Here is a 71,837-nt window from a genome sequence, read left to right on the forward strand (position 1 = left end):
TGCATTTTTTAAGAAAAACATTTTTTGCTAAAATGTCGTAAGGGGGGACCCTGTCGTAAAAATGCCAAAAAACCGACTTGCTTCAGCAGTACAATTCTGGTGCTGTAGTTGTAGGAGATGTCTCAAAACGTCATCAGGAGTCCCTACAAAACCTAAAAATGGCAGAAAATGCTTTTTTTGGGAAAACTTTTTTTTTACAAAAAATTTTTCAAAAAACAGACTTGCTTCAGCAGCACAATTCTGGTGCTGTAGTTGTAGGAGATGTCTCAAAACGTCATCAGGAGTCCCGACTAAACCCGTAAATGTAAGAAAATGTAAGAGAATGCATTTTTTACGAAAAACATTTTTTGCTAAAATGTCGTAAGGGGGGACCCTGTCGTAAAAATTCCAAAAAACTGACTTGCTTCAGCAGCACAATTCTGGTGCTGTAGTTGTAGGAGATGTCTCAAAACGTCATCAGGAGTCCCTACAAAACCTAAAAATGGCAGAAAATGCTTTTTTTGGGAAAACTTTTTTTTTACAAAAAAAATTTCAAAAAACAGACTTGCTTCAGCAGCACAATTCTGGTGCTGTAGTCGTAGGAGATGTCTCAAAACGTCATCAGGAGTCCCGACTAAACCCGTAAATGTAAGAAAATGTAAGAAAATGCATTTTTTAAGAAAAACATTTTTTGCTAAAATGTCGTAAGGGGGGACCCTGTCGTAAAAATTCCAAAAAACTGACTTGCTTCAGCAGCACAATTCTGGTGCTGTAGTTGTAGGAGATGTCTCAAAACGTCATCAGGAGTCCCTACAAAACCTAAAAATGGCATAAAATGCTTTTTTTGGGAAAACTTTTTTTTTACAAAAAAAAATTCAAAAAACGGACTTGCTTCAGCAGCACAATTCTGGTGCTGTAGTTGTAGGAGATGTCTCAAAACGTCATCAGGAGTCCCGACTAAACCCGTAAATGTAAGAAAATGTAAGAAAATGCATTTTTTACGAAAAACATTTTTTGCTAAAATGTCGTAAGGGACCCTGTCGTAAAAATTCCAAAAAACGGACTTGCTTCAGCAGCACAATTCTGGTGCTGTAGTTGTAGGAGATGTCTCAAAACGTCATCAGGAGTCCCTACAAAACCTAAAAATGGCAGAAAATGCTTTTTTTGGGAAAACTTTTTTTTTACAAAAAAAAATTCAAAAAACAGACTTGCTTTAGCAGCACAATTCTGGTGCTGTAGTCGTAGGAGATGTCTCAAAACGTCATCAGGAGTCCCGACTAAACCCGTAAATGTAAGAAAATGTAAGAAAATGCATTTTTTAAGAAAAACATTTTTTGCTAAAATGTCGTAAGGGGGGACCCTGTCGTAAAAATGCCAAAAAACCGACTTGCTTCAGCAGTACAATTCTGGTGCTGTAGTTGTAGGAGATGTCTCAAAACGTCATCAGGAGTCCCTACAAAACCTAAAAATGGCATAAAATGCTTTTTTTGGGAAAACATTTTTTTTACAAAAAAAAATTCAAAAAACAGACTTGCTTCAGCAGCACAATTCTGGTGCTGTAGTTGTAGGAGATGTCTCAAAACGTCATCAGGAGTCCCGACTAAACCCGTAAATGTAAGAAAATGTAAGAAAATGCATTTTTTACGAAAAACATTTTTTGCTAAAATGTCGTAAGGGGGGGGACCCTGTCGTAAAAATTCCAAAAAACTGACTTGCTTCAGCAGCACAATTCTGGTGCTGTAGTTGTAGGAGATTTCTCAAAACGTCATCAGGAGTCCCTACAAAACGTAAAAATGGCATAAAATGCTTTTTTTGGGAAAACTTTTTTTTTACAAAAAAAAATTCCAAAAAACGGACTTGCTTCAGCAGCACAATTCTGGTGCTGTAGTTGTAGGAGATGTCTCAAAACGTCATCAGGAGTCCCGACTAAACCCGTAAATGTAAGAAAATGTAAGAAAATGCATTTTTTACGAAAAACATTTTTTGCTAAAATGTCGTAAGGGGGGACCCTGTCGTAAAAATGCAAAAAACGGACTTGCTTCAGCAGTACAATTCTGGTGCTGTAGTTGTAGGAGATTTCTCAAAACGTCATCAGGAGTCCCTACAAAACCTAAAAATGGCATTAAAATGCTTTTTTTGGGAAAACTTTTTTTTTACAAAAAAAAATTCCAAAAAACGGACTTGCTTCAGCAGCACAATTCTGGTGCTGTAGTTGTAGGAGATGTCTCAAAACGTCATCAGGAGTCCCGACTAAACCCGTAAATGTAAGAAAATGTAAGAAAATGCATTTTTTAAGAAAAACATTTTTTGCTAAAATGTCGTAAGGGGGGACCCTGTCGTAAAAATGCCAAAAAACGGACTTGCTTCAGCAGTACAATTCTGGTGCTGTAGTTGTAGGAGATGTCTCAAAACGTCATCAGGAGTCCCTACAAAACCTAAAAATGGCATAAAATGCTTTTTTTGGAAACTTTTTTTTTACAAAAAAAAATTAAAAAAACAGACTTGCTTCAGCAGCACAATTCTGGTGCTGTAGTTGTAGGAGATGTCTCAAAACGTCATCAGGAGTCCCGACTAAACCCGTAAATGTAAGAAAATGTAAGAAAATGCATTTTTTACGAAAAACATTTTTTGCTAAAATGTCGTAAGGGGGGACCCTGTCGTAAAAATGCCAAAAAACGGACTTGCTTCAGCAGTACAATTCTGGTGCTGTAGTTGTAGGAGATGTCTCAAAACGTCATCAGGAGTCCCTACAAAACCTAAAAATGGCATAAAATGCTTTTTTTGGGAAAACTTTTTTTTTACAAAAAAAATTTCCAAAAAACGGACTTGCTTCAGCAGCACAATTCTGGTGCTGTAGTTGTAGGAGATGTCTCAAAACGTCATCAGGAGTCCCGACTAAACCCGTAAATGTAAGAAAATGTAAGAAAATGCATTTTTTACGAAAAACATTTTTTGCTAAAATGTCGTAAGGGGGGACCCTGTCGTAAAAATGCCAAAAAACGGACTTGCTTCAGCAGTACAATTCTGGTGCTGTAGTTGTAGGAGATGTCTCAAAACGTCATCAGGAGTCCCTACAAAACCTAAAAATGGCATAAAATGCTTTTTTTGGGAAAACTTTTTTTTTACAAAAAAAAATTCCAAAAAACGGACTTGCTTCAGCAGCACAATTCTGGTGCTGTAGTTGTAGGAGATGTCTCAAAACGTCATCAGGAGTCCCGACTAAACCCGTAAATGTAAGAAAATGTAAGAAAATGCATTTTTTAAGAAAAACATTTTTTGCTAAAATGTCGTAAGGGGGGACCCTGTCGTAAAAATGCCAAAAAACGGACTTGCTTCAGCAGTACAATTCTGGTGCTGTAGTTGTAGGAGATGTCTCAAAACGTCATCAGGAGTCCCTACAAAACCTAAAAACGGCAGAAAATGCTTTTTTTGGGAAAACTTTTTTTTTACAAAAATTTTTTCAAAAAACAGACTTGCTTCAGCAGCACAATTCTGGTGCTGTAGTTGTAGGAGATGTCTCAAAACGTCATCAGGAGTCCCGACTAAACCCGTAAATGTAAGAAAATGCATTTTTTACTAAAAACATTTTTTGCTAAAATGTCGTAAGGGGGGACCCTGTCGTAAAAATTCCAAAAAACTGACTTGCTTCAGCAGCACAATTCTGGTGGTGCTGTAGTTGTAGGAGATGTCTCAAAACGTCATCAGGAGTCCCTACAAAACCTAAAAATGGCATAAAATGCTTTTTTTGGGAAAACTTTTTTTTTACAAAAAAAAATTCAAAAAACAGACTTGCTTCAGCAGCACAATTCTGGTGCTGTAGTTGTAGGAGATGTCTCAAAACGTCATCAGGAGTCCCGACTAAACCCGTAAATGTAAGAAAATGTAAGAAAATGCATTTTTTACGAAAAACATTTTTTGCTAAAATGTCGTAAGGGGGGACCCTGTCGTAAAAATGCCAAAAAACGGACTTGCTTCAGCAGTACAATTCTGGTGCTGTAGTTGTAGGAGATGTCTCAAAACGTCATCAGGAGTCCCTACAAAACCTAAAAATGGCATAAAAAGCTTTTTTTGGGGAAACTTTTTTTTTACAAAAAAAAATTCCAAAAAACGGACTTGCTTCAGCAGCACAATTCTGGTGCTGTAGTTGTAGGAGATGTCTCAAAACGTCATCAGGAGTCCCGACTAAACCCGTAAATGTAAGAAAATGTAAGAAAATGCATTTTTTACGAAAAACATTTTTTGCTAAAATGTCGTAAGGGGGGACCCTGTCGTAAAAATGCCAAAAAACGGACTTGCTTCAGCAGTACAATTCTGGTGCTGTAGTTGTAGGAGATGTCTCAAAACGTCATCAGGAGTCCCTACAAAACCTAAAAATGGCATAAAATGCTTTTTTTGGGAAAACTTTTTTTTTACAAAAAAAAATTCAAAAAACAGACTTGCTTCAGCAGCACAATTCTGGTGGTGTAGTTGTAGGAGATGTCTCAAAACGTCATCAGGAGTCCCGACTAAACCCGTAAATGTAAGAAAATGTAAGAAAATGCATTTTTTAAGAAAAACATTTTTTGCTAAAATGTCGTAAGGGGGGACCCTGTCGTAAAAATGCCAAAAAACGGACTTGCTTCAGCAGTACAATTCTGGTGCTGTAGTTGTAGGAGATGTCTCAAAACGTCATCAGGAGTCCCTACAAAACCTAAAAATGGCATAAAATGCTTTTTTTGGGAAAACTTTTTTTTTACAAAAAAAAATTCAAAAAACAGACTTGCTTCAGCAGCACAATTCTGGTGCTGTAGTTGTAGGAGATGTCTCAAAACGTCATCAGGAGTCCCGACTAAACCCGTAAATGTAAGAAAATGTAAGAAAATGCATTTTTTACGAAAAACATTTTTTGCTAAAATGTCGTAAGGGGGGACCCTGTCGTAAAAATTCCAAAAAACTGACTTGCTTCAGCAGCACAATTCTGGTGCTGTAGTTGTAGGAGATGTCTCAAAACGTCATCAGGAGTCCCTACAAAACCTAAAAATGGCAGAAAATCCTTTTTTTGGGAAAACTTTTTTTTTACAAAAAAAATTTCAAAAAACAGACTTGCTTCAGCAGCACAATTCTGGTGCTGTAGTCGTAGGAGATGTCTCAAAACGTCATCAGGAGTCCCTACAAAACCTAAAAATGGCAGAAAATCCTTTTTTGGGAAAACTTTTTTTTTACAAAAAAAATTTCAAAAAACAGACTTGCTTCAGCAGTACAATTCTGGTGCTGTAGTTGTAGGAGATGTCTCAAAACGTCATCAGGAGTCCCTACAAAACCTAAAAATGGCATAAAATGCTTTTTTTGGGAAAACTTTTTTTTTTGCAAAAAAAAATTCAAAAAAACAGACTTGCTTCAGCAGCACAATTCTGGTGCTGTAGTTGTAGGAGATGTGTCAAAACGTCATCAGGAGTCCCGACTAAACCCATAAATGTAAGAAAATGTAAGAAAATGCATTTTTTACGAAAAACATTTTTTGCTAAAATGTCGTAAGGGGGGACCCTGTCGTAAAAATTCCAAAAAACTGACTTGCTTCAGCAGCACAATTCTGGTGCTGTAGTTGTAGGAGATGTCTCAAAACGTCATCAGGAGTCCCTACAAAACCTAAAAATGGCAGAAAATGCTTTTTTTGGGAAAACTTTTTTTTTACAAAAAATTTTTCAAAAAACAGACTTGCTTCAGCAGCACAATTCTGGTGCTGTAGTTGTAGGAGATGTCTCAAAACGTCATCAGGAGTCCCGACTAAACCCGTAAATGTAAGAAAATGCATTTTTTACGAAAAACATTTTTTGCTAAAATGTCGTAAGGGGGGACCCTGTCGTAAAAATGCCAAAAAACGGACTTGCTTCAGCAGTACAATTCTGGTGCTGTAGTTGTAGGAGATGTCTCAAAACGTCATCAGGAGTCCCTACAAAACCTAAAAATGGCATAAAATGCTTTTTTGGGGAAAACTTTTTTTTTACAAAAAAAAATTCAAAAAACAGACTTGCTTCAGCAGCACAATTCTGGTGCTGTAGTTGTAGGAGATGTCTCAAAACGTCATCAGGAGTCCCGACTAAACCCGTAAATGTAAGAAAATGTAAGAAAATGCATTTTTTACGAAAAACATTTTTTGCTAAAATGTCGTAAGGGGGGACCCTGTCGTAAAAATTCCAAAAAACTGACTTGCTTCAGCAGCACAATTCTGGTGCTGTAGTTGTAGGAGATGTCTCAAAACGTCATCAGGAGTCCCTACAAAACCTAAAAATGGCAGAAAATGCTTTTTTTGGGAAAACTTTTTTTTTACAAAAAATTTTTCAAAAAACAGACTTGCTTCAGCAGCACAATTCTGGTGCTGTAGTTGTAGGAGATGTCTCAAAACGTCATCAGGAGTCCCTACAAAACCTAAAAATGGCAGAAAATGCTTTTTTTGGGAAAACTTTTTTTTTACAAAAAAAATTTCAAAAAACAGACTTGCTTCAGCAGCACAATTCTGGTGCTGTAGTTGTAGGAGATGTCTCAAAACGTCATCAGGAGTCCCGACTAAACCCGTAAATGTAAGAAAATGTAAGAAAATGCATTTTTTAAGAAAAACATTTTTTGCTAAAATGTCGTAAGGGGGGACCCTGTCGTAAAAATGCCAAAAAACCGACTTGCTTCAGCAGTACAATTCTGGTGCTGTAGTTGTAGGAGATGTCTCAAAACGTCATCAGGAGTCCCTACAAAACCTAAAAATGGCAGAAAATGCTTTTTTTGGGAAAACTTTTTTTTTACAAAAAAAATTTCAAAAAACAGACTTGCTTCAGCAGCACAATTCTGGTGCTGTAGTCGTAGGAGATGTCTCAAAACGTCATCAGGAGTCCCGACTAAACCCGTAAATGTAAGAAAATGCATTTTTTAAGAAAAACATTTTTTGCTAAAATGTCGTAAGGGGGGACCCTGTCGTAAAAATGCCAAAAAACCGACTTGCTTCAGCAGTACAATTCTGGTGCTGTAGTTGTAGGAGATGTCTCAAAACGTCATCAGGAGTCCCTACAAAACCTAAAAATGGCAGAAAATGCTTTTTTTGGGAAAACTTTTTTTTTACAAAAAAATTTTCAAAAAACAGACTTGCTTCAGCAGCACAATTCTGGTGCTGTAGTCGTAGGAGATGTCTCAAAACGTCATCAGGAGTCCCGACTAAACCCGTAAATGTAAGAAAATGCATTTTTTAAGAAAAACATTTTTTGCTAAAATGTCGTAAGGGGGGACCCTGTCGTAAAAATGCCAAAAAACCGACTTGCTTCAGCAGTACAATTCTGGTGCTGTAGTTGTAGGAGATGTCTCAAAACGTCATCAGGAGTCCCTACAAAACCTAAAAATGGCATAAAATGCTTTTTTTGGGAAAACTTTTTTTTTACAAAAAAAAATTCAAAAAACAGACTTGCTTCAGCAGCACAATTCTGGTGCTGTAGTTGTAGGAGATGTCTCAAAACGTCATCAGGAGTCCCGACTAAACCCGTAAATGTAAGAAAATGTAAGAAAATATATTTTTTACGAAAAACATTTTTTGCTAAAATGTCGTAAGGGGGGACCCTGTCGTAAAAATTCCAAAAAACTGACTTGCTTCAGCAGCACAATTCTGGTGCTGTAGTCGTAGGAGATGTCTCAAAACGTCATCAGGAGTCCCTACAAAACCTAAAAATGGCAGAAAATCCTTTTTTGGGAAAACTTTTTTTTTACAAAAAAAAATTCAAAAAACAGACTTGCTTCAGCAGTACAATTCTGGTGCTGTAGTTGTAGGAGATGTCTCAAAACGTCATCAGGAGTCCCTACAAAACCTAAAAATGGCATAAAATGCTTTTTTTGGGAAAACTTTTTTTTTTGCAAAAAAAAATTCAAAAAACAGACTTGCTTCAGCAGCACAATTCTGGTGCTGTAGTTGTAGGAGATGTGTCAAAACGTCATCAGGAGTCCCGACTAAACCCGTAAATGTAAGAAAATGTAAGAAAATGCATTTTTTACGAAAAACATTTTTTGCTAAAATGTCGTAAGGGGGGACCCTGTCGTAAAAATTCCAAAAAACTGACTTGCTTCAGCAGCACAATTCTGGTGCTGTAGTTGTAGGAGATGTCTCAAAACGTCATCAGGAGTCCCTACAAAACCTAAAAATGGCAGAAAATGCTTTTTTTGGGAAAACTTTTTTTTTACAAAAATTTTTTCAAAAAACAGACTTGCTTCAGCAGCACAATTCTGGTGCTGTAGTTGTAGGAGATGTCTCAAAACGTCATCAGGAGTCCCGACTAAACCCGTAAATGTAAGAAAATGCATTTTTTACGAAAAACATTTTTTGCTAAAATGTCGTAAGGGGGGACCCTGTCGTAAAAATGCCAAAAAACGGACTTGCTTCAGCAGTACAATTCTGGTGCTGTAGTTGTAGGAGATGTCTCAAAACGTCATCAGGAGTCCCTACAAAACCTAAAAATGGCATAAAATGCTTTTTTTGGGAAAACTTTTTTTTTACAAAAAAAAATTCAAAAAACAGACTTGCTTCAGCAGCACAATTCTGGTGCTGTAGTTGTAGGAGATGTCTCAAAACGTCATCAGGAGTCCCGACTAAACCCGTAAATGTAAGAAAATGTAAGAAAATGCATTTTTTACGAAAAACATTTTTTGCTAAAATGTCGTAAGGGGGGACCCTGTCGTAAAAATTCCAAAAAACTGACTTGCTTCAGCAGCACAATTCTGGTGCTGTAGTTGTAGGAGATGTCTCAAAACGTCATCAGGAGTCCCTACAAAACCTAAAAATGGCAGAAAATGCTTTTTTTGGGAAAACTTTTTTTTTACAAAAAAAAATTCCAAAAAACGGACTTGCTTCAGCAGCACAATTCTGGTGCTGTAGTTGTAGGAGATGTCTCAAAACGTCATCAGGAGTCCCGACTAAACCCGTAAATGTAAGAAAATGTAAGAAAATGCATTTTTTAAGAAAAACATTTTTTGCTAAAATGTCGTAAGGGGGGACCCTGTCGTAAAAATGCCAAAAAACGGACTTGCTTCAGCAGTACAATTCTGGTGCTGTAGTTGTAGGAGATGTCTCAAAACGTCATCAGGAGTCCCTACAAAACCTAAAAACGGCAGAAAATGCTTTTTTTGGGAAAACTTTTTTTTTACAAAAATTTTTTCAAAAAACAGACTTGCTTCAGCAGCACAATTCTGGTGCTGTAGTTGTAGGAGATGTCTCAAAACGTCATCAGGAGTCCCGACTAAACCCGTAAATGTAAGAAAATGCATTTTTTACTAAAAACATTTTTTGCTAAAATGTCGTAAGGGGGGACCCTGTCGTAAAAATTCCAAAAAACTGACTTGCTTCAGCAGCACAATTCTGGTGCTGTAGTTGTAGGAGATGTCTCAAAACGTCATCAGGAGTCCCTACAAAACCTAAAAATGGCATAAAATGCTTTTTTTGGGAAAACTTTTTTTTTACAAAAAAAAATTCAAAAAACAGACTTGCTTCAGCAGCACAATTCTGGTGCTGTAGTTGTAGGAGATGTCTCAAAACGTCATCAGGAGTCCCGACTAAACCCGTAAATGTAAGAAAATGTAAGAAAATGCATTTTTTACGAAAAACATTTTTTGCTAAAATGTCGTAAGGGGGGACCCTGTCGTAAAAATGCCAAAAAACGGACTTGCTTCAGCAGTACAATTCTGGTGCTGTAGTTGTAGGAGATGTCTCAAAACGTCATCAGGAGTCCCTACAAAACCTAAAAATGGCATAAAAAGCTTTTTTTGGGGAAACTTTTTTTTTACAAAAAAAAATTCCAAAAAACGGACTTGCTTCAGCAGCACAATTCTGGTGCTGTAGTTGTAGGAGATGTCTCAAAACGTCATCAGGAGTCCCGACTAAACCCGTAAATGTAAGAAAATGTAAGAAAATGCATTTTTTACGAAAAACATTTTTTGCTAAAATGTCGTAAGGGGGGACCCTGTCGTAAAAATGCCAAAAAACGGACTTGCTTCAGCAGTACAATTCTGGTGCTGTAGTTGTAGGAGATGTCTCAAAACGTCATCAGGAGTCCCTACAAAACCTAAAAATGGCATAAAATGCTTTTTTTGGGAAAACTTTTTTTTTACAAAAAAAAATTCAAAAAACAGACTTGCTTCAGCAGCACAATTCTGGTGGTGTAGTTGTAGGAGATGTCTCAAAACGTCATCAGGAGTCCCGACTAAACCCGTAAATGTAAGAAAATGTAAGAAAATGCATTTTTTAAGAAAAACATTTTTTGCTAAAATGTCGTAAGGGGGGACCCTGTCGTAAAAATGCCAAAAAACGGACTTGCTTCAGCAGTACAATTCTGGTGCTGTAGTTGTAGGAGATGTCTCAAAACGTCATCAGGAGTCCCTACAAAACCTAAAAATGGCATAAAATGCTTTTTTTGGGAAAACTTTTTTTTTACAAAAAAAAATTCAAAAAACAGACTTGCTTCAGCAGCACAATTCTGGTGCTGTAGTTGTAGGAGATGTCTCAAAACGTCATCAGGAGTCCCGACTAAACCCGTAAATGTAAGAAAATGTAAGAAAATGCATTTTTTACGAAAAACATTTTTTGCTAAAATGTCGTAAGGGGGGACCCTGTCGTAAAAATTCCAAAAAACTGACTTGCTTCAGCAGCACAATTCTGGTGCTGTAGTTGTAGGAGATGTCTCAAAACGTCATCAGGAGTCCCTACAAAACCTAAAAATGGCAGAAAATCCTTTTTTTGGGAAAACTTTTTTTTTACAAAAAAAATTTCAAAAAACAGACTTGCTTCAGCAGCACAATTCTGGTGCTGTAGTCGTAGGAGATGTCTCAAAACGTCATCAGGAGTCCCTACAAAACCTAAAAATGGCAGAAAATCCTTTTTTGGGAAAACTTTTTTTTTACAAAAAAAATTTCAAAAAACAGACTTGCTTCAGCAGTACAATTCTGGTGCTGTAGTTGTAGGAGATGTCTCAAAACGTCATCAGGAGTCCCTACAAAACCTAAAAATGGCATAAAATGCTTTTTTTGGGAAAACTTTTTTTTTTGCAAAAAAAAATTCAAAAAAACAGACTTGCTTCAGCAGCACAATTCTGGTGCTGTAGTTGTAGGAGATGTGTCAAAACGTCATCAGGAGTCCCGACTAAACCCATAAATGTAAGAAAATGTAAGAAAATGCATTTTTTACGAAAAACATTTTTTGCTAAAATGTCGTAAGGGGGGACCCTGTCGTAAAAATTCCAAAAAACTGACTTGCTTCAGCAGCACAATTCTGGTGCTGTAGTTGTAGGAGATGTCTCAAAACGTCATCAGGAGTCCCTACAAAACCTAAAAATGGCAGAAAATGCTTTTTTTGGGAAAACTTTTTTTTTACAAAAAATTTTTCAAAAAACAGACTTGCTTCAGCAGCACAATTCTGGTGCTGTAGTTGTAGGAGATGTCTCAAAACGTCATCAGGAGTCCCGACTAAACCCGTAAATGTAAGAAAATGCATTTTTTACGAAAAACATTTTTTGCTAAAATGTCGTAAGGGGGGACCCTGTCGTAAAAATGCCAAAAAACGGACTTGCTTCAGCAGTACAATTCTGGTGCTGTAGTTGTAGGAGATGTCTCAAAACGTCATCAGGAGTCCCTACAAAACCTAAAAATGGCATAAAATGCTTTTTTGGGGAAAACTTTTTTTTTACAAAAAAAAATTCAAAAAACAGACTTGCTTCAGCAGCACAATTCTGGTGCTGTAGTTGTAGGAGATGTCTCAAAACGTCATCAGGAGTCCCGACTAAACCCGTAAATGTAAGAAAATGTAAGAAAATGCATTTTTTACGAAAAACATTTTTTGCTAAAATGTCGTAAGGGGGGACCCTGTCGTAAAAATTCCAAAAAACTGACTTGCTTCAGCAGCACAATTCTGGTGCTGTAGTTGTAGGAGATGTCTCAAAACGTCATCAGGAGTCCCTACAAAACCTAAAAATGGCAGAAAATGCTTTTTTTGGGAAAACTTTTTTTTTACAAAAAATTTTTCAAAAAACAGACTTGCTTCAGCAGCACAATTCTGGTGCTGTAGTTGTAGGAGATGTCTCAAAACGTCATCAGGAGTCCCTACAAAACCTAAAAATGGCAGAAAATGCTTTTTTTGGGAAAACTTTTTTTTTACAAAAAAAATTTCAAAAAACAGACTTGCTTCAGCAGCACAATTCTGGTGCTGTAGTTGTAGGAGATGTCTCAAAACGTCATCAGGAGTCCCGACTAAACCCGTAAATGTAAGAAAATGTAAGAAAATGCATTTTTTAAGAAAAACATTTTTTGCTAAAATGTCGTAAGGGGGGACCCTGTCGTAAAAATGCCAAAAAACCGACTTGCTTCAGCAGTACAATTCTGGTGCTGTAGTTGTAGGAGATGTCTCAAAACGTCATCAGGAGTCCCTACAAAACCTAAAAATGGCAGAAAATGCTTTTTTTGGGAAAACTTTTTTTTTACAAAAAAAATTTCAAAAAACAGACTTGCTTCAGCAGCACAATTCTGGTGCTGTAGTCGTAGGAGATGTCTCAAAACGTCATCAGGAGTCCCGACTAAACCCGTAAATGTAAGAAAATGCATTTTTTAAGAAAAACATTTTTTGCTAAAATGTCGTAAGGGGGGACCCTGTCGTAAAAATGCCAAAAAACCGACTTGCTTCAGCAGTACAATTCTGGTGCTGTAGTTGTAGGAGATGTCTCAAAACGTCATCAGGAGTCCCTACAAAACCTAAAAATGGCAGAAAATGCTTTTTTTGGGAAAACTTTTTTTTTACAAAAAAATTTTCAAAAAACAGACTTGCTTCAGCAGCACAATTCTGGTGCTGTAGTCGTAGGAGATGTCTCAAAACGTCATCAGGAGTCCCGACTAAACCCGTAAATGTAAGAAAATGCATTTTTTAAGAAAAACATTTTTTGCTAAAATGTCGTAAGGGGGGACCCTGTCGTAAAAATGCCAAAAAACCGACTTGCTTCAGCAGTACAATTCTGGTGCTGTAGTTGTAGGAGATGTCTCAAAACGTCATCAGGAGTCCCTACAAAACCTAAAAATGGCATAAAATGCTTTTTTTGGGAAAACTTTTTTTTTACAAAAAAAAATTCAAAAAACAGACTTGCTTCAGCAGCACAATTCTGGTGCTGTAGTTGTAGGAGATGTCTCAAAACGTCATCAGGAGTCCCGACTAAACCCGTAAATGTAAGAAAATGTAAGAAAATATATTTTTTACGAAAAACATTTTTTGCTAAAATGTCGTAAGGGGGGACCCTGTCGTAAAAATTCCAAAAAACTGACTTGCTTCAGCAGCACAATTCTGGTGCTGTAGTCGTAGGAGATGTCTCAAAACGTCATCAGGAGTCCCTACAAAACCTAAAAATGGCAGAAAATCCTTTTTTGGGAAAACTTTTTTTTTACAAAAAAAAATTCAAAAAACAGACTTGCTTCAGCAGTACAATTCTGGTGCTGTAGTTGTAGGAGATGTCTCAAAACGTCATCAGGAGTCCCTACAAAACCTAAAAATGGCATAAAATGCTTTTTTTGGGAAAACTTTTTTTTTTGCAAAAAAAAATTCAAAAAACAGACTTGCTTCAGCAGCACAATTCTGGTGCTGTAGTTGTAGGAGATGTGTCAAAACGTCATCAGGAGTCCCGACTAAACCCGTAAATGTAAGAAAATGTAAGAAAATGCATTTTTTACGAAAAACATTTTTTGCTAAAATGTCGTAAGGGGGGACCCTGTCGTAAAAATTCCAAAAAACTGACTTGCTTCAGCAGCACAATTCTGGTGCTGTAGTTGTAGGAGATGTCTCAAAACGTCATCAGGAGTCCCTACAAAACCTAAAAATGGCAGAAAATGCTTTTTTTGGGAAAACTTTTTTTTTACAAAAATTTTTTCAAAAAACAGACTTGCTTCAGCAGCACAATTCTGGTGCTGTAGTTGTAGGAGATGTCTCAAAACGTCATCAGGAGTCCCGACTAAACCCGTAAATGTAAGAAAATGCATTTTTTACGAAAAACATTTTTTGCTAAAATGTCGTAAGGGGGGACCCTGTCGTAAAAATGCCAAAAAACGGACTTGCTTCAGCAGTACAATTCTGGTGCTGTAGTTGTAGGAGATGTCTCAAAACGTCATCAGGAGTCCCTACAAAACCTAAAAATGGCATAAAATGCTTTTTTTGGGAAAACTTTTTTTTTACAAAAAAAAATTCAAAAAACAGACTTGCTTCAGCAGCACAATTCTGGTGCTGTAGTTGTAGGAGATGTCTCAAAACGTCATCAGGAGTCCCGACTAAACCCGTAAATGTAAGAAAATGTAAGAAAATGCATTTTTTACGAAAAACATTTTTTGCTAAAATGTCGTAAGGGGGGACCCTGTCGTAAAAATTCCAAAAAACTGACTTGCTTCAGCAGCACAATTCTGGTGCTGTAGTTGTAGGAGATGTCTCAAAACGTCATCAGGAGTCCCTACAAAACCTAAAAATGGCAGAAAATGCTTTTTTTGGGAAAACTTTTTTTTTACAAAAAAAATGTCAAAAAACAGACTTGCTTCAGCAGCACAATTCTGGTGCTATAGTCGTAGGAGATGTCTCAAAACGTCATCAGGAGTCCCGACTAAACCCGTAAATGTAAGAAAATGTAAGAAAATGCATTTTTTAAGAAAAACATTTTTTGCTAAAATGTCGTAAGGGGGGACCCTGTCGTAAAAATGCCAAAAAACCGACTTGCTTCAGCAGTACAATTCTGGTGCTGTAGTTGTAGGAGATGTCTCAAAACGTCATCAGGAGTCCCTACAAAACCTAAAAATGGCAGAAAATGCTTTTTTTGGGAAAACTTTTTTTTTACAAAAAAAATTTCAAAAAACAGACTTGCTTCAGCAGCACAATTCTGGTGCTGTAGTCGTAGGAGATGTCTCAAAACGTCATCAGGAGTCCCGACTAAACCCGTAAATGTAAGAAAATGTAAGAAAATGCATTTTTTAAGAAAAACATTTTTTGCTAAAATGTCGTAAGGGGGGACCCTGTCGTAAAAATGCCAAAAAACCGACTTGCTTCAGCAGTACAATTCTGGTGCTGTAGTTGTAGGAGATGTCTCAAAACGTCATCAGGAGTCCCTACAAAACCTAAAAATGGCAGAAAATGCTTTTTTTGGGAAAACTTTTTTTTTACAAAAAAAATTTCAAAAAACAGACTTGCTTCAGCAGCACAATTCTGGTGCTGTAGTCGTAGGAGATGTCTCAAAACGTCATCAGGAGTCCCGACTAAACCCGTAAATGTAAGAAAATGTAAGAAAATGCATTTTTTAAGAAAAACATTTTTTGCTAAAATGTCGTAAGGGGGGACCCTGTCGTAAAAATGCCAAAAAACCGACTTGCTTCAGCAGTACAATTCTGGTGCTGTAGTTGTAGGAGATGTCTCAAAACGTCATCAGGAGTCCCTACAAAACCTAAAAATGGCAGAAAATGCTTTTTTTGGGAAAACTTTTTTTTTACAAAAAAAATTTCAAAAAACAGACTTGCTTCAGCAGCACAATTCTGGTGCTGTAGTCGTAGGAGATGTCTCAAAACGTCATCAGGAGTCCCGACTAAACCCGTAAATGTAAGAAAATGTAAGAAAATGCATTTTTTAAGAAAAACATTTTTTGCTAAAATGTCGTAAGGGGGGACCCTGTCGTAAAAATGCCAAAAAACCGACTTGCTTCAGCAGTACAATTCTGGTGCTGTAGTTGTAGGAGATGTCTCAAAACGTCATCAGGAGTCCCTACAAAACCTAAAAATGGCAGAAAATGCTTTTTTTGGGAAAACTTTTTTTTTACAAAAAAAAATTCAAAAAACAGACTTGCTTCAGCAGCACAATTCTGGTGCTGTAGTCGTAGGAGATGTCTCAAAACGTCATCAGGAGTCCCGACTAAACCCGTAAATGTAAGAAAATGTAAGAAAATGCATTTTTTAAGAAAAACATTTTTTGCTAAAATGTCGTAAGGGGGGACCCTGTCGTAAAAATGCCAAAAAACCGACTTGCTTCAGCAGCACAATTCTGGTGCTGTAGTTGTAGGAGATGTCTCAAAACGTCATCAGGAGTCCCTACAAAACCTAAAAATGGCAGAAAATGCTTTTTTTGGGAAAACTTTTTTTTTACAAAAAAAATTTCAAAAAACAGACTTGCTTCAGCAGTACAATTCTGGTGCTGTAGTTGTAGGAGATGTCTCAAAACGTCATCAGGAGTCCCTACAAAACCTAAAAATGGCATAAAATGCTTTTTTTGGGAAAACTTTTTTTTTTGCAAAAAAAAATTCAAAAAACAGACTTGCTTCAGCAGCACAATTCTGGTGCTGTAGTTGTAGGAGATGTCTCAAAACGTCATCAGGAGTCCCGACTAAACCCGTAAATGTAAGAAAATGTAAGAAAATGCATTTTTTAAGAAAAACATTTTTTGCTAAAATGTCGTAAGGGGGGACCCTGTCGTAAAAATGCCAAAAAACCGACTTGCTTCAGCAGTACAATTATGGTGCTGTAGTTGTAGGAGATGTCTCAAAACGTCATCAGGAGTCCCTACAAAACCTAAAAATGGCAGAAAATCCTTTTTTTGGGAAAACTTTTTTTTTACAAAAAAAATTTCAAAAAACAGACTTGCTTCAGCAGCACAATTCTGGTGCTGTAGTCGTAGGAGATGTCTCAAAACGTCATCAGGAGTCCCGACTAAACCCGTAAATGTAAGAAAATGCATTTTTTACGAAAAACATTTTTTGCTAAAATGTCGTAAGGGGGGACCCTGTCGTAAAAATGCCAAAAAACGGACTTGCTTCAGCAGTACAATTCTGGTGCTGTAGTTGTAGGAGATGTCTCAAAACGTCATCAGGAGTCCCTACAAAACCTAAAAATGGCATAAAATGCTTTTTTTGGGAAAACTTTTTTTTTACAAAAAATTTTTCAAAAAACAGACTTGCTTCAGCAGCACAATTCTGGTGCTGTAGTTGTAGGAGATGTCTCAAAACGTCATCAGGAGTCCCGACTAAACCCGTAAATGTAAGAAAATGTAAGAAAATGCATTTTTTACGAAAAACATTTTTTGCTAAAATGTCGTAAGGGGGGACCCTGTCGTAAAAATTCCAAAAAACTGACTTGCTTCAGCAGCACAATTCTGGTGCTGTAGTTGTAGGAGATGTCTCAAAACGTCATCAGGAGTCCCTACAAAACCTAAAAATGGCAGAAAATGCTTTTTTTGGGAAAACTTTTTTTTTACAAAAAAAATTTCAAAAAACAGACTTGCTTCAGCAGCACAATTCTGGTGCTGTAGTCGTAGGAGATGTCTCAAAACGTCATCAGGAGTCCCGACTAAACCCGTAAATGTAAGAAAATGTAAGAAAATGCATTTTTTAAGAAAAACATTTTTTGCTAAAATGTCGTAAGGGGGGACCCTGTCGTAAAAATGCCAAAAAACCGACTTGCTTCAGCAGTACAATTCTGGTGCTGTAGTTGTAGGAGACTTCTCAAAACGTCATCAGGAGTCCCTACAAAACCTAAAAATGGCAGAAAATGCTTTTTTTGGGAAAACTTTTTTTTTACAAAAAAAATTTCAAAAAACAGACTTGCTTCAGCAGCACAATTCTGGTGCTGTAGTCGTAGGAGATGTCTCAAAACGTCATCAGGAGTCCCGACTAAACCCGTAAATGTAAGAAAATGTAAGAAAATGCATTTTTTAAGAAAAACATTTTTTGCTAAAATGTCGTAAGGGGGGACCCTGTCGTAAAAATGCCAAAAAACCGACTTGCTTCAGCAGTACAATTATGGTGCTGTAGTTGTAGGAGATGTCTCAAAACGTCATCAGGAGTCCCTACAAAACCTAAAAATGGCATAAAATGCTTTTTTTGGGAAAACTTTTTTTTTACAAAAAAAAATTCAAAAAACAGACTTGCTTCAGCAGCACAATTCTGGTGCTGTAGTTGTAGGAGATGTCTCAAAACGTCATCAGGAGTCCCGACTAAACCCGTAAATGTAAGAAAATGTAAGAAAATGCATTTTTTACGAAAAACATTTTTTGCTAAAATGTCGTAAGGGGGGGGACCCTGTCGTAAAAATTCCAAAAAAACTGACTTGCTTCAGCAGCACAATTCTGGTGCTGTAGTTGTAGGAGATGTCTCAAAACGTCATCAGGAGTCCCTACAAAACCTAAAAATGGCAGAAAATCCTTTTTTTGGGAAAACTTTTTTTTTACAAAAATTTTTTCAAAAAACAGACTTGCTTCAGCAGCACAATTCTGGTGCTGTAGTCGTAGGACATGTCTCAAAACGTCATCAGGAGTCCCTACAAAACTTAAAAATGGCAGAAAATCCTTTTTTTGGGAAAACTTTTTTTTTACAAAAAAAATTTCAAAAAACAGACTTGCTTCAGCAGTACAATTCTGGTGCTGTAGTTGTAGGAGATGTCTCAAAACGTCATCAGGAGTCCCTACAAAACCTAAAAATGGCATAAAATGCTTTTTTTGGGAAAACTTTTTTTTTTGCAAAAAAAAATTCAAAAAACAGACTTGCTTCAGCAGCACAATTCTGGTGCTGTAGTTGTAGGAGATGTCTCAAAACGTCATCAGGAGTCCCGACTAAACCCGTAAATGTAAGAAAATGTAAGAAAATGCATTTTTTACGAAAAACATTTTTTGCTAAAATGTCGTAAGGGGGGACCCTGTCGTAAAAATTCCAAAAAACTGACTTGCTTCAGCAGCACAATTCTGGTGCTGTAGTTGTAGGAGATGTCTCAAAACGTCATCAGGAGTCCCTACAAAACCTAAAAATGGCAGAAAATCCTTTTTTTGGGAAAACTTTTTTTTTACAAAAAAAATTTCAAAAAACAGACTTGCTTCAGCAGCACAATTCTGGTGCTGTAGTCGTAGGAGATGTCTCAAAACGTCATCAGGAGTCCCGACTAAACCCGTAAATGTAAGAAAATGCATTTTTTACGAAAAACATTTTTTGCTAAAATGTCGTAAGGGGGGACCCTGTCGTAAAAATGCCAAAAAACGGACTTGCTTCAGCAGTACAATTCTGGTGCTGTAGTTGTAGGAGATGTCTCAAAACGTCATCAGGAGTCCCTACAAAACCTAAAAATGGCATAAAATGCTTTTTTTGGGAAAACTTTTTTTTTACAAAAAATTTTTCAAAAAACAGACTTGCTTCAGCAGCACAATTCTGGTGCTGTAGTTGTAGGAGATGTCTCAAAACGTCATCAGGAGTCCCGACTAAACCCGTAAATGTAAGAAAATGTAAGAAAATGCATTTTTTACGAAAAACCTTTTTTGCTAAAATGTCGTAAGGGGGGACCCTGTCGTAAAAATTCCAAAAAACTGACTTGCTTCAGCAGCACAATTCTGGTGCTGTAGTTGTAGGAGATGTCTCAAAACGTCATCAGGAGTCCCTACAAAACCTAAAAATGGCAGAAAATGCTTTTTTTGGGAAAACTTTTTTTTTACAAAAAAAATTTCAAAAAACAGACTTGCTTCAGCAGCACAATTCTGGTGCTGTAGTCGTAGGAGATGTCTCAAAACGTCATCAGGAGTCCCGACTAAACCCGTAAATGTAAGAAAATGTAAGAAAATGCATTTTTTAAGAAAAACATTTTTTGCTAAAATGTCGTAAGGGGGGACCCTGTCGTAAAAATGCCAAAAAACCGACTTGCTTCAGCAGTACAATTCTGGTGCTGTAGTTGTAGGAGATGTCTCAAAACGTCATCAGGAGTCCCTACAAAACCTAAAAATGGCAGAAAATGCTTTTTTTGGGAAAACTTTTTTTTTACAAAAAAATTTTCAAAAAACAGACTTGCTTCAGCAGCACAATTCTGGTGCTGTAGTCGTAGGAGATGTCTCAAAACGTCATCAGGAGTCCCGACTAAACCCGTAAATGTAAGAAAATGTAAGAAAATGCATTTTTTAAGAAAAACATTTTTTGCTAAAATGTCGTAAGGGGGGACCCTGTCGTAAAAATGCCAAAAAACCGACTTGCTTCAGCAGTACAATTATGGTGCTGTAGTTGTAGGAGATGTCTCAAAACGTCATCAGGAGTCCCTACAAAACCTAAAAATGGCATAAAATGCTTTTTTTGGGAAAACTTTTTTTTTACAAAAAAAAATTCAAAAAACAGACTTGCTTCAGCAGCACAATTCTGGTGCTGTAGTTGTAGGAGATGTCTCAAAACGTCATCAGGAGTCCCGACTAAACCCGTAAATGTAAGAAAATGTAAGAAAATGCATTTTTTACGAAAAACATTTTTTGCTAAAATGTCGTAAGGGGGGACCCTGTCGTAAAAATTCCAAAAAACTGACTTGCTTCAGCAGCACAATTCTGGTGCTGTAGTTGTAGGAGATGTCTCAAAACGTCATCAGGAGTCCCTACAAAACCTAAAAATGGCAGAAAATCCTTTTTTTGGGAAAACTTTTTTTTTACAAAAATTTTTTCAAAAAACAGACTTGCTTCAGCAGCACAATTCTGGTGCTGTAGTCGTAGGAGATGTCTCAAAACGTCATCAGGAGTCCCTACAAAACTTAAAAATGGCAGAAAATCCTTTTTTTGGGAAAACTTTTTTTTTACAAAAAAAATTTCAAAAAACAGACTTGCTTCAGCAGTACAATTCTGGTGCTGTAGTTGTAGGAGATGTCTCAAAACGTCATCAGGAGTCCCTACAAAACCTAAAAATGGCATAAAATGCTTTTTTTGGGAAAACTTTTTTTTTTGCAAAAAAAAATTCAAAAAACAGACTTGCTTCAGCAGCACAATTCTGGTGCTGTAGTTGTAGGAGATGTCTCAAAACGTCATCAGGAGTCCCGACTAAACCCGTAAATGTAAGAAAATGTAAGAAAATGCATTTTTTACGAAAAACATTTTTTGCTAAAATGTCGTAAGGGGGGACCCTGTCGTAAAAATTCCAAAAAACTGACTTGCTTCAGCAGCACAATTCTGGTGCTGTAGTTGTAGGAGATGTCTCAAAACGTCATCAGGAGTCCCTACAAAACCTAAAAATGGCAGAAAATCCTTTTTTTGGGAAAACTTGTTTTTTACAAAAAAAATTTCAAAAAACAGACTTGCTTCAGCAGCACAATTCTGGTGCTGTAGTCGTAGGAGATGTCTCAAAACGTCATCAGGAGTCCCGACTAAACCCGTAAATGTAAGAAAATGTAAGAAAATGCATTTTTTAAGAAAAACATTTTTTGCCAAAATGTCGTAAGGGGGGACCCTGTCGTAAAAATGCCAAAGAACCGACTTGCTTCAGCAGTACAATTCTGGTGCTGTAGTTGTAGGAGATGTCTCAAAACGTCATCAGGAGTCCCTACAAAACCTAAAAATGGCAGAAAATGCTTTTTTTGGGAAAACTTTTTTTTTACAAAAAAAATTTCAAAAAACAGACTTGCTTCAGCAGCACAATTCTGGTGCTGTAGTCGTAGGAGATGTCTCAAAACGTCATCAGGAGTCCCGACTAAACCCGTAAATGTAAGAAAATGTAAGAAAATGCATTTTTTAAGAAAAACATTTTTTGCTAAAATGTCGTAAGGGGGGACCCTGTCGTAAAAATGCCAAAAAACCGACTTGCTTCAGCAGTACAATTCTGGTGCTGTAGTTGTAGGAGATGTCTCAAAACGTCATCAGGAGTCCCTACAAAACCTAAAAATGGCAGAAAATGCTTTTTTTGGGAAAACTTTTTTTTTACAAAAAAATTTTCAAAAAACAGACTTGCTTCAGCAGCACAATTCTGGTGCTGTAGTCGTAGGAGATGTCTCAAAACGTCATCAGGAGTCCCGACTAAACCCGTAAATGTAAGAAAATGTAAGAAAATGCATTTTTTAAGAAAAACATTTTTTGCTAAAATGTCGTAAGGGGGGACCCTGTCGTAAAAATGCCAAAAAACCGACTTGCTTCAGCAGTACAATTATGGTGCTGTAGTTGTAGGAGATGTCTCAAAACGTCATCAGGAGTCCCTACAAAACCTAAAAATGGCATAAAATGCTTTTTTTGGGAAAACTTTTTTTTTACAAAAAAAAATTCAAAAAACAGACTTGCTTCAGCAGCACAATTCTGGTGCTGTAGTTGTAGGAGATGTCTCAAAACGTCATCAGGAGTCCCGACTAAACCCGTAAATGTAAGAAAATGTAAGAAAATGCATTTTTTACGAAAAACATTTTTTGCTAAAATGTCGTAAGGGGGGACCCTGTCGTAAAAATTCCAAAAAACTGACTTGCTTCAGCAGCACAATTCTGGTGCTGTAGTTGTAGGAGATGTCTCAAAACGTCATCAGGAGTCCCTACAAAACCTAAAAATGGCAGAAAATCCTTTTTTTGGGAAAACTTTTTTTTTACAAAAAATTTTTCAAAAAACAGACTTGCTTCAGCAGCACAATTCTGGTGCTGTAGTCGTAGGAGATGTCTCAAAACGTCATCAGGAGTCCCTACAAAACTTAAAAATGGCAGAAAATCCTTTTTTTGGGAAAACTTTTTTTTTACAAAAAAAATTTCAAAAAACAGACTTGCTTCAGCAGTACAATTCTGGTGCTGTAGTTGTAGGAGATGTCTCAAAACGTCATCAGGAGTCCCTACAAAACCTAAAAATGGCATAAAATGCTTTTTTTGGGAAAACTTTTTTTTTTGCAAAAAAAAATTCAAAAAACAGACTTGCTTCAGCAGCACAATTCTGGTGCTGTAGTTGTAGGAGATGTCTCAAAACGTCATCAGGAGTCCCGACTAAACCCGTAAATGTAAGAAAATGTAAGAAAATGCATTTTTTACGAAAAACATTTTTTGCTAAAATGTCGTAAGGGGGGACCCTGTCGTAAAAATTCCAAAAAACTGACTTGCTTCAGCAGCACAATTTTGGTGCTGTAGTTGTAGGAGATGTCTCAAAACGTCATCAGGAGTCCCTACAAAACCTAAAAATGGCAGAAAATCCTTTTTTTGGGAAAACTTGTTTTTTACAAAAAAAATTTCAAAAAACAGACTTGCTTCAGCAGCACAATTCTGGTGCTGTAGTCGTAGGAGATGTCTCAAAACGTCATCAGGAGTCCCGACTAAACCCGTAAATGTAAGAAAATGTAAGAAAATGCATTTTTTAAGAAAAACATTTTTTGCCAAAATGTCGTAAGGGGGGACCCTGTCGTAAAAATGCCAAAGAACCGACTTGCTTCAGCAGTACAATTCTGGTGCTGTAGTTGTAGGAGATGTCTCAAAACGTCATCAGGAGTCCCTACAAAACCTAAAAATGGCATAAAATGCTTTTTTTGGGAAAACTTTTTTTTTTGCAAAAAAAAATTCAAAAAACAGACTTGCTTCAGCAGCACAATTCTGGTGCTGTAGTTGTAGGAGATGTCTCAAAACGTCATCAGGAGTCCCGACTAAACCCGTAAATGTAAGAAAATGTAAGAAAATGCATTTTTTACGAAAAACATTTTTTGCTAAAATGTCGTAAGGGGGGACCCTGTCGTAAAAATTCCAAAAAACTGACTTGCTTCAGCAGCACAATTCTGGTGCTGTAGTTGTAGGAGATGTCTCAAAACGTCATCAGGAGTCCCTACAAAACCTAAAAATGGCATAAAATGCTTTTTTTGGGAAAACTTTTTTTTTACAAAAAAAATTTCAAAAAACAGACTTGCTTCAGCAGCACAATTCTGGTGCTGTAGTTGTAGGAGATGTCTCAAAACGTCATCAGGAGTCCCGACTAAACCCGTAAATGTAAGAAAATGCATTTTTTACGAAAAACATTTTTTGCTAAAATGTCGTAAGGGGGGACCCTGTCGTAAAAATGCCAAAAAACGGACTTGCTTCAGCAGTACAATTCTGGTGCTGTAGTCGTAGGAGATGTCTCAAAACGTCATCAGGAGTCCCTACAAAACCTAAAAATGGCAGAAAATCCTTTTTTTGGGAAAACTTTTTTTTTACAAAAAAAATTTCAAAAAACAGACTTGCTTCAGCAGTACAATTCTGGTGCTGTAGTTGTAGGAGATGTCTCAAAACGTCATCAGGAGTCCCTACAAAACCTAAAAATGGCATAAAATGCTTTTTTGGGGAAAACTTTTTTTTTGGCAAAAAAAAATTCAAAAAACAGACTTGCTTCAGCAGCACAATTCTGGTGCTGTAGTTGTAGGAGATGTCTCAAAACGTCATCAGGAGTCCCGACTAAACCCGTAAATGTAAGAAAATGTAAGAAAATGCATTTTTTACGAAAAACATTTTTTGCTAAAATGTCGTAAGGGGGGACCCTGTCGTAAAAATTCCAAAAAACTGACTTGCTTCAGCAGCACAATTCTGGTGCTGTAGTTGTAGGAGATGTCTCAAAACGTCATCAGGAGTCCCTAGAAAACCTAAAAATGGCATAAAATGCTTTTTTTGGGAAAACTTTTTTTTTACAAAAAAAAATTCAAAAAACAGACTTGCTTCAGCAGCACAATTCTGGTGCTGTAGTTGTAGGAGATGTCTCAAAACGTCATCAGGAGTCCCGACTAAACCCGTAAATGTAAGAAAATGCATTTTTTACGAAAAACATTTTTTGCTAAAATGTCGGGGACCCTGTCGTAAAAATGCCAAAAAACGGACTTGCTTCAGCAGTACAATTCTGGTGCTGTAGTTGTAGGAGATGTCTCAAAACGTCATCAGGAGTCCCTACAAAACCTAAAAATGGCATAAAATGCTTTTTTTGGGAAAACTTTTTTTTTACAAAAAAAAATTCCAAAAAACGGACTTGCTTCAGCAGCACAATTCTGGTGCTGTAGTTGTAGGAGATGTCTCAAAACGTCATCAGGAGTCCCGACTAAACCCGTAAATGTAAGAAAATGTAAGAAAATGCATTTTTTACGAAAAACATTTTTTGCTAAAATGTCGTAAGGGGGGACCCTGTCGTAAAAATGCCAAAAAACGGACTTGCTTCAGCAGTACAATTCTGGTGCTGTAGTTGTAGGAGATGTCTCAAAACGTCATCAGGAGTCCCTACAAAACCTAAAAATGGCATAAAATGCTTTTTTTGGGAAAACTTTTTTTTTACAAAAAAAAATTCAAAAAACAGACTTGCTTCAGCAGCACAATTCTGGTGCTGTAGTTGTAGGAGATGTCTCAAAACGTCATCAGGAGTCCCGACTAAACCCGTAAATGTAAGAAAATGTAAGAAAATGCATTTTTTACGAAAAACATTTTTTGCTAAAATGTCGTAAGGGGGGACCCTGTCGTAAAAATTCCAAAAAACTGACTTGCTTCAGCAGCACAATTCTGGTGCTGTATTTGTAGGAGATGTCTCAAAACGTCATCAGGAGTCCCTACAAAACCTAAAAATGGCAGAAAATCCTTTTTTTGGGAAAACTTTTTTTTTACAAAAAAAATTTCAAAAAACAGACTTGCTTCAGCAGCACAATTCTGGTGCTGTAGTTGTAGGAGATGTCTCAAAACGTCATCAGGAGTCCCGACTAAACCCGTAAATGTAAGAAAATGTAAGAAAATGCATTTTTTACGAAAAACATTTTTTGCTAAAATGTCGTAAGGGGGGACCCTGTCGTAAAAATGCCAAAAAAACGGACTTGCTTCAGCAGTACAATTCTGGTGCTGTAGTTGTAGGAGATGTCTCAAAACGTCATCAGGAGTCCCTACAAAACCTAAAAATGGCATAAAATGCTTTTTTTGGGAAAACTTTTTTTTTACAAAAAAATTTTCAAAAAACAGACTTGCTTCAGCAGCACAATTCTGGTGCTGTAGTCGTAGGAGATGTCTCAAAACGTCATCAGGAGTCCCGACTAAACCCGTAAATGTAAAAAAATGTAAGAAAATGCATTTTTTAAGAAAAACATTTTTTGCTAAAATGTCGTAAGGGGGGAGGGACCCTGTCGTAAAAATGCCAAAAAACCGACTTGCTTCAGCAGCACAATTCTGGTGCTGTAGTTGTAGGAGATGTCTCAAAACGTCACCAGGAGTCCCTACAAAACCTAAAAATGGCAGAAAATCCTTTCTTTGGGAAAACTTTTTTTTTACAAAAAAAATTTCAAAAAACAGACTTGCTTCAGCAGCACAATTCTGGTGCTGTAGTCGTAGGAGATGTCTCAAAACGTCATCAGGAGTCCCTACAAAACCTAAAAATGGCAGAAAATCCTTTTTTTGGGAAAACTTTTTTTTTACAAAAAAAATTTCAAAAAACAGACTTGCTTCAGCAGTACAATTCTGGTGCTGTAGTTGTAGGAGATGTCTCAAAACGTCATCAGGAGTCCCTACAAAACCTAAAAATGGCATAAAATGCTTTTTTTGGGAAAACTTTTTTTTTTGCAAAAAAAAATTCAAAAAACAGACTTGCTTCAGCAGCACAATTCTGGTGCTGTAGTTGTAGGAGATGTCTCAAAACGTCATCAGGAGTCCCGACTAAACCCGTAAATGTAAGAAAATGTAAGAAAATGCATTTTTTACGAAAAACATTTTTTGCTAAAATGTCGTAAGGGGGGACCCTGTCGTAAAAATGCCAAAAAACGGACTTGCTTCAGCAGTACAATTCTGGTGCTGTAGTTGTAGGAGATGTCTCAAAACGTCATCAGGAGTCCCGACTAAACCCGTAAATGTAAGAAAATGTAAGAAAATGCATTTTTTACGAAAAACATTTTTTGCTAAAATGTCGTAAGGGGGGACCCTGTCGTAAAAATGCCAAAAAACGGACTTGCTTCAGCAGTACAATTCTGGTGCTGTAGTTGTAGGAGATGTCTCAAAACGTCATCAGGAGTCCCTACAAAACCTAAAAATGGCATAAAATGCTTTTTTTGGGAAAACTTTTTTTTTACAAAAAAAAATTCAAAAAACAGACTTGCTTCAGCAGCACAATTCTGGTGCTGTAGTTGTAGGAGATGTCTCAAAACGTCATCAGGAGTCCCGACTAAACCCGTAAATGTAAGAAAATGTAAGAAAATGCATTTTTTACGAAAAACATTTTTTGCTAAAATGTCGTAAGGGGGGACCCTGTCGTAAAAATTCCAAAAAACTGACTTGCTTCAGCAGCACAATTCTGGTGCTGTAGTTGTAGGAGATGTCTCAAAACGTCATCAGGAGTCCCTACAAAACCTAAAAATGGCAGAAAATGCTTTTTTTGGGAAAAAAATTTTTTTATAAAAATTTTTTCAAAAAACAGACTTGCTTCAGCAGCACAATTCTGGTGCTGTAGTTGTAGGAGATGTCTCAAAACGTCATCAGGAGTCCCGACTAAACCCGTAAATGTAAGAAAATGTAAGAAAATGCATTTTTTACGAAAAACATTTTTTGCTAAAATGTCGTAAGGGGGGACCCTGTCGTAAAAATTCCAAAAAACTGACTTGCTTCAGCAGCACAATTCTGGTGCTGTAGTTGTAGGAGATGTCTCAAAACGTCATCAGGAGTCCCTACAAAACCTAAAAATGGCAGAAAATGCTTTTTTTGGGAAAACTTTTTTTTTACAAAAAAATTTTCAAAAAACAGACTTGCTTCAGCAGCACAATTCTGGTGCTGTAGTCGTAGGAGATGTCTCAAAACGTCATCAGGAGTCCCTACAAAACCTAAAAATGGCATAAAATGCTTTTTTTGGGAAAACTTTTTTTTTTGCAAAAAAAAATTCAAAAAACAGACTTGCTTCAGCAGCACAATTCTGGTGCTGTAGTTGTAGCAGATGTCTCAAAACGTCATCAGGAGTCCCGACTAAACCCGTAAATGTAAGAAAATGCATTTTTTACGAAAAACATTTTTTGCTAAAATGTCGTAAGGGGGGACCCTGTCGTAAAAATTCCAAAAAACTGACTTGCTTCAGCAGCACAATTCTGGTGCTGTAGTTGTAGGAGATGTCTCAAAACGTCATCAGGAGTCCCTACAAAACCTAAAAATGGCAGAAAATGCTTTTTTTGGGAAAACTTTTTTTTTACAAAAAAAATTTCAAAAAACAGACTTGCTTCAGCAGCACAATTCTGGTGCTGTAGTTGTAGGAGATGTCTCAAAACGTCATCAGGAGTCCCGACTAAACCCGTAAATGTAAGAAAATGTAAGAAAATGCATTTTTTACGAAAAACATTTTTTGCTAAAATGTCGTAAGGGGGGACCCTATCGTAAAAATTCCAAAAAACTGACTTGCTTCAGCAGCACAATTCTGGTGCTGTAGTTGTAGGAGATGTCTCAAAACGTCATCAGGAGTCCCTACAAAACCTAAAAATGGCATAAAATGCTTTTTTGGGGAAAACTTTTTTTTTGGCAAAAAAAAATTCAAAAAACAGACTTGCTTCAGCAGCACAATTCTGGTGCTGTAGTTGTAGGAGATGTCTCAAAACGTCATCAGGAGTCCCGACTAAACCCGTAAATGTAAGAAAATGTAAGAAAATGCATTTTTTACGAAAAACATTTTTTGCTAAAATGTCGTAAGGGGGGACCCTGTCGTAAAAATTCCAAAAAACTGACTTGCTTCAGCAGCACAATTCTGGTGCTGTAGTTGTAGGAGATGTCTCAAAACGTCATCAGGAGTCCCTAGAAAACCTAAAAATGGCATAAAATGCTTTTTTTGGGAAAACTTTTTTTTTACAAAAAAAAATTCAAAAAACAGACTTGCTTCAGCAGCACAATTCTGGTGCTGTAGTTGTAGGAGATGTCTCAAAACGTCATCAGGAGTCCCGACTAAACCCGTAAATGTAAGAAAATGCATTTTTTACGAAAAACATTTTTTGCTAAAATGTCGGGGACCCTGTCGTAAAAATGCCAAAAAACGGACTTGCTTCAGCAGTACAATTCTGGTGCTGTAGTTGTAGGAGATGTCTCAAAACGTCATCAGGAGTCCCTACAAAACCTAAAAATGGCATAAAATGCTTTTTTTGGGAAAACTTTTTTTTTACAAAAAAAAATTCCAAAAAACGGACTTGCTTCAGCAGCACAATTCTGGTGCTGTAGTTGTAGGAGATGTCTCAAAACGTCATCAGGAGTCCCGACTAAACCCGTAAATGTAAGAAAATGTAAGAAAATGCATTTTTTACGAAAAACATTTTTTGCTAAAATGTCGTAAGGGGGGACCCTGTCGTAAAAATGCCAAAAAACGGACTTGCTTCAGCAGTACAATTCTGGTGCTGTAGTTGTAGGAGATGTCTCAAAACGTCATCAGGAGTCCCTACAAAACCTAAAAATGGCATAAAATGCTTTTTTTGGGAAAACTTTTTTTTTACAAAAAAAAATTCAAAAAACAGACTTGCTTCAGCAGCACAATTCTGGTGCTGTAGTTGTAGGAGATGTCTCAAAACGTCATCAGGAGTCCCGACTAAACCCGTAAATGTAAGAAAATGTAAGAAAATGCATTTTTTACGAAAAACATTTTTTGCTAAAATGTCGTAAGGGGGGACCCTGTCGTAAAAATTCCAAAAAACTGACTTGCTTCAGCAGCACAATTCTGGTGCTGTATTTGTAGGAGATGTCTCAAAACGTCATCAGGAGTCCCTACAAAACCTAAAAATGGCAGAAAATCCTTTTTTTGGGAAAACTTTTTTTTTACAAAAAAAATTTCAAAAAACAGACTTGCTTCAGCAGCACAATTCTGGTGCTGTAGTTGTAGGAGATGTCTCAAAACGTCATCAGGAGTCCCGACTAAACCCGTAAATGTAAGAAAATGTAAGAAAATGCATTTTTTACGAAAAACATTTTTTGCTAAAATGTCGTAAGGGGGGACCCTGTCGTAAAAATGCCAAAAAAACGGACTTGCTTCAGCAGTACAATTCTGGTGCTGTAGTTGTAGGAGATGTCTCAAAACGTCATCAGGAGTCCCTACAAAACCTAAAAATGGCATAAAATGCTTTTTTTGGGAAAACTTTTTTTTTACAAAAAATTTTTCAAAAAACAGACTTGCTTCAGCAGCACAATTCTGGTGCTGTAGTCGTAGGAGATGTCTCAAAACGTCATCAGGAGTCCCGACTAAACCCGTAAATGTAAAAAAATGTAAGAAAATGCATTTTTTAAGAAAAACATTTTTTGCTAAAATGTCGTAAGGGGGGAGGGACCCTGTCGTAAAAATGCCAAAAAACCGACTTGCTTCAGCAGCACAATTCTGGTGCTGTAGTTGTAGGAGATGTCTCAAAACGTCACCAGGAGTCCCTACAAAACCTAAAAATGGCAGAAAATCCTTTCTTTGGGAAAACTTTTTTTTTACAAAAAAAATTTCAAAAAACAGACTTGCTTCAGCAGCACAATTCTGGTGCTGTAGTCGTAGGAGATGTCTCAAAACGTCATCAGGAGTCCCTACAAAACCTAAAAATGGCAGAAAATCCTTTTTTTGGGAAAACTTTTTTTTTACAAAAAAAATTTCAAAAAACAGACTTGCTTCAGCAGTACAATTCTGGTGCTGTAGTTGTAGGAGATGTCTCAAAACGTCATCAGGAGTCCCTACAAAACCTAAAAATGGCATAAAATGCTTTTTTTGGGAAAACTTTTTTTTTTGCAAAAAAAAATTCAAAAAACAGACTTGCTTCAGCAGCACAATTCTGGTGCTGTAGTTGTAGGAGATGTCTCAAAACGTCATCAGGAGTCCCGACTAAACCCGTAAATGTAAGAAAATGTAAGAAAATGCATTTTTTACGAAAAACATTTTTTGCTAAAATGTCGTAAGGGGGGACCCTGTCGTAAAAATGCCAAAAAACGGACTTGCTTCAGCAGTACAATTCTGGTGCTGTAGTTGTAGGAGATGTCTCAAAACGTCATCAGGAGTCCCGACTAAACCCGTAAATGTAAGAAAATGTAAGAAAATGCATTTTTTACGAAAAACATTTTTTGCTAAAATGTCGTAAGGGGGGACCCTGTCGTAAAAATGCCAAAAAACGGACTTGCTTCAGCAGTACAATTCTGGTGCTGTAGTTGTAGGAGATGTCTCAAAACGTCATCAGGAGTCCCTACAAAACCTAAAAATGGCATAAAATGCTTTTTTTGGGAAAACTTTTTTTTTACAAAAAAAAATTCAAAAAACAGACTTGCTTCAGCAGCACAATTCTGGTGCTGTAGTTGTAGGAGATGTCTCAAAACGTCATCAGGAGTCCCGACTAAACCCGTAAATGTAAGAAAATGTAAGAAAATGCATTTTTTACGAAAAACATTTTTTGCTAAAATGTCGTAAGGGGGGACCCTGTCGTAAAAATTCCAAAAAACTGACTTGCTTCAGCAGCACAATTCTGGTGCTGTAGTTGTAGGAGATGTCTCAAAACGTCATCAGGAGTCCCTACAAAACCTAAAAATGGCAGAAAATGCTTTTTTTGGGAAAAAATTTTTTTTATAAAATTTTTTTCAAAAAACAGACTTGCTTCAGCAGCACAATTCTGGTGCTGTAGTTGTAGGAGATGTCTCAAAACGTCATCAGGAGTCCCGACTAAACCCGTAAATGTAAGAAAATGTAAGAAAATGCATTTTTTACGAAAAACATTTTTTGCTAAAATGTCGTAAGGGGGGACCCTGTCGTAAAAATTCCAAAAAACTGACTTGCTTCAGCAGCACAATTCTGGTGCTGTAGTTGTAGGAGATGTCTCAAAACGTCATCAGGAGTCCCTACAAAACCTAAAAATGGCAGAAAATGCTTTTTTTGGGAAAACTTTTTTTTTACAAAAAAATTTTCAAAAAACAGACTTGCTTCAGCAGCACAATTCTGGTGCTGTAGTCGTAGGAGATGTCTCAAAACGTCATCAGGAGTCCCTACAAAACCTAAAAATGGCATAAAATGCTTTTTTTGGGAAAACTTTTTTTTTTGCAAAAAAAAATTCAAAAAACAGACTTGCTTCAGCAGCACAATTCTGGTGCTGTAGTTGTAGCAGATGTCTCAAAACGTCATCAGGAGTCCCGACTAAACCCGTAAATGTAAGAAAATGCATTTTTTACGAAAAACATTTTTTGCTAAAATGTCGTAAGGGGGGACCCTGTCGTAAAAATTCCAAAAAACTGACTTGCTTCAGCAGCACAATTCTGGTGCTGTAGTTGTAGGAGATGTCTCAAAACGTCATCAGGAGTCCCTACAAAACCTAAAAATGGCAGAAAATGCTTTTTTTGGGAAAACTTTTTTTTTACAAAAAAAATTTCAAAAAACAGACTTGCTTCAGCAGCACAATTCTGGTGCTGTAGTTGTAGGAGATGTCTCAAAACGTCATCAGGAGTCCCGACTAAACCCGTAAATGTAAGAAAATGTAAGAAAATGCATTTTTTACGAAAGACATTTTTTGCTAAAATGTCGTAAGGGGGGACCCTATCGTAAAAATTCCAAAAAACTGACTTGCTTCAGCAGCACAATTCTGGTGCTGTAGTTGTAGGAGATGTCTCAAAACGTCATCAGGAGTCCCTACAAAACCTAAAAATGGCAGAAAATGCTTTTTTTGGGAAAACTTTTTTTTTACAAAAAAAATTTCAAAAAACAGACTTGCTTCAGCAGCACAATTCTGGTGCTGTAGTCGTAGGAGATGTCTCAAAACGTCATCAGGAGTCCCGACTAAACCCGTAAATGTAAGAAAATGTAAGAAAATGCATTTTTTAAGAAAAACATTTTTTGCTAAAATGTCGTAAGGGGGGACCCTGTCGTAAAAATGCCAAAAAACCGACTTGCTTCAGCAGTACAATTCTGGTGCCTTAGTTGTAGGAGATGTCTCAAAACGTCATCAGGAGTCCCTACAAAACCTAAAAATGGCAGAAAATGCTTTTTTTGGGAAAACTTTTTTTTTACAAAAAATTTTTCAAAAAACAGACTTGCTTCAGCAGCACAATTCTGGTGCTGTAGTCGTAGGAGATGTCTCAAAACGTCATCAGGAGTCCCGACTAAACCCGTAAATGTAAGAAAATGTAAGAAAATGCATTTTTTAAGAAAAACATTTTTTGCTAAAATGTCGTAAGGGGGGACCCTGTCGTAAAAATGCCAAAAAACCGACTTGCTTCAGCAGTACAATTCTGGTGCTGTAGTTGTAGGAGATGTCTCAAAACGTCATCAGGAGTCCCTACAAAACCTAAAAATGGCATAAAATGCTTTTTTTGGGAAAACTTTTTTTTTACAAAAACAATTTCAAAAAACAGACTTGCTTCAGCAGCACAATTCTGGTGCTGTAGTTGTAGGAGATGTCTCAAAACGTCATCAGGAGTCCCGACTAAACCCGTAAATGTAAGAAAATGTAAGAAAATGCATTTTTTACGAAAAACATTTTTTGCTAAAATGTCGTAAGGGGGGACCCTGTCGTAAAAATTCCAAAAAACTGACTTGCTTCAGCAGCACAATTCTGGTGCTGTAGTTGTAGGAGATGTCTCAAAACGTCATCAGGAGTCCCTACAAAACCTAAAAATGGCAGAAAATCCTTTTTTTGGGAAAACTTTTTTTTTACAAAAATTTTTTCAAAAAACAGACTTGCTTCAGCAGCACAATTCTGGTGCTGTAGTCGTAGGAGATGTCTCAAAACGTCATCAGGAGTCCCTACAAAACCTAAAAATGGCAGAAAATCCTTTTTTTGGGAAAACTTTTTTTTCACAAAAAAAATATCAAAAAACAGACTTGCTTCAGCAGTACAATTCTGGTGCTGTAGTTGTAGGAGATGTCTCAAAACGTCATCAGGAGTCCCTACAAAACCTAAAAATGGCATAAAATGCTTTTTTTGGGAAAACTTTTTTTTTTGCAAAAAAAAATTCAAAAAACAGACTTGCTTCAGCAGCACAATTCTGGTGCTGTAGTTGTAGGAGATGTCTCAAAACGTCATCAGGAGTCCCTACAAAACCTAAAAATGGCATAAAATGCTTTTTTTGGGAAAACTTTTTTTTTACAAAAAAAAATTCAAAAAACAGACTTGCTTCAGCAGCACAATTCTGGTGCTGTAGTTGTAGGAGATGTCTCAAAACGTCATCAGGAGTCCCGACTAAACCCGTAAATGTAAGAAAATGTAAGAAAATGCATTTTTTACGAAAAACATTTTTTGCTAAAATGTCGTAAGGGGGGACCCTGTCGTAAAAATGCCAAAAAACGGACTTGCTTCAGCAGTACAATTCTGGTGCTGTAGTTGTAGGAGATGTCTCAAAACGTCATCAGGAGTCCCGACTAAACCCGTAAATGTAAGAAAATGCATTTTTTACGAAAAACATTTTTTGCTAAAATGTCGGGGACCCTGTCGTAAAAATGCCAAAAAACGGACTTGCTTCAGCAGTACAATTCTGGTGCTGTAGTTGTAGGAGATGTCTCAAAACGTCATCAGGAGTCCCTACAAAACCTAAAAATGGCATAAAATGCTTTTTTTGGGAAAACTTTTTTTTTACAAAAAAAAATTCCAAAAAACGGACTTGCTTCAGCAGCACAATTCTGGTGCTGTAGTTGTAGGAGATGTCTCAAAACGTCATCAGGAGTCCCGACTAAACCCGTAAATGTAAGAAAATGTAAGAAAATGCATTTTTTACGAAAAACATTTTTTGCTAAAATGTCGTAAGGGGGGGACCCTGTCGTAAAAATGCCAAAAAACGGACTTGCTTCAGCAGTACAATTCTGGTGCTGTAGTTGTAGGAGATGTCTCAAAACGTCATCAGGAGTCCCTACAAAACCTAAAAATGGCATAAAATGCTTTTTTTGGGAAAACTTTTTTTTTACAAAAAAAAATTCAAAAAACAGACTTGCTTCAGCAGCACAATTCTGGTGCTGTAGTTGTAGGAGATGTCTCAAAACGTCATCAGGAGTCCCGACTAAACCCGTAAATGTAAGAAAATGTAAGAAAATGCATTTTTTAAGAAAAACATTTTTTGCTAAAATGTCGTAAGGGGGGACCCTGTCGTAAAAATGCCAAAAAACGGACTTGCTTCAGCAGTACAATTCTGGTGCTGTAGTTGTAGGAGATGTCTCAAAACGTCATCAGGAGTCCCTACAAAACCTAAAAATGGCATAAAATGCTTTTTTTGGGAAAACTTTTTTTTTACAAAAAAAAATTCAAAAAACAGACTTGCTTCAGCAGCACAATTCTGGTGCTGTAGTTGTAGGAGATGTCTCAAAACGTCATCAGGAGTCCCGACTAAACCCGTAAATGTAAGAAAATGTAAGAAAATGCATTTTTTACGAAAAACATTTTTTGCTAAAATGTCGTAAGGGGGGACCCTGTCGTAAAAATGCCAAAAAACCGACTTGCTTCAGCAGTACAATTCTGGTGCTGTAGTTGTAGGAGATGTCTCAAAACGTCATCAGGAGTCCCTACAAAACCTAAAAATGGCAGAAAATGCTTTTTTTGGGAAAACTTTTTTTTTACAAAAAAAATTTCAAAAAACAGACTTGCTTCAGCAGCACAATTCTGGTGCTGTAGTCGTAGGAGATGTCTCAAAACGTCATCAGGAGTCCCGACTAAACCCGTAAATGTAAGAAAATGTAAGAAAATGCATTTTTTAAGAAAAACATTTTTTGCTAAAATGTCGTAAGGGGGGAGGGACCCTGTCGTAAAAATGCCAAAAAACCGACTTGCTTCAGCAGTACAATTCTGGTGCTGTAGTTGTAGGAGATGTCTCAAAACGTCATCAGGAGTCCCTACAAAACCTAAAAATGGCATAAAATGCTTTTTTTGGGAAAACTTTTTTTTTACAAAAAAAAATTCAAAAAACAGACTTGCTTCAGCAGCACAATTCTGGTGCTGTAGTTGTAGGAGATGTCTCAAAACGTCATCAGGAGTCCCGACTAAACCCGTAAATGTAAGAAAATGTAAGAAAATGCATTTTTTACGAAAAACATTTTTTGCTAAAATGTCGTAAGGGGGGACCCTGTCGTAAAAATTCCAAAAAACTGACTTGCTTCAGCAGCACAATTCTGGTGCTGTAGTTGTAGGAGATGTCTCAAAACGTCACCAGGAGTCCCTACAAAACCTAAAAATGGCAGAAAATCCTTTTTTTGGGAAAACTTTTTTTTTACAAAAAAAATTTCAAAAAACAGACTTGCTTCAGCAGCACAATTCTGGTGCTGTAGTCGTAGGAGATGTCTCAAAACGTCATCAGGAGTCCCTACAAAACCTAAAAATGGCAGAAAATCCTTTTTTTGGGAAAACTTTTTTTTTACAAAAAAAATTTCAAAAAACAGACTTGCTTCAGCAGTACAATTCTGGTGCTGTAGTTGTAGGAGATGTCTCAAAACGTCATCAGGAGTCCCTACAAAACCTAAAAATGGCATAAAATGCTTTTTTTGGGAAAACTTTTTTTTTTGCAAAAAAAAATTCAAAAAACAGACTTGCTTCAGCAGCACAATTCTGGTGCTGTAGTTGTAGGAGATGTCTCAAAACGTCATCAGGAGTCCCGACTAAACCCGTAAATGTAAGAAAATGTAAGAAAATGCATTTTTTACGAAAAACATTTTTTGCTAAAATGTCGTAAGGGGGGACCCTGTCGTAAAAATGCCAAAAAACGGACTTGCTTCAGCAGTACAATTCTGGTGCTGTAGTTGTAGGAGATGTCTCAAAACGTCATCAGGAGTCCCTACAAAACCTAAAAATGGCAGAAAATGCTTTTTTTGGGAAAACTTTTTTTTTACAAAAAAAATTTCAAAAAACAGACTTGCTTCAGCAGCACAATTCTGGTGCTGTAGTCGTAGGAGATGTCTCAAAACGTCATCAGGAGTCCCGACTAAACCCGTAAATGTAAGAAAATGTAAGAAAATGCATTTTTTAAGAAAAACATTTTTTGCTAAAATGTCGTAAGGGGGGACCCTGTCGTAAAAATGCCAAAAAACCGACTTGCTTCAGCAGTACAATTCTGGTGCTGTAGTTGTAGGAGATGTCTCAAAACGTCATCAGGAGTCCCTACAAAACCTAAAAATGGCATAAAATGCTTTTTTTGGGAAAACTTTTTTTTTACAAAAAAAAATTCAAAAAACAGACTTGCTTCAGCAGCACAATTCTGGTGCTGTAGTTGTAGGAGATGTCTCAAAACGTCATCAGGAGTCCCGACTAAACCCGTAAATGTAAGAAAATGTAAGAAAATGCATTTTTTACGAAAAACATTTTTTGCTAAAATGTCGTAAGGGGGGACCCTGTCGTAAAAATTCCAAAAAACTGACTTGCTTCAGCAGCACAATTCTGGTGCTGTAGTTGTAGGAGATGTCTCAAAACGTCATCAGGAGTCCCTACAAAACCTAAAAATGGCAGAAAATCCTTTTTTTGGGAAAACTTTTTTTTTACAAAAAATTTTTCAAAAAACAGACTTGCTTCAGCAGCACAATTCTGGTGCTGTAGTCGTAGGAGATGTCTCAAAACGTCATCAGGAGTCCCTACAAAACCTAAAAATGGCAGAAAATCCTTTTTTTGGGAAAACTTTTTTTTTACAAAAAAAATTTCAAAAAACAGACTTGCTTCAGCAGTACAATTCTGGTGCTGTAGTTGTAGGAGATGTCTCAAAACGTCATCAGGAGTCCCGACTAAACCCGTAAATGTAAGAAAATGTAAGAAAATGCATTTTTTACGAAAAACATTTTTTGCTAAAATGTCGTAAGGGGGGACCCTGTCGTAAAAATTCCAAAAAACTGACTTGCTTCAGCAGCACAATTCTGGTGCTGTAGTTGTAGGAGATGTCTCAAAACGTCATCAGGAGTCCCGACTAAACCCGTAAATGTAAGAAAATGCATTTTTTACGAAAAACATTTTTTGCTAAAATGTCGTAAGGGGGGACCCTGTCGTAAAAATGCCAAAAAACGGACTTGCTTCAGCAGTACAATTCTGGTGCTGTAGTTGTAGGAGATGTCTCAAAACGTCATCAGGAGTCCCTACAAAACCTAAAAATGGCATAAAATGCTTTTTTTGGGAAAACTTTTTTTTTACAAAAAAAAATTCCAAAAAACGGACTTGCTTCAGCAGCACAATTCTGGTGCTGTAGTTGTAGGAGATGTCTCAAAACGTCATCAGGAGTCCCGACTAAACCCGTAAATGTAAGAAAATGTAAGAAAATGCATTTTTTACGAAAAACATTTTTTGCTAAAATGTCGTAAGGGGGGACCCTGTCGTAAAAATGCCAAAAAACCGACTTGCTTCAGCAGTACAATTCTGGTGCTGTAGTTGTAGGAGATGTCTCAAAACGTCATCAGGAGTCCCTACAAAACCTAAAAATGGCAGAAAATGCTTTTTTTGGGAAAACTTTTTTTTTACAAAAAAAAATTCAAAAAACAGACTTGCTTCAGCAGCACAATTCTGGTGCTGTAGTCGTAGGAGATGTCTCAAAACGTCATCAGGAGTCCCGACTAAACCCGTAAATGTAAGAAAATGTAAGAAAATGCATTTTTTACGAAAAACATTTTTTGCTAAAATGTCGTAAGGGGGGACCCTGTCGTAAAAATGCCAAAAAACGGACTTGCTTCAGCAGTACAATTCTGGTGCTGTAGTTGTAGGAGATGTCTCAAAACGTCATCAGGAGTCCCTACAAAACCTAAAAATGGCATAAAATGCTTTTTTTGGGAAAACTTTTTTTTTACAAAAAAAAATTCAAAAAACAGACTTGCTTCAGCAGCACAATTCTGGTGCTGTAGTTGTAGGAGATGTCTCAAAACGTCATCAGGAGTCCCGACTAAACCCGTAAATGTAAGAAAATGTAAGAAAATGCATTTTTTACGAAAAACATTTTTTGCTAAAATGTCGTAAGGGGGGACCCTGTCGTAAAAATGCCAAAAAACCGACTTGCTTCAGCAGTACAATTCTGGTGCTGTAGTTGTAGGAGATGTCTCAAAACGTCATCAGGAGTCCCTACAAAACCTAAAAATGGCAGAAATGCTTTTTTTGGGAAAACTTTTTTTTTACAAAAAAAATTTCAAAAAACAGACTTGCTTCAGCAGCACAATTCTGGTGCTGTAGTCGTAGGAGATGTCTCAAAACGTCATCAGGAGTCCCGACTAAACCCGTAAATGTAAGAAAATGTAAGAAAATGCATTTTTTAAGAAAAACATTTTTTGCTAAAATGTCGTAAGGGGGGAGGGACCCTGTCGTAAAAATGCCAAAAAACCGACTTGCTTCAGCAGTACAATTCTGGTGCTGTAGTTGTAGGAGATGTCTCAAAACGTCATCAGGAGTCCCTACAAAACCTAAAAATGGCATAAAATGCTTTTTTTGGGAAAACTTTTTTTTTACAAAAAAAAATTCAAAAAACAGACTTGCTTCAGCAGCACAATTCTGGTGCTGTAGTTGTAGGAGATGTCTCAAAACGTCATCAGGAGTCCCGACTAAACCCGTAAATGTAAGAAAATGTAAGAAAATGCATTTTTTACGAAAAACATTTTTTGCTAAAATGTCGTAAGGGGGGACCCTGTCGTAAAAATTCCAAAAAACTGACTTGCTTCAGCAGCACAATTCTGGTGCTGTAGTTGTAGGAGATGTCTCAAAACGTCACCAGGAGTCCCTACAAAACCTAAAAATGGCAGAAAATCCTTTTTTTGGGAAATTTTTTTTTTACAAAAAAAATTTCAAAAAACAGACTTGCTTCAGCAGCACAATTCTGGTGCTGTAGTCGTAGGAGATGTCTCAAAACGTCATCAGGAGTCCCTACAAAACCTAAAAATGGCCGAAAATCCTTTTTTTGGGAAAACTTTTTTTTTTGCAAAAAAAAATTCAAAAAACAGACTTGCTTCAGCAGCACAATTCTGGTGCTGTAGTTGTAGGAGATGTCTCAAAACGTCATCAGGAGTCCCGACTAAACCCGTAAATGTAAGAAAATGTAAGAAAATGCATTTTTTACGAAAAACATTTTTTGCTAAAATGTCGTAAGGGGGGACCCTGTCGTAAAAATTCCAAAAAACTGACTTGCTTCAGCAGCACAATTCTGGTGCTGTAGTTGTAGGAGATGTCTCAAAACGTCATCAGGAGTCCCTACAAAACCTAAAAATGGCAGAAAATGCTTTTTTTGGGAAAACTTTTTTTTTACAAAAAAAATTTCAAAAAACAGACTTGCTTCAGCAGCACAATTCTGGTGCTGTAGTCGTAGGAGATGTCTCAAAACGTCATCAGGAGTCCCGACTAAACCCGTAAATGTAAGAAAATGTAAGAAAATGCATTTTTTAAGAAAAACATTTTTTGCTAAAATGTCGTAAGGGGGGACCCTGTCGTAAAAATGCCAAAAAACCGACTTGCTTCAGCAGTACAATTCTGGTGCTGTAGTTGTAGGAGATGTCTCAAAACGTCATCAGGAGTCCCTACAAAACCTAAAAATGGCAGAAAATGCTTTTTTTGGGAAAACTTTTTTTTTACAAAAAAAATTTCAAAAAACAGACTTGCTTCAGCAGCACAATTCTGGTGCTGTAGTCGTAGGAGATGTCTCAAAACGTCATCAGGAGTCCCGACTAAACCCGTAAATGTAAGAAAATGTAAGAAAATGCATTTTTTAAGAAAAACATTTTTTGCTAAAATGTCGTAAGGGGGGACCCTGTCGTAAAAATGCCAAAAAACCGACTTGCTTCAGCAGTACAATTCTGGTGCTGTAGTTGTAGGAGATGTCTCAAAACGTCATCAGGAGTCCCTACAAAACCTAAAAATGGCATAAAATGCTTTTTTTGGGAAAACTTTTTTTTTACAAAAAAAAATTAAAAAAACAGACTTGCTTCAGCAGCACAATTCTGGTGCTGTAGTTGTAGGAGATGTCTCAAAACGTCATCAGGAGTCCCGACTAAACCCGTAAATGTAAGAAAATGCATTTTTTACGAAAAACATTTTTTGCTAAAATGTCGTAAGGGGGGACCCTGTCGTAAAAATTCCAAAAAACTGACTTGCTTCAGCAGCACAATTCTGGTGCTGTAGTTGTAGGAGATGTCTCAAAACGTCATCAGGAGTCCCTACAAAACCTAAAAATGGCAGAAAATCCTTTTTTTGGGAAAACTTTTTTTTTACAAAATTTTTTTCAAAAAACAGACTTGCTTCAGCAGCACAATTCTGGTGCTGTAGTCGTAGGAGATGTCTCAAAACGTCATCAGGAGTCCCGACTAAACCCGTAAATGTAAGAAAATGTAAGAAAATGCATTTTTTAAGAAAAACATTTTTTGCTAAAATGTCGTAAGGGGGGACCCTGTCGTAAAAATGCCAAAGAACCGACTTGCTTCAGCAGTACAATTCTGGTGCTGTAGTTGTAGGAGATGTCTCAAAACGTCATCAGGAGTCCCTACAAAACCTAAAAATGGCATAAAATGCTTTTTTTGGGAAAACTTTTTTTTTGGCAAAAAAAAATTCAAAAAACAGACTTGCTTCAGCAGCACAATTCTGGTGCTGTAGTTGTAGGAGATGTCTCAAAACGTCATCAGGAGTCCCGACTAAACCCGTAAATGTAAGAAAATGTAAGAAAATGCATTTTTTACGAAAAACATTTTTTGCTAAAATGTCGTAAGGGGGGACCCTGTCGTAAAAATTCCAAAAAACTGACTTGCTTCAGCAGCACAATTCTGGTGCTGTAGTTGTAGGAGATGTCTCAAAACGTCATCAGGAGTCCCTACAAAACCTAAAAATGGCATAAAATGCTTTTTTTGGGAAAACTTTTTTTTTACAAAAAAAAATTCAAAAAACAGACTTGCTTCAGCAGCACAATTCTGGTGCTGTAGTTGTAGGAGATGTCTCAAAACGTCATCAGGAGTCCCGACTAAACCCGTAAATGTAAGAAAATGTAAGAAAATGCATTTTTTACGAAAAACATTTTTTGCTAAAATGTCGTAAGGGGGGACCCTGTCGTAAAAATTCCAAAAAACTGACTTGCTTCAGCAGCACAATTCTGGTGCTGTAGTTGTAGGAGATGTCTCAAAACGTCATCAGGAGTCCCTACAAAACCTAAAAATGGCAGAAAATGCTTTTTTTGGGAAAACTTTTTTTTTACAAAAAAAATTTCAAAAAACAGACTTGCTTCAGCAGCACAATTCTGGTGCTGTAGTCGTAGGAGATGTCTCAAAACGTCATCAGGAGTCCCGACTAAACCCGTAAATGTAAGAAAATGTAAGAAAATGCATTTTTTAAGAAAAACATTTTTTGCTAAAATGTCGTAAGGGGGGAGGGACCCTGTCGTAAAAATGCCAAAAAACCGACTTGCTTCAGCAGTACAATTCTGGTGCTGTAGTTGTAGGAGATGTCTCAAAACGTCATCAGGAGTCCCTACAAAACCTAAAAATGGCATAAAATGCTTTTTTTGGGAAAACTTTTTTTTTTGCAAAAAAAAATTCAAAAAACAGACTTGCTTCAGCAGCACAATTCTGGTGCTGTAGTTGTAGGAGATGTCTCAAAACGTCATCAGGAGTCCCGATTAAACCCGTAAATGTAAGAAAATGTAAGAAAATGCATTTTTTACGAAAAACATTTTTTGCTAAAATGTCGTAAGGGGGGACCCTGTCGTAAAAATTCCAAAAAACTGACTTGCTTCAGCAGCACAATTCTGGTGCTGTAGTTGTAGGAGATGTCTCAAAACGTCATCAGGAGTCCCTACAAAACCTAAAAATGGCAGAAAATGCTTTTTTTGGGAAAACTTTTTTTTTACAAAAAATTTTTCAAAAAACAGACTTGCTTCAGCAGCACAATTCTGGTGCTGTAGTCGTAGGAGATGTCTCAAAACGTCATCAGGAGTCCCGACTAAACCCGTAAATGTAAGAAAATGTAAGAAAATGCATTTTTTAAGACAAACATTTTTTGCTAAAATGTCGTAAGGGGGGACCCTGTCGTAAAAATGCCAAAGAACCGACTTGCTTCAGCAGTACAATTCTGGTGCTGTAGTTGTAGGAGATGTCTCAAAACGTCATCAGGAGTCCCTACAAAACCTAAAAATGGCAGAAAATCCTTTTTTTGGGAAAACTTTTTTTTTACAAAAAAAATTTCAAAAAACAGACTTGCTTCAGCAGCACAATTCTGGTGCTGTAGTCGTAGGAGATGTCTCAAAACGTCATCAGGAGTCCCTACAAAACCTAAAAATGGCAGAAAATCCTTTTTTTGGGAAAACTTTTTTTTTACAAAAAAATTTTCAAAAAACAGACTTGCTTCAGCAGTACAATTCTGGTGCTGTAGTTGTAGGAGATGTCTCAAAACGTCATCAGGAGTCCCTACAAAACCTAAAAATGGCATAAAATGCTTTTTTTGGGAAAACTTTTTTTTTTTGCAAAAAAAAATTCAAAAAACAGACTTGCTTCAGCAGCACAATTCTGGTGCTGTAGTTGTAGGAGATGTCTCAAAACGTCATCAGGAGTCCCGACTAAACCCGTAAATGTAAGAAAATGTAAGAAAATGCATTTTTTACGAAAAACATTTTTTGCTAAAATGTCGTAAGGGGGGACCCTGTCGTAAAAATTCCAAAAAACTGACTTGCTTCAGCAGCACAATTCTGGTGCTGTAGTTGTAGGAGATGTCTCAAAACGTCATCAGGAGTCCCGACTAAACCCGTAAATGTAAGAAAATGTAAGAAAATGCATTTTTTACGAAAAACATTTTTTGCTAAAATGTCGTAAGGGGGGACCCTGTCGTAAAAATTCCAAAAAACTGACTTGCTTCAGCAGCACAATTCTGGTGCTGTAGTTGTAGGAGATGTCTCAAAACGTCATCAGGAGTCCCTACAAAACCTAAAAATGGCATAAAATGCTTTTTTTGGGAAAACTTTTTTTTTACAAAAAAAAATTCAAAAAACAGACTTGCTTCAGCAGCACAATTCTGGTGCTGTAGTTGTAGGAGATGTCTCAAAACGTCATCAGGAGTCCCGACTAAACCCGTAAATGTAAGAAAATGCATTTTTTACGAAAAACATTTTTTGCTAAAATGTCTTAAGGGGGGACCCTGTCGTAAAAATGCCAAAAAACGGACTTGCTTCAGCAGTACAATTCTGGTGCTGTAGTTGTAGGAGATGTCTCAAAACGTCATCAGGAGTCCCTACAAAACCTAAAAATGGCATAAAATGCTTTTTTTGGGAAAACTTTTTTTTTTGCAAAAAAAAATTCAAAAAACAGACTTGCTTCAGCAGCACAATTCTGGTGCTGTAGTTGTAGGAGATGTCTCAAAACGTCATCAGGAGTCCCGACTAAACCCGTAAATGTAAGAAAATGTAAGAAAATGCATTTTTTACGAAAAACATTTTTTGCTAAAATGTCGTAAGGGGGGACCCTGTCGTAAAAATTCCAAAAAACTGACTTGCTTCAGCAGCACAATTCTGGTGCTGTAGTTGTAGGAGATGTCTCAAAACGTCATCAGGAGTCCCTACAAAACCTAAAAATGGCAGAAAATGCTTTTTTTGGGAAAACTTTTTTTTTACAAAATTTTTTTCAAAAAACAGACTTGCTTCAGCAGCACAATTCTGGTGCTGTAGTCGTAGGAGATGTCTCAAAACGTCATCAGGAGTCCCGACTAAACCCGTAAATGTAAGAAAATGTAAGAAAATGCATTTTTTAAGAAAAACATTTTTTGCTAAAATGTCGTAAGGGGGGACCCTGTCGTAAAAATGCCAAAAAACCGACTTGCTTCAGCAGTACAATTCTGGTGCTGTAGTTGTAGGAGATGTCTCAAAACGTCATCAGGAGTCCCTACAAAACCTAAAAATGGCAGAAAATGCTTTTTTTGGGAAAACTTTTTTTTTACAAAAAAAATTTCAAAAAACAGACTTGCTTCAGCAGCACAATTCTGGTGCTGTAGTCGTAGGAGATGTCTCAAAACGTCATCAGGAGTCCCGACTAAACCCGTAAATGTAAGAAAATGTAAGAAAATGCATTTTTTAAGAAAAACATTTTTTGCTAAAATGTCGTAAGGGGGGACCCTGTCGTAAAAATGCCAAAAAACCGACTTGCTTCAGCAGTACAATTCTGGTGCTGTAGTTGTAGGAGATGTCTCAAAACGTCATCAGGAGTCCCTACAAAACCTAAAAATGGCATAAAATGCTTTTTTTGGGAAAACTTTTTTTTTACAAAAAAAAATTAAAAAAACAGACTTGCTTCAGCAGCACAATTCTGGTGCTGTAGTTGTAGGAGATGTCTCAAAACGTCATCAGGAGTCCCGACTAAACCCGTAAATGTAAGAAAATGTAAGAAAATGCATTTTTTACGAAAAACATTTTTTGCTAAAATGTCGTAAGGGGGGACCCTGTCGTAAAAATTCCAAAAAACTGACTTGCTTCAGCAGCACAATTCTGGTGCTGTAGTTGTAGGAGATGTCTCAAAACGTCATCAGGAGTCCCTACAAAACCTAAAAATGGCAGAAAATCCTTTTTTTGGGAAAACTTTTTTTTTACAAAAAAAATTTCAAAAAACAGACTTGCTTCAGCAGCACAATTCTGGTGCTGTAGTCGTAGGAGATGTCTCAAAACGTCATCAGGAGTCCCTACAAAACCTAAAAATGGCAGAAAATCCTTTTTTTGGGAAAACTTTTTTTTTACAAAAAAAATTTCAAAAAACAGACTTGCTTCAGCAGTACAATTCTGGTGCTGTAGTTGTAGGAGATGTCTCAAAACGTCATCAGGAGTCCCGACTAAACCCGTAAATGTAAGAAAATTTAAGAAAATGCATTTTTTACGAAAAACATTTTTTGCTAAAATGTCGTAAGGGGGGGACCCTGTCGTAAAAATTCCAAAAAACTGACTTGCTTCAGCAGCACAATTCTGGTGCTGTAGTTGTAGGAGATGTCTCAAAACGTCATCAGGAGTCCCTACAAAACCTAAAAATGGCATAAAATGCTTTTTTTGGGAAAACTTTTTTTTTACAAAAAAAAATTCAAAAAACAGACTTGCTTCAGCAGCACAATTCTGGTGCTGTAGTTGTAGGAGATGTCTCAAAACGTCATCAGGAGTCCCGACTAAACCCGTAAATGTAAGAAAATGCATTTTTTACGAAAAACATTTTTTGCTAAAATGTCGTAAGGGGGGACCCTGTCGTAAAAATTCCAAAAAACTGACTTGCTTCAGCAGCACAATTCTGGTGCTGTAGTTGTAGGAGATGTCTCAAAACGTCATCAGGAGTCCCGACTAAACCCGTAAATGTAAGAAAATGTAAGAAAATGCATTTTTTACGAAAAACATTTTTTGCTAAAATGTCGTAAGGGGGGACCCTGTCGTAAAAATTCCAAAAAACTGACTTGCTTCAGCAGCACAATTCTGGTGCTGTAGTTGTAGGAGATGTCTCAAAACGTCATCAGGAGTCCCTACAAAACCTAAAAATGGCAGAAAATGCTTTTTTTGGGAAAACTTTTTTTTTACAAAAAAAAATTCAAAAAACAGACTTGCTTCAGCAGCACAATTCTGGTGCTGTAGTCGTAGGAGATGTCTCAAAACGTCATCAGGAGTCCCGACTAAACCCGTAAATGTAAGAAAATGTAAGAAAATGCATTTTTTACGAAAAACATTTTTTGCTAAAATGTCGTAAGGGGGGACCCTGTCGTAAAAATTCCAAAAAACTGACTTGCTTCAGCAGCACAATTCTGGTGCTGTAGTTGTAGGAGATGTCTCAAAACGTCATCAGGAGTCCCTACAAAACCTAAAAATGGCAGAAAATGCTTTTTTTGGGAAAACTTTTTTTTTACAAAAATTTTTTCAAAAAACAGACTTGCTTCAGCAGCACAATTCTGGTGCTGTAGTCGTAGGAGATGTCTCAAAACGTCATCAGGAGTCCCGACTAAACCCGTAAATGTAAGAAAATGTAAGAAAATGCATTTTTTAAGAAAAACATTTTTTGCTAAAATGTCGTAAGGGGGGACCCTGTCGTAAAAATGCCAAAAAACCGACTTGCTTCAGCAGTACAATTCTGGTGCTGTAGTTGTAGGAGATGTCTCAAAACGTCATCAGGAGTCCCTACAAAACCTAAAAATGGCAGAAAATGCTTTTTTTGGGAAAACTTTTTTTTTACAAAAAAAAATTAAAAAAACAGACTTGCTTCAGCAGCACAATTCTGGTGCTGTAGTTGTAGGAGATGTCTCAAAACGTCATCAGGAGTCCCGACTAAACCCGTAAATGTAAGAAAATGCATTTTTTACGAAAAACATTTTTTGCTAAAATGTCGTAAGGGGGGACCCTGTCGTAAAAATTCCAAAAAACTGACTTGCTTCAGCAGCACAATTCTGGTGCTGTAGTTGTAGGAGATGTCTCAAAACGTCATCAGGAGTCCCTACAAAACCTAAAAATGGCAGAAAATCCTTTTTTTGGGAAAACTTTTTTTTTACAAAAATTTTTTCAAAAAACAGACTTGCTTCAGCAGCACAATTCTGGTGCTGTAGTCGTAGGAGATGTCTCAAAACGTCATCAGGAGTCCCGACTAAACCCGTAAATGTAAGAAAATGTAAGAAAATGCATTTTTTAAGAAAAACATTTTTTGCTAAAATTTCGTAAGGGGGGACCCTGTCGTAAAAATGCCAAAGAACCGACTTGCTTCAGCAGTACAATTCTGGTGCTGTAGTTGTAGGAGATGTCTCAAAACGTCATCAGGAGTCCCTACAAAACCTAAAAATGGCATAAAATGCTTTTTTTGGGAAAACTTTTTTTTTGGCAAAAAAAAATTCAAAAAACAGACTTGCTTCAGCAGCACAATTCTGGTGCTGTAGTTGTAGGAGATGTCTCAAAACGTCATCAGGAGTCCCGACTAAACCCGTAAATGTAAGAAAATGTAAGAAAATGCATTTTTTACGAAAAACATTTTTTGCTAAAATGTCGTAAGGGGGGACCCTGTCGTAAAAATTCCAAAAAACTGACTTGCTTCAGCAGCACAATTCTGGTGCTGTAGTTGTAGGAGATGTCTCAAAACGTCATCAGGAGTCCCTACAAAACCTAAAAATGGCATAAAATGCTTTTTTTGGGAAAACTTTTTTTTTACAAAAAAAAATTCAAAAAACAGACTTGCTTCAGCAGCACAATTCTGGTGCTGTAGTTGTAGGAGATGTCTCAAAACGTCATCAGGAGTCCCGACTAAACCCGTAAATGTAAGAAAATGTAAGAAAATGCATTTTTTACGAAAAACATTTTTTGCTAAAATGTCGTAAGGGGGGACCCTGTCGTAAAAATTCCAAAAAACTGACTTGCTTCAGCAGCACAATTCTGGTGCTGTAGTTGTAGGAGATGTCTCAAAACGTCATCAGGAGTCCCTACAAAACCTAAAAATGGCAGAAAATGCTTTTTTTGGGAAAACTTTTTTTTTACAAAAAAAATTTCAAAAAACAGACTTGCTTCAGCAGCACAATTCTGGTGCTGTAGTCGTAGGAGATGTCTCAAAACGTCATCAGGAGTCCCGACTAAACCCGTAAATGTAAGAAAATGTAAGAAAATGCATTTTTTAAGAAAAACATTTTTTGCTAAAATGTCGTAAGGGGGGACCCTGTCGTAAAAATGCCAAAAAACCGACTTGCTTCAGCAGTACAATTCTGGTGCTGTAGTTGTAGGAGATGTCTCAAAACGTCATCAGGAGTCCCTACAAAACCTAAAAATGGCATAAAATGCTTTTTTTGGGAAAACTTTTTTTTTACAAAAAAAAATTAAAAAAACAGACTTGCTTCAGCAGCACAATTCTGGTGCTGTAGTTGTAGGAGATGTCTCAAAACGTCATCAGGAGTCCCGACTAAACCCGTAAATGTAAGAAAATGTAAGAAAATGCATTTTTTACGAAAAACATTTTTTGCTAAAATGTCGTAAGGGGGGACCCTGTCGTAAAAATTCCAAAAAACTGACTTGCTTCAGCAGCACAATTCTGGTGCTGTAGTTGTAGGAGATGTCTCAAAACGTCATCAGGAGTCCCTACAAAACCTAAAAATGGCAGAAAATCCTTTTTTTGGGAAAACTTTTTTTTTACAAAATTTTTTTCAAAAAACAGACTTGCTTCAGCAGCACAATTCTGGTGCTGTAGTCGTAGGAGATGTCTCAAAACGTCATCAGGAGTCCCGACTAAACCCGTAAATGTAAGAAAATGTAAGAAAATGCATTTTTTAAGAAAAACATTTTTTGCTAAAATGTCGTAAGGGGGGACCCTGTCGTAAAAATGCCAAAGAACCGACTTGCTTCAGCAGTACAATTCTGGTGCTGTAGTTGTAGGAGATGTCTCAAAACGTCATCAGGAGTCCCTACAAAACCTAAAAATGGCATAAAATGCTTTTTTTGGGAAAACTTTTTTTTTGGCAAAAAAAAATTCAAAAAACAGACTTGCTTCAGCAGCACAATTCTGGTGCTGTAGTTGTAGGAGATGTCTCAAAACGTCATCAGGAGTCCCGACTAAACCCGTAAATGTAAGAAAATGTAAGAAAATGCATTTTTTACGAAAAACATTTTTTGCTAAAATGTCGTAAGGGGGGACCCTGTCGTAAAAATTCCAAAAAACTGACTTGCTTCAGCAGCACAATTCTGGTGCTGTAGTTGTAGGAGATGTCTCAAAACGTCATCAGGAGTCCCTACAAAACCTAAAAATGGCATAAAATGCTTTTTTTGGGAAAACTTTTTTTTTACAAAAAAAAATTCAAAAAACAGACTTGCTTCAGCAGCACAATTCTGGTGCTGTAGTTGTAGGAGATGTCTCAAAACGTCATCAGGAGTCCCGACTAAACCCGTAAATGTAAGAAAATGTAAGAAAATGCATTTTTTACGAAAAACATTTTTTGCTAAAATGTCGTAAGGGGGGACCCTGTCGTAAAAATTCCAAAAAACTGACTTGCTTCAGCAGCACAATTCTGGTGCTGTAGTTGTAGGAGATGTCTCAAAACGTCATCAGGAGTCCCTACAAAACCTAAAAATGGCAGAAAATGCTTTTTTTGGGAAAACTTTTTTTTTACAAAAAAAATTTCAAAAAACAGACTTGCTTCAGCAGCACAATTCTGGTGCTGTAGTCGTAGGAGATGTCTCAAAACGTCATCAGGAGTCCCGACTAAACCCGTAAATGTAAGAAAATGTAAGAAAATGCATTTTTTAAGAAAAACATTTTTTGCTAAAATGTCGTAAGGGGGGAGGGACCCTGTCGTAAAAATGCCAAAAAACCGACTTGCTTCAGCAGTACAATTCTGGTGCTGTAGTTGTAGGAGATGTCTCAAAACGTCATCAGGAGTCCCTACAAAACCTAAAAATGGCATAAAATGCTTTTTTTGGGAAAACTTTTTTTTTTGCAAAAAAAAATTCAAAAAACAGACTTGCTTCAGCAGCACAATTCTGGTGCTGTAGTTGTAGGAGATGTCTCAAAACGTCATCAGGAGTCCCGATTAAACCCGTAAATGTAAGAAAATGTAAGAAAATGCATTTTTTACGAAAAACATTTTTTGCTAAAATGTCGTAAGGGGGGACCCTGTCGTAAAAATTCCAAAAAACTGACTTGCTTCAGCAGCACAATTCTGGTGCTGTAGTTGTAGGAGATGTCTCAAAACGTCATCAGGAGTCCCTACAAAACCTAAAAATGGCAGAAAATGCTTTTTTTGGGAAAACTTTTTTTTTACAAAAAATTTTTCAAAAAACAGACTTGCTTCAGCAGCACAATTCTGGTGCTGTAGTCGTAGGAGATGTCTCAAAACGTCATCAGGAGTCCCGACTAAACCCGTAAATGTAAGAAAATGTAAGAAAATGCATTTTTTAAGACAAACATTTTTTGCTAAAATGTCGTAAGGGGGGACCCTGTCGTAAAAATGCCAAAGAACCGACTTGCTTCAGCAGTACAATTCTGGTGCTGTAGTTGTAGGAGATGTCTCAAAACGTCATCAGGAGTCCCTACAAAACCTAAAAATGGCAGAAAATCCTTTTTTTGGGAAAACTTTTTTTTTACAAAAAAAATTTCAAAAAACAGACTTGCTTCAGCAGCACAATTCTGGTGCTGTAGTCGTAGGAGATGTCTCAAAACGTCATCAGGAGTCCCTACAAAACCTAAAAATGGCAGAAAATCATTTTTTTGGGAAAACTTTTTTTTTACAAAAAAATTTTCAAAAAACAGACTTGCTTCAGCAGTACAATTCTGGTGCTGTAGTTGTAGGAGATGTCTCAAAACGTCATCAGGAGTCCCTACAAAACCTAAAAATGGCATAAAATGCTTTTTTTGGGAAAACTTTTTTTTTTTGCAAAAAAAAATTCAAAAAACAGACTTGCTTCAGCAGCACAATTCTGGTGCTGTAGTTGTAGGAGATGTCTCAAAACGTCATCAGGAGTCCCGACTAAACCCGTAAATGTAAGAAAATGTAAGAAAATGCATTTTTTACGAAAAACATTTTTTGCTAAAATGTCGTAAGGGGGGACCCTGTCGTAAAAATTCCAAAAAACTGACTTGCTTCAGCAGCACAATTCTGGTGCTGTAGTTGTAGGAGATGTCTCAAAACGTCATCAGGAGTCCCGACTAAACCCGTAAATGTAAGAAAATGTAAGAAAATGCATTTTTTACGAAAAACATTTTTTGCTAAAATGTCGTAAGGGGGGACCCTGTCGTAAAAATTCCAAAAAACTGACTTGCTTCAGCAGCACAATTCTGGTGCTGTAGTTGTAGGAGATGTCTCAAAACGTCATCAGGAGTCCCTACAAAACCTAAAAATGGCATAAAATGCTTTTTTTGGGAAAACTTTTTTTTTACAAAAAAAAATTCAAAAAACAGACTTGCTTCAGCAGCACAATTCTGGTGCTGTAGTTGTAGGAGATGTCTCAAAACGTCATCAGGAGTCCCGACTAAACCCGTAAATGTAAGAAAATGCATTTTTTACGAAAAACATTTTTTGCTAAAATGTCTTAAGGGGGGACCCTGTCGTAAAAATGCCAAAAAACGGACTTGCTTCAGCAGTACAATTCTGGTGCTGTAGTTGTAGGAGATGTCTCAAAACGTCATCAGGAGTCCCTACAAAACCTAAAAATGGCATAAAATGCTTTTTTTGGGAAAACTTTTTTTTTTGCAAAAAAAAATTCAAAAAACAGACTTGCTTCAGCAGCACAATTCTGGTGCTGTAGTTGTAGGAGATGTCTCAAAACGTCATCAGGAGTCCCGACTAAACCCGTAAATGTAAGAAAATGTAAGAAAATGCATTTTTTACGAAAAACATTTTTTGCTAAAATGTCGTAAGGGGGGACCCTGTCGTAAAAATTCCAAAAAACTGACTTGCTTCAGCAGCACAATTCTGGTGCTGTAGTTGTAGGAGATGTCTCAAAACGTCATCAGGAGTCCCTACAAAACCTAAAAATGGCAGAAAATGCTTTTTTTGGGAAAACTTTTTTTTTACAAAAATTTTTTCAAAAAACAGACTTGCTTCAGCAGCACAATTCTGGTGCTGTAGTCGTAGGAGATGTCTCAAAACGTCATCAGGAGTCCCGACTAAACCCGTAAATGTAAGAAAATGTAAGAAAATGCATTTTTTAAGAAAAACATTTTTTGCTAAAATGTCGTAAGGGGGGACCCTGTCGTAAAAATGCCAAAAAACCGACTTGCTTCAGCAGTACAATTCTGGTGCTGTAGTTGTAGGAGATGTCTCAAAACGTCATCAGGAGTCCCTACAAAACCTAAAAATGGCAGAAAATGCTTTTTTTGGGAAAACTTTTTTTTTACAAAAAAAATTTCAAAAAACAGACTTGCTTCAGCAGCACAATTCTGGTGCTGTAGTCGTAGGAGATGTCTCAAAACGTCATCAGGAGTCCCGACTAAACCCGTAAATGTAAGAAAATGTAAGAAAATGCATTTTTTAAGAAAAACATTTTTTGCTAAAATGTCGTAAGGGGGGACCCTGTCGTAAAAATGCCAAAAAACCGACTTGCTTCAGCAGTACAATTCTGGTGCTGTAGTTGTAGGAGATGTCTCAAAACGTCATCAGGAGTCCCTACAAAACCTAAAAATGGCATAAAATGCTTTTTTTGGGAAAACTTTTTTTTTTGCAAAAAAAAATTCAAAAAACAGACTTGCTTCAGCAGCACAATTCTGGTGCTGTAGTTGTAGGAGATGTCTCAAAACGTCATCAGGAGTCCCGATTAAACCCGTAAATGTAAGAAAATGTAAGAAAATGCATTTTTTACGAAAAACATTTTTTGCTAAAATGTCGTAAGGGGGGACCCTGTCGTAAAAATTCCAAAAAACTGACTTGCTTCAGCAGCACAATTCTGGTGCTGTAGTTGTAGGAGATGTCTCAAAACGTCATCAGGAGTCCCTACAAAACCTAAAAATGGCAGAAAATGCTTTTTTTGGGAAAACTTTTTTTTTACAAAAAATTTTTCAAAAAACAGACTTGCTTCAGCAGCACAATTCTGGTGCTGTAGTCGTAGGAGATGTCTCAAAACGTCATCAGGAGTCCCGACTAAACCCGTAAATGTAAGAAAATGTAAGAAAATGCATTTTTTAAGACAAACATTTTTTGCTAAAATGTCGTAAGGGGGGACCCTGTCGTAAAAATGCCAAAGAACCGACTTGCTTCAGCAGTACAATTCTGGTGCTGTAGTTGTAGGAGATGTCTCAAAACGTCATCAGGAGTCCCTACAAAACCTAAAAATGGCAGAAAATCCTTTTTTTGGGAAAACTTTTTTTTTACAAAAAAAATTTCAAAAAACAGACTTGCTTCAGCAGCACAATTCTGGTGCTGTAGTCGTAGGAGATGTCTCAAAACGTCATCAGGAGTCCCTACAAAACCTAAAAATGGCAGAAAATCCTTTTTTTGGGAAAACTTTTTTTTTACAAAAAAATTTTCAAAAAACAGACTTGCTTCAGCAGTACAATTCTGGTGCTGTAGTTGTAGGAGATGTCTCAAAACGTCATCAGGAGTCCCTACAAAACCTAAAAATGGCATAAAATGCTTTTTTTGGGAAAACTTTTTTTTTTTGCAAAAAAAAATTCAAAAAACAGACTTGCTTCAGCAGCACAATTCTGGTGCTGTAGTTGTAGGAGATGTCTCAAAACGTCATCAGGAGTCCCGACTAAACCCGTAAATGTAAGAAAATGTAAGAAAATGCATTTTTTACGAAAAACATTTTTTGCTAAAATGTCGTAAGGGGGGACCCTGTCGTAAAAATTCCAAAAAACTGACTTGCTTCAGCAGCACAATTCTGGTGCTGTAGTTGTAGGAGATGTCTCAAAACGTCATCAGGAGTCCCGACTAAACCCGTAAATGTAAGAAAATGTAAGAAAATGCATTTTTTACGAAAAACATTTTTTGCTAAAATGTCGTAAGGGGGGACCCTGTCGTAAAAATTCCAAAAAACTGACTTGCTTCAGCAGCACAATTCTGGTGCTGTAGTTGTAGGAGATGTCTCAAAACGTCATCAGGAGTCCCTACAAAACCTAAAAATGGCATAAAATGCTTTTTTTGGGAAAACTTTTTTTTTACAAAAAAAATTTCAAAAAACAGACTTGCTTCAGCAGCACAATTCTGGTGCTGTAGTTGTAGGAGATGTCTCAAAACGTCATCAGGAGTCCCGACTAAACCCGTAAATGTAAGAAAATGCATTTTTTACGAAAAACATTTTTTGCTAAAATGTCTTAAGGGGGGACCCTGTCGTAAAAATGCCAAAAAACGGACTTGCTTCAGCAGTACAATTCTGGTGCTGTAGTTGTAGGAGATGTCTCAAAACGTCATCAGGAGTCCCTACAAAACCTAAAAATGGCATAAAATGCTTTTTTTGGGAAAACTTTTTTTTTTGCAAAAAAAAATTCAAAAAACAGACTTGCTTCAGCAGCACAATTCTGGTGCTGTAGTTGTAGGAGATGTCTCAAAACGTCATCAGGAGTCCCGACTAAACCCGTAAATGTAAGAAAATGTAAGAAAATGCATTTTTTACGAAAAACATTTTTTGCTAAAATGTCGTAAGGGGGGACCCTGTCGTAAAAATTCCAAAAAACTGACTTGCTTCAGCAGCACAATTCTGGTGCTGTAGTTGTAGGAGATGTCTCAAAACGTCATCAGGAGTCCCTACAAAACCTAAAAATGGCAGAAAATGCTTTTTTTGGGAAAACTTTTTTTTTACAAAAAAAATTTCAAAAAACAGACTTGCTTCAGCAGCACAATTCTGGTGCTGTAGTCGTAGGAGATGTCTCAAAACGTCATCAGGAGTCCCGACTAAACCCGTAAATGTAAGAAAATGTAAGAAAATGCATTTTTTAAGAAAAACATTTTTTGCTAAAATGTCGTAAGGGGGGACCCTGTCGTAAAAATGCCAAAAAACCGACTTGCTTCAGCAGTACAATTCTGGTGCTGTAGTTGTAGGAGATGTCTCAAAACGTCATCAGGAGTCCCTACAAAACCTAAAAATGGCAGAAAATGCTTTTTTTGGGAAAACTTTTTTTTTACAAAAAAAATTTCAAAAAACAGACTTGCTTCAGCAGCACAATTCTGGTGCTGTAGTCGTAGGAGATGTCTCAAAACGTCATCAGGAGTCCCGACTAAACCCGTAAATGTAAGAAAATGTAAGAAAATGCATTTTTTAAGAAAAACATTTTTTGCTAAAATGTCGTAAGGGGGGACCCTGTCGTAAAAATGCCAAAAAACCGACTTGCTTCAGCAGTACAATTCTGGTGCTGTAGTTGTAGGAGATGTCTCAAAACGTCATCAGGAGTCCCTACAAAACCTAAAAATGGCATAAAATGCTTTTTTTGGGAAAACTTTTTTTTTACAAAAAAAAATTAAAAAAACAGACTTGCTTCAGCAGCACAATTCTGGTGCTGTAGTTGTAGGAGATGTCTCAAAACGTCATCAGGAGTCCCGACTAAACCCGTAAATGTAAGAAAATGTAAGAAAATGCATTTTTTACGAAAAACATTTTTTGCTAAAATGTCGTAAGGGGGGACCCTGTCGTAAAAATTCCAAAAAACTGACTTGCTTCAGCAGCACAATTCTGGTGCTGTAGTTGTAGGAGATGTCTCAAAACGTCATCAGGAGTCCCTACAAAACCTAAAAATGGCAGAAAATCCTTTTTTTGGGAAAACTTTTTTTTTACAAAAAAAATTTCAAAAAACAGACTTGCTTCAGCAGCACAATTCTGGTGCTGTAGTCGTAGGAGATGTCTCAAAACGTCATCAGGAGTCCCTACAAAACCTAAAAATGGCAGAAAATCCTTTTTTTGGGAAAACTTTTTTTTTACAAAAAAAATTTCAAAAAACAGACTTGCTTCAGCAGTACAATTCTGGTGCTGTAGTTGTAGGAGATGTCTCAAAACGTCATCAGGAGTCCCTACAAAACCTAAAAATGGCATAAAATGCTTTTTTTGGGAAAACTTTTTTTTTTGCAAAAAAAAATTCAAAAAACAGACTTGCTTCAGCAGCACAATTCTGGTGCTGTAGTTGTAGGAGATGTCTCAAAACGTCATCAGGAGTCCCGACTAAACCCGTAAATGTAAGAAAATTTAAGAAAATGCATTTTTTACGAAAAACATTTTTTGCTAAAATGTCGTAAGGGGGGGACCCTGTCGTAAAAATTCCAAAAAACTGACTTGCTTCAGCAGCACAATTCTGGTGCTGTAGTTGTAGGAGATGTCTCAAAACGTCATCAGGAGTCCCTACAAAACCTAAAAATGGCATAAAATGCTTTTTTTGGGAAAACTTTTTTTTTACAAAAAAAAATTCAAAAAACAGACTTGCTTCAGCAGCACAATTCTGGTGCTGTAGTTGTAGGAGATGTCTCAAAACGTCATCAGGAGTCCCGACTAAACCCGTAAATGTAAGAAAATGCATTTTTTACGAAAAACATTTTTTGCTAAAATGTCGTAAGGGGGGACCCTGTCGTAAAAATTCCAAAAAACTGACTTGCTTCAGCAGCACAATTCTGGTGCTGTAGTTGTAGGAGATGTCTCAAAACGTCATCAGGAGTCCCGACTAAACCCGTAAATGTAAGAAAATGTAAGAAAATGCATTTTTTACGAAAAACATTTTTTGCTAAAATGTCGTAAGGGGGGACCCTGTCGTAAAAATTCCAAAAAACTGACTTGCTTCAGCAGCACAATTCTGGTGCTGTAGTTGTAGGAGATGTCTCAAAACGTCATCAGGAGTCCCTACAAAACCTAAAAATGGCAGAAAATGCTTTTTTTGGGAAAACTTTTTTTTTACAAAAAAAAATTCAAAAAACAGACTTGCTTCAGCAGCACAATTCTGGTGCTGTAGTCGTAGGAGATGTCTCAAAACGTCATCAGGAGTCCCGACTAAACCCGTAAATGTAAGAAAATGTAAGAAAATGCATTTTTTACGAAAAACATTTTTTGCTAAAATGTCGTAAGGGGGGACCCTGTCGTAAAAATTCCAAAAAACTGACTTGCTTCAGCAGCACAATTATGGTGCTGTAGTTGTAGGAGATGTCTCAAAACGTCATCAGGAGTCCCTACAAAACCTAAAAATGGCAGAAAATGCTTTTTTTGGGAAAACTTTTTTTTTACAAAAATTTTTTCAAAAAACAGACTTGCTTCAGCAGCACAATTCTGGTGCTGTAGTCGTAGGAGATGTCTCAAAACGTCATCAGGAGTCCCGACTAAACCCGTAAATGTAAGAAAATGTAAGAAAATGCATTTTTTAAGAAAAACATTTTTTGCTAAAATGTCGTAAGGGGGGACCCTGTCGTAAAAATGCCAAAAAACCGACTTGCTTCAGCAGTACAATTCTGGTGCTGTAGTTGTAGGAGATGTCTCAAAACGTCATCAGGAGTCCCTACAAAACCTAAAAATGGCAGAAAATGCTTTTTTTGGGAAAACTTTTTTTTTACAAAAAAAAATTAAAAAAACAGACTTGCTTCAGCAGCACAATTCTGGTGCTGTAGTTGTAGGAGATGTCTCAAAACGTCATCAGGAGTCCCGACTAAACCCGTAAATGTAAGAAAATGTAAGAAAATGCATTTTTTACGAAAAACATTTTTTTGCTAAAATGTCGTAAGGGGGGACCCTGTCGTAAAAATTCCAAAAAACTGACTTGCTTCAGCAGCACAATTCTGGTGCTGTAGTTGTAGGAGATGTCTCAAAACGTCATCAGGAGTCCCTACAAAACCTAAAAATGGCAGAAAATCCTTTTTTTGGGAAAACTTTTTTTTTACAAAAAAAATTTCAAAAAACAGACTTGCTTCAGCAGCACAATTCTGGTGCTGTAGTCGTAGGAGATGTCTCAAAACGTCATCAGGAGTCCCTACAAAACCTAAAAATGGCAGAAAATCCTTTTTTTGGGAAAACTTTTTTTTTACAAAAAAAATTTCAAAAAACAGACTTGCTTCAGCAGTACAATTCTGGTGCTGTAGTTGTAGGAGATGTCTCAAAACGTCATCAGGAGTCCCTACAAAACCTAAAAATGGCATAAAATGCTTTTTTTGGGAAAACTTTTTTTTTTGCAAAAAAAAATTCAAAAAACAGACTTGCTTCAGCAGCACAATTCTGGTGCTGTAGTTGTAGGAGATGTCTCAAAACGTCATCAGGAGTCCCGACTAAACCCGTAAATGTAAGAAAATTTAAGAAAATGCATTTTTTACGAAAAACATTTTTTGCTAAAATGTCGTAAGGGGGGGACCCTGTCGTAAAAATTCCAAAAAACTGACTTGCTTCAGCAGCACAATTCTGGTGCTGTAGTTGTAGGAGATGTCTCAAAACGTCATCAGGAGTCCCTACAAAACCTAAAAATGGCATAAAATGCTTTTTTTGGGAAAACTTTTTTTTTACAAAAAAAAATTCAAAAAACAGACTTGCTTCAGCAGCACAATTCTGGTGCTGTAGTTGTAGGAGATGTCTCAAAACGTCATCAGGAGTCCCGACTAAACCCGTAAATGTAAGAAAATGCATTTTTTACGAAAAACATTTTTTGCTAAAATGTCGTAAGGGGGGACCCTGTCGTAAAAATTCCAAAAAACTGACTTGCTTCAGCAGCACAATTCTGGTGCTGTAGTTGTAGGAGATGTCTCAAAACGTCATCAGGAGTCCCGACTAAACCCGTAAATGTAAGAAAATGTAAGAAAATGCATTTTTTACGAAAAACATTTTTTGCTAAAATGTCGTAAGGGGGGACCCTGTCGTAAAAATTCCAAAAAACTGACTTGCTTCAGCAGCACAATTCTGGTGCTGTAGTTGTAGGAGATGTCTCAAAACGTCATCAGGAGTCCCTACAAAACCTAAAAATGGCAGAAAATGCTTTTTTTGGGAAAACTTTTTTTTTACAAAAAAAAATTCAAAAAACAGACTTGCTTCAGCAGCACAATTCTGGTGCTGTAGTCGTAGGAGATGTCTCAAAACGTCATCAGGAGTCCAGACTAAACCCGTAAATGTAAGAAAATGTAAGAAAATGCATTTTTTAAGAAAAACATTTTTTGCTAAAATGTCGTAAGGGGGGACCCTGTCGTAAAAATGCCAAAAAACCGACTTGCTTCAGCAGTACAATTCTGGTGCTGTAGTTGTAGGAGATGTCTCAAAACGTCATCAGGAGTCCCTACAAAACCTAAAAATGGCATAAAATGCTTTTTTTGGGAAAACTTTTTTTTTACAAAATTTTTTTCAAAAAACAGACTTGCTTCAGCAGCACAATTCTGGTGCTGTAGTTGTAGGAGATGTCTCAAAACGTCATCAGGAGTCCCGACTAAACCCGTAAATGTAAGAAAATGTAAGAAAATGCATTTTTTACGAAAAACATTTTTTGCTAAAATGTCGTAAGGGGGGACCCTGTCGTAAAAATTCCAAAAAACTGACTTGCTTCAGCAGCACAATTCTGGTGCTGTAGTTGTAGGAGATGTCTCAAAACGTCATCAGGAGTCCCTACAAAACCTAAAAATGGCAGAAAATGCTTTTTTTGGGAAAACTTTTTTTTTACAAAAAAAATTTCAAAAAACAGACTTGCTTTCGCAGCACAATTCTGGTGCTGTAGTCGTAGGAGATGTCTCAAAACGTCATCAGGAGTCCCGACTAAACCCGTAAATGTAAGAAAATGTAAGAAAATGCATTTTTTAAGAAAAACATTTTTTGCTAAAATGTCGTAAGGGGGGAGGGACCCTGTCGTAAAAATGCCAAAAAACCGACTTGCTTCAGCAGTACAATTCTGGTGCTGTAGTTGTAGGAGATGTCTCAAAACGTCATCAGGAGTCCCTACAAAACCTAAAAATGGCAGAAAATCCTTTTTTTGGGAAAACTTTTTTTTTACAAAAAAAATTTCAAAAAACAGACTTGCTTCAGCAGCACAATTCTGGTGCTGTAGTCGTAGGAGATGTCTCAAAACGTCATCAGGAGTCCCGACTAAAGCCGTAAATGTAAGAAAATGTAAGAAAATGCATTTTTTAAGAAAAACATTTTTTGCTAAAATGTCGTAAGGGGGGGACCCTGTCGTAAAAATGCCAAAGAACCGACTTGCTTCAGCAGTACAATTCTGGTGCTGTAGTTGTAGGAGATGTCTCAAAACGTCATCAGGAGTCCCTACAAAACCTAAAAATGGCATAAAATGCTTTTTTTGGGAAAACTTTTTTTTTTGCAAAAAAAAATTCAAAAAACAGACTTGCTTCAGCAGCACAATTCTGGTGCTGTAGTTGTAGGAGATGTCTCAAAACGTCATCAGGAGTCCCGATTAAACCCGTAAATGTAAGAAAATGTAAGAAAATGCATTTTTTACGAAAAACATTTTTTGCTAAAATGTCGTAAGGGGGGACCCTGTCGTAAAAATTCCAAAAAACTGACTTGCTTCAGCAGCACAATTCTGGTGCTGTAGTTGTAGGAGATGTCTCAAAACGTCATCAGGAGTCCCTACAAAACCTAAAAATGGCAGAAAATGCTTTTTTTGGGAAAACTTTTTTTTTACAAAAATTTTTTCAAAAAACAGACTTGCTTCAGCAGCACAATTCTGGTGCTGTAGTCGTAGGAGATGTCTCAAAACGTCATCAGGAGTCCCGACTAAACCCGTAAATGTAAGAAAATGTAAGAAAATGCATTTTTTAAGACAAACATTTTTTGCTAAAATGTCGTAAGGGGGGACCCTGTCGTAAAAATGCCAAAGAACCGACTTGCTTCAGCAGTACAATTCTGGTGCTGTAGTTGTAGGAGATGTCTCAAAACGTCATCAGGAGTCCCTACAAAACCTAAAAATGGCAGAAAATGCTTTTTTTGGGAAAACTTTTTTTTTACAAAAAAAAATTCAAAAAACAGATTTGCTTCAGCAGCACAATTCTGGTGCTGTAGTTGTAGGAGATGTCTCAAAACGTCATCAGGAGTCCCGACTAAACCCGTAAATGTAAGAAAATGTAAGAAAATGCATTTTTTAAGAAAAACATTTTTTGCTAAAATGTCGTAATGGGGGACCCTGTCGTAAAAATGCCAAAAAAACGACTTGCTTCAGCAGTACAATTCTGGTGCTGTAGTTGTAGGAGATGTCTCAAAACGTCATCAGGAGTCCCTACAAAACCTAAAAATGGCAGAAAATGCTTTTTTTGGGAAAACTTTTTTTTTACAAAAATTTTTTCCAAAAAACGGACTTGCTTCAGCAGCACAATTCTGGTGCTGTAGTTGTAGGAGATGTCTCAAAACGTCATCAGGAGTCCCGACTAAACCCGTAAATGTAAGAAAATGTAAGAAAATGCATTTTTTAAGAAAAACATTTTTTGCTAAAATGTCGTAAGGGGGGACCCTGTCGTAAAAATGCCAAAAAACCGACTTGCTTCAGCAGTACAATTCTGGTGCTGTAGTTGTAGGAGATGTCTCAAAACGTCATCAGGAGTCCCTACAAAACCTAAAAATGGCATAAAATGCTTTTTTTGGGAAAACTTTTTTTTTACAAAAAAAAATTAAAAAAACAGACTTGCTTCAGCAGCACAATTCTGGTGCTGTAGTTGTAGGAGATGTCTCAAAACGTCATCAGGAGTCCCGACTAAACCCGTAAATGTAAGAAAATGTAAGAAAATGCATTTTTTACGAAAAACATTTTTTGCTAAAATGTCGTAAGGGGGGACCCTGTCGTAAAAATTCCAAAAAACTGACTTGCTTCAGCAGCACAATTCTGGTGCTGTAGTTGTAGGAGATGTCTCAAAACGTCATCAGGAGTCCCTACAAAACCTAAAAATGGCAGAAAATGCTTTTTTTGGGAAAACTTTTTTTTTACAAAAAATTTTTCAAAAAACAGACTTGCTTCAGCAGCACAATTCTGGTGCTGTAGTCGTAGGAGATGTCTCAAAACGTCATCAGGAGTCCCGACTAAACCCGTAAATGTAAGAAAATGCATTTTTTAAGAAAAACATTTTTTGCTAAAATGTCGTAAGGGGGGACCCTGTCGTAAAAATGCCAAAAAACCGACTTGCTTCAGCAGTACAATTCTGGTGCTGTAGTTGTAGGAGATGTCTCAAAACGTCATCAGGAGTCCCTACAAAACCTAAAAATGGCAGAAAATCCTTTTTTTGGGAAAACTTTTTTTTTACAAAAAAATTTTCAAAAAACAGACTTGCTTCAGCAGCACAATTCTGGTGCTGTAGTTGTAGGAGATGTCTCAAAACGTCATCAGGAGTCCCGACTAAAGCCGTAAATGTAAGAAAATGTAAGAAAATGCATTTTTTAAGAAAAACATTTTTTGCTAAAATGTCGTAAGGGGGGGACCCTGTCGTAAAAATGCCAAAGAACCGACTTGCTTCAGCAGTACAATTCTGGTGCTGTAGTTGTAGGAGATGTCTCAAAACGTCATCAGGAGTCCCTACAAAACCTAAAAATGGCATAAAATGCTTTTTTTGGGAAAACTTTTTTTTTTGCAAAAAAAAATTCAAAAAACAGACTTGCTTCAGCAGCACAATTCTGGTGCTGTAGTTGTAGGAGATGTCTCAAAACGTCATCAGGAGTCCCGACTAAACCCGTAAATGTAAGAAAATGCATTTTTTACGAAAAACATTTTTTGCTAAAATGTCGTAAAAATGCCAAAAAACGGACTTGCTTCAGCAGTACAATTCTGGTGCTGTAGTTGTAGGAGATGTCTCAAAACGTCATCAGGAGTCCCTACAAAACCTAAAAATGGCAGAAAATGCTTTTTTTGGGAAAACTTTTTTTTTACAAAAAAAAATTCAAAAAACAGACTTGCTTCAGCAGCACAATTCTGGTGCTGTAGTTGTAGGAGATGTCTCAAAACGTCATCAGGAGTCCCGACTAAAGCCGTAAATGTAAGAAAATGTAAGAAAATGCATTTTTTAAGAAAAACATTTTTTGCTAAAATGTCGTAAGGGGGGGACCCTGTCGTAAAAATGCCAAAGAACCGACTTGCTTCAGCAGTACAATTCTGGTGCTGTAGTTGTAGGAGATGTCTCAAAACGTCATCAGGAGTCCCTACAAAACCTAAAAATGGCATAAAATGCTTTTTTTGGGAAAACTTTTTTTTTTGCAAAAAAAAATTCAAAAAACAGACTTGCTTCAGCAGCACAATTCTGGTGCTGTAGTTGTAGGAGATGTCTCAAAACGTCATCAGGAGTCCCGACTAAACCCGTAAATGTAAGAAAATGCATTTTTTACGAAAAACATTTTTTGCTAAAATGTCGTAAAAATGCCAAAAAACGGACTTGCTTCAGCAGTACAATTCTGGTGCTGTAGTTGTAGGAGATGTCTCAAAACGTCATCAGGAGTCCCTACAAAACCTACAAATGGCAGAAAATGCTTTTTTTGGGAAAACTTTTTTTTTACAAAAAAATTTTCAAAAAACAGACCTGCTTCAGCAGCACAATTCTGGTGCTGTAGTCGTAGGAGATGTCTCAAAACGTCATCAGGAGTCCCGACTAAACCCGTAAATGTAAGAAAATGTAAGAAAATGTAAGAAAATGCATTTTTTAAGAAAAACATTTTTTGCTAAAATGTCGTAAGGGGGGACCCTGTCGTAAAAATGCCAAAAAACGGACTTGCTTCAGCAGTACAATTCTGGTGCTGTAGTTGTAGGAGATGTCTCAAAACGTCATCAGGAGTCACTACAAAACCTAAAAATGGCAGAAAATGCTTTTTTTGGGAAAACTTTTTTTTTACAAAAAAAAATTCAAAAAACAGACTTGCTTCAGCAGCACAATTCTGGTGCTGTAGTTGTAGGAGATGTCTCAAAACGTCATCAGGAGTCCCGACTAAACCCGTAAATGTAAGAAAATGCATTTTTTACGAAAAACATTTTTTGCTAAAATGTCGTAAGGGGGACCCTGTCGTAAAAATGCCAAAAAACGGACTTGCTTCAGCAGTACAATTCTGGTGCTGTAGTTGTAGGAGATGTCTCAAAACGTCATCAGGAGTCCCTACAAAACCTAAAAATGGCATAAAATGCTTTTTTTGGGAAAACTTTTTTTTTTGCAAAAAAAAATTCAAAAAACAGACTTGCTTCAGCAGCACAATTCTGGTGCTGTAGTTGTAGGAGATGTCTCAAAACGTCATCAGGAGTCCCGACTAAACCCGTAAATGTAAGAAAATGTAAGAAAATGCATTTTTTACGAAAAACATTTTTTGCTAAAATGTCGTAAGGGGGGACCCTGTCGTAAAAATTCCAAAAAACTGACTTGCTTCAGCAGCACAATTCTGGTGCTGTAGTTGTAGGAGATGTCTCAAAACGTCATCAGGAGTCCCTACAAAACCTAAAAATGGCAGAAAATGCTTTTTTTGGGAAAAAATTTTTTTTACAAAAAAAATTTCAAAAAACAGACTTGCTTCAGCAGCACAATTCTGGTGCTGTAGTCGTAGGAGATGTCTCAAAACGTCATCAGGAGTCCCGACTAAACCCGTAAATGTAAGAAAATGTAAGAAAATACATTTTTTAAGAAAAACATTTTTTGCTAAAATGTCGTAAGGGGGGACCCTGTCGTAAAAATGCCAAAAAACCGACTTGCTTCAGCAGTACAATTCTGGTGCTGTAGTTGTAGGAAATGTCTCAAAACGTCATCAGGAGTCCCTACAAAACCTAAAAATGGCAGAAAATGCTTTTTTTGGGAAAACTTTTTTTTTACAAAAAAAATTTCAAAAAACAGACTTGCTTCAGCAGCACAATTCTGGTGCTGTAGTCGTAGGAGATGTCTCAAAACGTCATCAGGAGTCCCGACTAAACCCGTGAATGTAAGAAAATGTAAGAAAATGCATTTTTTAAGAAAAACATTTTTTGCTAAAATGTCGTAAGGGGGGACCCTGTCGTAAAAATGCCAAAAAACCGACTTGCTTCAGCAGTACAATTCTGGTGCTGTAGTTGTAGGAGATGTCTCAAAACGTCATCAGGAGTCCCTACAAAACCTAAAAATGGCATAAAATGCTTTTTTTGGGAAAACTTTTTTTTTACAAAAAAAAATTCAAAAAACAGACTTGCTTCAGCAGCACAATTCTGGTGCTGTAGTTGTAGGAGATGTCTCAAAACGTCATCAGGAGTCCCGACTAAACCCGTAAATGTAAGAAAATGTAAGAAAATGCATTTTTTACGAAAAACATTTTTTGATAAAATGTCGTAAGGGGGGACCCTGTCGTAAAAATTCCAAAAAACTGACTTGCTTCAGCAGCACAATTCTGGTGCTGTAGTTGTAGGAGATGTCTCAAAACGTCATCAGGAGTCCCTACAAAACCTAAAAATGGCAGAAAATGCTTTTTTTGGGAAAACTTTTTTTTTACAAAAAAAATTTCAAAAAACAGACTTGCTTCAGCAGCACAATTCTGGTGCTGTAGTCGTAGGAGATGTCTCAAAACGTCATCAGGAGTCCCGACTAAACCCGTAAATGTAAGAAAATGTAAGAAAATGCATTTTTTAAGAAAAACATTTTTTGCTAAAATGTCGTAAGGGGGGACCCTGTCGTAAAAATTCCAAAAAACTGACTTGCTTCAGCAGCACAATTCTGGTGCTGTAGTTGTAGGAGATGTCTCAAAACGTCATCAGGAGTCCCTACAAAACCTAAAAATGGCATAAAATGCTTTTTTTGGGAAAACTTTTTTTTTACAAAAAAAAATTCAAAAAACAGACTTGCTTCAGCAGCACAATTCTGGTGCTGTAGTTGTAGGAGATGTCTCAAAACGTCATCAGGAGTCCCGACTAAACCCGTAAATGTAAGAAAATGTAAGAAAATGCATTTTTTACGAAAAACATTTTTTGCTAAAATGTCGTAAGGGGGGACCCTGTCGTAAAAATTCCAAAAAACTGACTTGCTTCAGCAGCACAATTCTGGTGCTGTAGTTGTAGGAGATGTCTCAAAACGTCATCAGGAGTCCCTACAAAACCTAAAAATGGCAGAAAATGCTTTTTTTGGGAAAACTTTTTTTTTACAAAAAAAATTTCAAAAAACAGACTTGCTTCAGCAGCACAATTCTGGTGCTGTAGTCGTAGGAGATGTCTCAAAACGTCATCAGGAGTCCCGACTAAACCCGTAAATGTAAGAAAATGCATTTTTTAAGAAAAACATTTTTTGCTAAAATGTCGTAAGGGGGATCCTGTCGTAAAAATGCCAAAAAACCGACTTGCTTCAGCAGTACAATTCTGGTGCTGTAGTTGTAGGAGATGTCTCAATACGTCATCAGGAGTCCCTACAAAACCTAAAAATGGCAGAAAATGCTTTTTTTGGGAAAACTTTTTTTTTACAAAAAAAAATTCAAAAAACAGACTTGCTTCAGCAGCACAATTCTGGTGCTGTAGTTGTAGGAGATGTCTCAAAACGTCATCAGGAGTCCCGACTAAACCCGTAAATGTAAGAAAATGTAAGAAAATGCATTTTTTACGAAAAACATTTTTTGCTAAAATGTCGTAAGGGGGGACCCTGTCGTAAAAATTCCAAAAAACTGACTTGCTTCAGCAGCACAATTCTGGTGCTGTAGTTGTAGGAGATGTCTCAAAACGTCATCAGGAGTCCCTACAAAACCTAAAAATGGCATAAAATGCTTTTTTTGGGAAAACTTTTTTTTTACAAAAAAAAATTCAAAAAACAGACTTGCTTCAGCAGCACAATTCTGGTGCTGTAGTTGTAGGAGATGTCTCAAAACGTCATCAGGAGTCCCGACTAAACCCGTAAATGTAAGAAAATGCATTTTTTACGAAAAACATTTTTTGCTAAAATGTCGTAAGGGGGGACCCTGTCGTAAAAATGCCAAAAAACGGACTTGCTTCAGCAGTACAATTCTGGTGCTGTAGTTGTAGGAGATGTCTCAAAACGTCATCAGGAGTCCCTACAAAACCTAAAAATGGCATAAAATGCTTTTTTTGGGAAAACTTTTTTTTTTGCAAAAAAAATTTCAAAAAACAGACTTGCTTCAGCAGCACAATTCTGGTGCTGTAGTTGTAGGAGATGTCTCAAAACGTCATCAGGAGTCCCGACTAAACCCGTAAATGTAAGAAAATGTAAGAAAATGCATTTTTTACGAAAAACATTTTTTGCTAAAATGTCGTAAGGGGGGACCCTGTCGTAAAAATTCCAAAAAACTGACTTGCTTCAGCAGCACAATTCTGGTGCTGTAGTTGTAGGAGATGTCTCAAAACGTCATCAGGAGTCCCTACAAAACCTAAAAATGGCAGAAAATGCTTTTTTTGGGAAAAAAAAATTTTTACAAAAAAAATTTCAAAAAACAGACTTGCTTCAGCAGCACAATTCTGGTGCTGTAGTCGTAGGAGATGTCTCAAAACGTCATCAGGAGTCCCGACTAAACCCGTAAATGTAAGAAAATGTAAGAAAATACATTTTTTAAGAAAAACATTTTTTGCTAAAATGTCGTAAGGGGGGACCCTGTCGTAAAAATGCCAAAAAACCGACTTGCTTCAGCAGTACAATTCTGGTGCTGTAGTTGTAGGAAATGTCTCAAAACGTCATCAGGAGTCCCTACAAAACCTAAAAATGGCAGAAAATGCTTTTTTTGGGAAAACTTTTTTTTTACAAAAAATTTTTCAAAAAACAGACTTGCTTCAGCAGCACAATTCTGGTGCTGTAGTCGTAGGAGATGTCTCAAAACGTCATCAGGAGTCCCGACTAAACCCGTGAATGTAAGAAAATGTAAGAAAATGCATTTTTTAAGAAAAACATTTTTTGCTAAAATGTCGTAAGGGGGGACCCTGTCGTAAAAATGCCAAAAAACCGACTTGCTTCAGCAGTACAATTCTGGTGCTGTAGTTGTAGGAGATGTCTCAAAACGTCATCAGGAGTCCCTACAAAACCTAAAAATGGCATAAAATGCTTTTTTTGGGAAAACTTTTTTTTTACAAAAAAAAATTCAAAAAACAGACTTGCTTCAGCAGCACAATTCTGGTGCTGTAGTTGTAGGAGATGTCTCAAAACGTCATCAGGAGTCCCGACTAAACCCGTAAATGTAAGAAAATGTAAGAAAATGCATTTTTTACGAAAAACATTTTTTGCTAAAATGTCGTAAGGGGGGACCCTGTCGTAAAAATTCCAAAAAACTGACTTGCTTCAGCAGCACAATTCTGGTGCTGTAGTTGTAGGAGATGTCTCAAAACGTCATCAGGAGTCCCTACAAAACCTAAAAATGGCAGAAAATCCTTTTTTTGGGAAAACTTTTTTTTTACAAAAAAAATTTCAAAAAACAGACTTGCTTCAGCAGCACAATTCTGGTGCTGTAGTCGTAGGAGATGTCTCAAAACGTCATCAGGAGTCCCGACTAAACCCGTAAATGTAAGAAAATGTAAGAAAATGCATTTTTTAAGAAAAACATTTTTTGCTAAAATGTCGTAAGGGGGGGACCCTGTCGTAAAAATGCCAAAGAACCGACTTGCTTCAGCAGTACAATTCTGGTGCTGTAGTTGTAGGAGATGTCTCAAAACGTCATCAGGAGTCCCTACAAAACCTAAAAATGGCATAAAATGCTTTTTTTGGGAAAACTTTTTTTTTTGCACAAAAAAATTCAAAAAACAGACTTGCTTCAGCAGCACAATTCTGGTGCTGTAGTTGTAGGAGATGTCTCAAAACGTCATCAGGAGTCCCGACTAAACCCGTAAATGTAAGAAAATGCATTTTTTACGAAAAACATTTTTTGCTAAAATGTCGTAAGGGGGGACCCTGTCGTAAAAATTCCAAAAAACTGACTTGCTTCAGCAGCACAATTCTGGTGCTGTAGTTGTAGGAGATGTCTCAAAACGTCATCAGGAGTCCCTACAAAACCTAAAAATGGCATAAAATGCTTTTTTTGGGAAAACTTTTTTTTTACAAAAAAAAATTCAAAAAACAGACTTGCTTCAGCAGCACAATTCTGGTGCTGTAGTTGTAGGAGATGTCTCAAAACGTCATCAGGAGTCCCGACTAAACCCGTAAATGTAAGAAAATGTAAGAAAATGCATTTTTTACGAAAAACATTTTTTGCTAAAATGTCGTAAGGGGGGACCCTGTCGTAAAAATTCCAAAAAACTGACTTGCTTCAGCAGCACAATTCTGGTGCTGTAGTTGTAGGAGATGTCTCAAAACGTCATCAGGAGTCCCTACAAAACCTAAAAATGGCAGAAAATGCTTTTTTTGGGAAAACTTTTTTTTTACAAAAAAAATTTCAAAAAACAGACTTGCTTCAGCAGCACAATTCTGGTGCTGTAGTCGTAGGAGATGTCTCAAAACGTCATCAGGAGTCCCGACTAAACCCGTAAATGTAAGAAAATGCATTTTTTAAGAAAAACATTTTTTGCTAAAATGTCGTAAGGGGGGATCCTGTCGTGAAAATGCCAAAAAACCGACTTGCTTCAGCAGTACAATTCTGGTGCTGTAGTTGTAGGAGATGTCTCAAAACGTCATCAGGAGTCCCTACAAAACCTAAAAATGGCAGAAAATGCTTTTTTTGGGAAAACTTTTTTTTTACAAAAAAAAATTCAAAAAACAGACTTGCTTCAGCAGCACAATTCTGGTGCTGTAGTTGTAGGAGATGTCTCAAAACGTCATCAGGAGTCCCGACTAAACCCGTAAATGTAAGAAAATGTAAGAAAATGCATTTTTTACGAAAAACATTTTTTGCTAAAATGTCGTAAGGGGGGACCCTGTCGTAAAAATTCCAAAAAACTGACTTGCTTCAGCAGCACAATTCTGGTGCTGTAGTTGTAGGAGATGTCTCAAAACGTCATCAGGAGTCCCTACAAAACCTAAAAATGGCAGAAAATGCTTTTTTTGGGAAAAAAAATTTTTTACAAAAAAAATTTCAAAAAACAGACTTGCTTCAGCAGCACAATTCTGGTGCTGTAGTCGTAGGAGATGTCTCAAAACGTCATCAGGAGTCCCGACTAAACCCGTAAATGTAAGAAAATGTAAGAAAATACATTTTTTAAGAAAAACATTTTTTGCTAAAATGTCGTAAGGGGGGACCCTGTCGTAAAAATGCCAAAAAACCGACTTGCTTCAGCAGTACAATTCTGGTGCTGTAGTTGTAGGAAATGTCTCAAAACGTCATCAGGAGTCCCTACAAAACCTAAAAATGGCAGAAAATGCTTTTTTTGGGAAAACTTTTTTTTTACAAAAAAAATTTCAAAAAACAGACTTGCTTCAGCAGCACAATTCTGGTGCTGTAGTCGTAGGAGATGTCTCAAAACGTCATCAGGAGTCCCGACTAAACCCGTAAATGTAAGAAAATGTAAGAAAATGCATTTTTTAAGAAAAACATTTTTTGCTAAAATGTCGTAAGGGGGGACCCTGTCGTAAAAATGCCAAAAAACCGACTTGCTTCAGCAGTACAATTCTGGTGCTGTAGTTGTAGGAGATGTCTCAAAACGTCATCAGGAGTCCCTACAAAACCTAAAAATGGCATAAAATGCTTTTTTTGGGAAAACTTTTTTTTTACAAAAAAAAATTCAAAAAACAGACTTGCTTCAGCAGCACAATTCTGGTGCTGTAGTTGTAGGAGATGTCTCAAAACGTCATCAGGAGTCCCGACTAAACCCGTAAATGTAAGAAAATGTAAGAAAATGCATTTTTTACGAAAAACATTTTTTGCTAAAATGTCGTAAGGGGGGACCCTGTCGTAAAAATTCCAAAAAACTGACTTGCTTCAGCAGCACAATTCTGGTGCTGTAGTTGTAGGAGATGTCTCAAAACGTCATCAGGAGTCCCTACAAAACCTAAAAATGGCAGAAAATCCTTTTTTTGGGAAAACTTTTTTTTTACAAAAAAAAATTCAAAAAACAGACTTGCTTCAGCAGCACAATTCTGGTGCTGTAGTTGTAGGAAATGTCTCAAAACGTCATCAGGAGTCCCTACAAAACCTAAAAATGGCAGAAAATGCTTTTTTTGGGAAAACTTTTTTTTTACAAAAAAATTTTCAAAAAACAGACTTGCTTCAGCAGCACAATTCTGGTGCTGTAGTCGTAGGAGATGTCTCAAAACGTCATCAGGAGTCCCGACTAAACCCGTAAATGTAAGAAAATGTAAGAAAATGCATTTTTTAAGAAAAACATTTTTTGCTAAAATGTCGTAAGGGGGGACCCTGTCGTAAAAATGCCAAAAAACCGACTTGCTTCAGCAGTACAATTCTGGTGCTGTAGTTGTAGGAGATGTCTCAAAACGTCATCAGGAGTCCCTACAAAACCTAAAAATGGCATAAAATGCTTTTTTTGGGAAAACTTTTTTTTTACAAAAAAAAATTCAAAAAACAGACTTGCTTCAGCAGCACAATTCTGGTGCTGTAGTTGTAGGAGATGTCTCAAAACGTCATCAGGAGTCCCGACTAAACCCGTAAATGTAAGAAAATGTAAGAAAATGCATTTTTTACGAAAAACATTTTTTGCTAAAATGTCGTAAGGGGGGACCCTGTCGTAAAAATTCCAAAAAACTGACTTGCTTCAGCAGCACAATTCTGGTGCTGTAGTTGTAGGAGATGTCTCAAAACGTCATCAGGAGTCCCTACAAAACCTAAAAATGGCAGAAAATCCTTTTTTTGGGAAAACTTTTTTTTTACAAAAAAAAATTCAAAAAACAGACTTGCTTCAGCAGCACAATTCTGGTGCTGTAGTTGTAGGAGATGTCTCAAAACGTCATCAGGAGTACCTACAAAACCTAAAAATGGCATAAAATGCTTTTTTTGGGAAAACTTTTTTTTTACAAAATTTTTTTCCAAAAAACGGACTTGCTTCAGCAGCACAATTCTGGTGCTGTAGTTGTAGGAGATGTCTCAAAACGTCATCAGGAGTCCCGACTAAACCCGTAAATGTAAGAAAATGTAAGAAAATGCATTTTTTAAGAAAAACATTTTTT

The sequence above is a fragment of the Entelurus aequoreus genome, unplaced genomic scaffold, assembly GCF_033978785.1.
Source record: "Entelurus aequoreus isolate RoL-2023_Sb unplaced genomic scaffold, RoL_Eaeq_v1.1 HiC_scaffold_31, whole genome shotgun sequence".
Classification (NCBI taxonomy): domain Eukaryota; kingdom Metazoa; phylum Chordata; class Actinopteri; order Syngnathiformes; family Syngnathidae; genus Entelurus; species Entelurus aequoreus.